Source organism: Eretmochelys imbricata, chromosome 1 (assembly GCF_965152235.1).
Source record: "Eretmochelys imbricata isolate rEreImb1 chromosome 1, rEreImb1.hap1, whole genome shotgun sequence".
Taxonomy (NCBI): Eukaryota; Metazoa; Chordata; order Testudines; family Cheloniidae; genus Eretmochelys; species Eretmochelys imbricata.
In genome coordinates this window covers 345,147,437-345,215,781 of record NC_135572.1, presented here as the reverse complement: position 1 = coordinate 345,215,781, position 68,345 = coordinate 345,147,437, and the positions used below count along the sequence as shown (strand labels likewise).

At 44.0% G+C, this 68,345-nt stretch overlaps 2 protein-coding genes across 4 annotated transcripts in view; both read right to left on the bottom strand.

Moving 5' to 3' along the window:
• Window positions 1–8,744, bottom strand: part of PHYH (phytanoyl-CoA 2-hydroxylase) — a 22,770-nt gene extending 14,026 nt beyond the window's left edge. The window contains exons 1-3 of the mRNA XM_077836480.1: window positions 8,602–8,744; window positions 1,119–1,174; window positions 52–162 (exon numbers count right to left, since the gene is read on the bottom strand). Coding sequence (XP_077692606.1) covers window positions 52–162; window positions 1,119–1,174; window positions 8,602–8,679 — 245 coding nt within the window. The 5' untranslated portion in view covers window positions 8,680–8,744. The remainder of the gene's footprint in view (window positions 1–51; window positions 163–1,118; window positions 1,175–8,601) is intronic.
• A 15,424-nt stretch (window positions 8,745–24,168) lies between these two features.
• SEPHS1 (selenophosphate synthetase 1) lies at window positions 24,169–50,544 on the bottom strand. Of its 3 annotated transcripts, none has more exons than XM_077836469.1 (9): window positions 50,506–50,544; window positions 46,959–47,217; window positions 44,120–44,223; window positions 38,123–38,230; window positions 36,942–37,096; window positions 35,935–36,025; window positions 32,293–32,392; window positions 29,549–29,761; window positions 24,169–25,472 (listed from the first exon to the last, which is right to left on the bottom strand). In XM_077836469.1, the coding sequence occupies exons 2-9, from the start codon at window positions 47,149–47,151 to the stop codon at window positions 25,258–25,260; spliced, it is 1,179 nt and encodes a 392-aa protein (XP_077692595.1). In that variant the 5' UTR covers window positions 47,152–47,217; window positions 50,506–50,544; the 3' UTR covers window positions 24,169–25,257. The 3 variants fall into 3 exon arrangements, with proteins under 3 accessions (XP_077692595.1, XP_077692587.1, XP_077692576.1); XM_077836461.1 differs by lacking the exon at window positions 50,506–50,544 and adding an exon at window positions 49,662–50,227 and having other exon boundaries at window positions 29,549–29,725; XM_077836450.1 differs by lacking the exon at window positions 50,506–50,544 and adding an exon at window positions 49,662–50,226.
• Between the last annotated feature and the right edge of the window lie 17,801 nt (window positions 50,545–68,345).

Here is a 68,345-nt window from a genome sequence, read left to right as displayed (position 1 = left end):
GCATTACTAAATATCAATATGATTGCGTCTAGCCAAACAGCTGTTCTGTACCTGAAACGCTCAATGTCTTCACCAGAAACCAGGTTTTTAATGAGCAGGTAACCATTTTCATCATAAAAGTGCCTCTGCTCTGGAGTTAAAAGGTTATTGTCCAGGGTGTAACTACAAAGATAAACAAGAGAAATTATACAAGTACACATTGCGTGGCGGGGGAGAAACAGAAGACTAAACAAAAAGCAATCTGATGAGAATTTTCTCAGCAGTGACCTGAAAGGAAGAGTACGAAGTTAACAGAATTTATTTAATTTTCTTCTGTCAACAATTATCTGCAGACTCTCAGTAGTTAATGTAGATTAGAACAAGCCTCAAAAAAAACAAAAAAAAACCGAACACCCCACACACATTGGTCTTACAATCTGCTCTGTGAACATCAAATAGTCAGAAAAAATAATTTAAAATGGAGAGAATTATTCTCTCAACATGAAGTTTTTATCTCCAGTAGAAAAAATAATTCCTACTGTAATTTTTACTATGAGTTAATATTTGTATACAACTCCAAAGATGTGCATGACAATTTATATTGAATACATAGAAATGGCCCAGCCCTCAGAACTTTGCATTTTTGGGTGGAACAACATGATGAGCTGTAGGGTAAGATGCACACAATATGCCAGAAGGAGATGTGTAGAGGAAATAAGCTCTTTCACAAGATACACCTGTACTGTAATCCTGTTGAGTACATCCAATGCATTATATGATTCTTCAGCACAATTGTTTTTCCTATTTGTAAATGTAACATATTTTGAGGCAAAAATTATACCTTGTCAAAAGGAGGGAGTGAAAAGGTGGTGTCTGATCTTCAATATTCTTACTCATAGAACCAGTACTTATGTAAACAGACCCTTGAAGTCAAACTATTCACATTTTCAAGATCAAGCTCTAAGTTACTTTATTAAGCCAAATGAAACAGCTCAGAAAGTGTCCTTGCAAGATTTGAAACTATGAGGACTTCTAATCAACATGTGAATTTTAGAAAACATGGAAATAAGAATGAAGATTACATACAGATGAAAAAATCTTCAAATTTAATAGCAGAAAGATAGTAAAATGTCACTTACTGAAACTCCACTGGGTGTTTAACAGAAGCAATTTGTGCTGAAGTAGGAAATGCTGTCTACAGTATAAATTAAGGCAAATAATAAAGTACAGTAACTTGAGTATCAGATCTAAAGTTTCAGAGTAGCAGCCGTGTTAGTCTGTATTCGCAAAAAGAAAAGGAGTACTTGTGGCACCTTAGAGACTAACCAATTTATTTGAGCATGAGCTTTCGTGAGCTACAGCTCACTTCATCGGGCTATTGCTGGCAGGATAGTGAGTTTGTGTGTGGGGTTTTTGGGAGGGGCGTGGGGGGGGGGTGAGAGAGCCTGGATTTGTGCAGGAGATGGCCCAACTTGATTATCATGCACATTGTGTGGGGAGTTGTCACTTTGGATGGGCTGTCACCAGCAGGGGAGTGAATTTGTGTGGGGGGGTGGAGGGTGAGAAAACCTGGATTTGTGCTGGAAATGGCCCAACTTGATGATCACTTTAGATAAGCTATTACCAGCAGGACAGTGGGGTGGGAGGAGGTATTGTTTCATATTCTCTGTGTGTATATAAAGTCTGCTGCAGTTTCCACGGTATGCATCCGTGGAAGTGAGCTGTAGCTCACGAAAGCTCATGCTCAAATAAATTGGTTAGTCTCTAAGGTGCCACAAGTACTCCTTTTCTTTTTATACTACCGAATGAGATACTACAGCTTCATTTCTGCTTATCGGACCACTGCTGAGAGACAGATCATTATATTTTTGTGCATATAGTGAAGTATGGATTTGGGAAGTTCTGCTGTACCTTGGTTAGGTATTTTAATGCCTCAGGGAGCCATTTATGTGCTCAAAATTATTTATCATGATGGTGCAACTATCTATGAACTGAAATACCAAGAGAAGAACAAATCTTAATTTCAACCCTATGTGTGGCTTTGACAATCCCGTAAAAGACTAATGCAAATAACCCCCAAACCATACCAATTCTAGACCCTGCACATAAACTTCTCAAATACAAAATCAAATGGAACAGAACAAAGAAGCTACAAACGGTATGTTCATCTTTAATTTGAACAACAGGACCAGGTACATAATACCTTTTTCTCCCCACTTCCCTTCAGGAATATTTTATTCATGGAAAATGCATATGTTAAACTGAGTAAACAAATATCTAACACTATAGACTTCAATATTTTTTGTTTGAATCTCTGATAATTGATACCTTCATAAAACCTTCTCATTCCTAGTTTCCCCAAGTGCTCTTCGCTGAGAGCAACTTCCTTTAGGTTGCCTAACACTTCCCATTGTTATAAAAAAATCCTTGGAGCTTTGTTTTGGAAGCTTTAACACCTCCATTGTGTGAAGCGGGATTTAGAAATCTGCCAGGGGAAAAGCAAGAGAAGCACCTCTTCTGAAATTCCATTCAGATTAAGCAAAATTATGAACTGTTAAAAATCATCATTTCCCCTTTTCTTGTGGAAGGGATTCAGGAAAATGCTGGCAGCATGTCAAAATAATAACTGAACACAAACAGTCTACAGCCCTGGGCCCACACCACACTATCATCAAAAGAGCAGCACATGCCTTACCTGGAGTAGCTATTGCAGCAGGGGATGACATGGGCCAGGCTGTCCCTCCCCCACAATCACACTCTCCAGACCAAGCACAAGGCATAAGCATCTGATCCTTCCCTTCACGATCACCTCATGGGGCAGTTCAACCTAGCAAGTGGGTACAGGGCTGGGCTACCCCTAGTAACCATCTCAAATGCTGGATATGGCCCCAGCAGCCCATCCCTACCTCTGAAGGCACCACATGAGGCAGGAGCCCCCCCACCTCCTGGGATGGGAAGTCAGATGAGGAGAAAGAGTCAGAACAAGTACGTCTACCTTAAAGGGAAGATGGACTGCAATGGTCTTGTCCTGTTTCTAGAGCTACAGGACTAACAAGTGGTAGATTTCTATGCCACAGCGACAGGTTTCAGAGTAACAGCCGCGTTAGTCTGTATTTGCAAAAAGAAAAGGAGTACTTGTGGCACCTTAGAGACTAACCAATTTATTTGAGCATAAGCTTTTGGATGCATCCGATGAAGTGAGCTGTAGCTCACGAAGGCTTATGCTCAAATAAATTGGTTATGCCACAGCGCTGACAGTTCAGGCCTCAAACCCTGCTAATAATGCATGATGGGTTTGGGGGGAGGCGCGGGGCACAGTGGCACAAGAGTTCCAGTTGGACACACGAATGTCTTTTTACTTTTTTCCTTTAATAAAAAAACACCAATGAAATTAGACAAAAAAAGCCTGCATTTGAAGAATGTTATCTGGGTTGCAGAGATAAGCACTCATAAGTTAGAAAAGGCAAATTTAGGCTTCCCCATGCGACCTTACTTCTGCTCCCTTATGTAGTATCATTATGATGCAGTGAATTATATGATTCACATTTTTCCAGAGAACCCCTGCCTCAGTCAGTGCAAAGGTTGGACACACAAGTGGACAGAATTAAAGTTGCATGGGCAGTAGTAAGTGGGCATTTCCTAAATAAAATTTTTTGTATGCAATATTGTACTCCAGCTTCTTAATTCAGGTGCCCATGAGAACTCTTCTCATGGATCGTCTCTATCCTTGAAAACCTCACTCTGGACACCACCAGGGAAAGTTCAAGGATCACAGTTTGAGAACCATTGTGCTATATAAAACCATTTAGGCACATAGAATGTAACATTCAGTGGGAATTTATCCAGGAGTTTGCCTCTCTACGATGAGAAAAAAATGAAGTGGGATTAATTTTAAACAAACACACCTGGACAGGACCTGAGTTTCACACCCTTTTTTTGGGGGGTGGGGGGAGGAGTGGGGGAAGAGACAGCACTTCCTGCAGCATTTACTCAGAAAAAGCTCAGACAGAAAAGTGTCACCTTCTAAATCACTAACACCACTTTATGCAGCACCTGCATTTTTCATAGTTGTCTCTGATCCAAGTGCTGACAAAGACCAGCCTTGCTTAGCTTATAAAATTTGGCAAGACCAGAGCCTGAAGTGCTTTGGCACCAGGAGTACAAACTAAAGGATTATTACACAAAAAAAGACACATGTATACATTTGCATGTCCACCAATACCAGCTCAGAATTAGGTTAGATGGTCTCAGGGCTATCTGAATCTTTCATAACCCTGGAGATGTATGATGTCACTATAGAGAGGCTTTGCCATCTTGAAGGGAATAAAAAAAGAATAATGAAGAGTCCTTGTGGCACCTTAGAGACTAACCAATTTATTTGGGCATAAGCTTTCGTGGGTTAGAACCCACTTCATCAGATGCATGGAATGAAGACACAGGAGCAGGTATAAATAAATGAAAGGATGGGGGTTGCTTTACCAAGTGTAATTTGCAAACTGGATACCATCACATTAGGCCTGAATAGAGACTGGGAGTGGTTGGGTCATTACAAAACCTAAACTTAATTTCCCCCTACTGTTACTCACACCTTCATAAAAAGAAAAGGAGGACTTGTGGCACCTTAGAGACTAACCAATTTATTTGAGCATGAGCTTTCGTGAGCTACAGCTCACTTCATCAGATGCATACCGTGGAAACTGCAGCAGACTTTATATATACACACAGAGAATATGAAACAATACCTCCTCCCACCCCACTGTCCTGCTGGTAATAGCTTATCTAAAGTAATCATCAGGTTAGGCCATTTCCAGCACAAATCCAGGTTCTCTCACCCTCCACCCCCCCCCCCCCCCACAAATTCACTCTCCTGCTGGTGATAGCCCATCCAAAGTGACAACTCTTTACACAATGTGCATGATAATCAAGTTAGGCCATTTTCTGCACAAATCCAGGTTCTCTCACTCCCTCACCCCCCTCCAAAAAACCCACCCCCATACACACACAAACTCACTCTCCTGCTGGTAATAGCTCATCCAAACTGACCACGCTCCAAGTTTAAATCCAAGTTAAACCAGAACATCTGGGGGGGAGGGGGGGAGGAAAAAAACAAGAGGAAATAGGCTACCTTGCATAATGACTTAGCCACTCCCAGTCTCTATTTAAGCCTAAATTAATAGTATCCAATTTGCAAATGAATTCCAATTCAGCAGTTTCTCGCTGGAGTCTGGATTTGAAGTTTTTTTGTTTTAAGATAGCGACCTTCATGTCTGTGATTGCGTGACCAGAGAGATTGAAGTGTTCTCCGACTGGTTTATGAATGTTATAGTTCTTGACATCTGATTTGTGTCCATTTATTCTTTTACGTAGAGACTGTCCAGTTTGACCAATGTACATGGCAGAGGGGCATTGCTGACACATGATGGCATAAATCACATTGGTGGATGTGCAGGTGAACGAGCCTCTGATAGTGTGGCTGATGTTATTAGGCCCTGTGATGGTGTCCCCTGAATAGATATGTGGGCACAATTGGCAACGGGCTTTGTTGCAAGGATAAGTTCCTGGGTTAGTGGTTCTGCTGTGTGGTATGTGGTTGTTGGTGAGTATTTGCTTCAGGTTGCGGGGCTGTCTGTAGGCAAGAACTGGCCTGTCTCCCAAGATTTGTGAGAGTGTTGGGTCATCCTTCAGGATAGGTTGTAGATCCTTAATAATGCGTTGGAGGGGTTTTAGTTGGGGGCTGAAGGTGACGGCTAGTGGCGTTCTGTTATTTTCTTTGTTAGGCCTGTCCTGTAGTAGGTAACTTCTGGGAACTCTTCTGGCTCTATCAATCTGTTTCTTTACTTCCACAGGTGGGTATTGTAGTTGTAAGAAAGCTTGACAGAGATCTTGTAGGTGTTTGTCTCTGTCTGAGATGACAGAAATGGCCTAACCTGATGATTACTTTAGATAAGCTATTACCAGCAGGAAAGTGGGGTGGGAGGAGGTATTGTTTCATATTCTCTGTGTATATATAAAGTCTGCTGCAGTTTCCACGGTATGCATCTGATGAAGTGAGCTGTAGCTCACGAAAGCTCATTCTCAAATAAATTGGTTAGTCTCTAAGGTGCCACAAGTACTCCTTTTCTTTTTGCGAATACAGACCAACACGGCTGTTACTGACAGTTGACATGAAGGTGTGACAGGTTTCAGAGTAATGGCCCTCTCTCTTACCACTTCAAAAGAGATTTTTCCTCCCTTGGTATCCTGCTGTTAATTGATTTCTCTCATTAGACTGACCTCACACTTGGTAAAGCAACCCCCATCCTTTCATGTATTTATACCTGCTCTTGTGTTTTCATTCCATGCATCTGATGAAATGGGTTCTAACCTACAAGAAAGCTTATGCCCAAATAAATTTGTTAATTTCTAACACAAGGACTCCTCCTTATTTTTGCTGATACAGACTAACACTACTATCACTCTGAAAAAAGAGAATGCCATTTTCTACAACGAGAAGCAACCTTTTAACCATGTTCAAATCCTCCACAGAAGTTTAAGATGGAAAAGAATTGCACACACAGCCACTCCCATCCTATTTATTTTCATTAGCCTCAACTTCCCCCACCTGTTCATCTATCTAATTCACCTGCTGGGTCATATCTTTTAGATTTTAAACTCTCTGGGGCAGACTGCCATTTGTTATATTTCTGTACAATGCCCAGCACAATAGTACTCAAACCTGATTGAGTCCTCTAGGTGACACTAAAATATGTAAAATAAAAATAATAATGGAAAATACCTACAGCATTAGGTCACCCCAACTATACTCAGCAGATGCAAAACTGTTCCCTACAGTATGTTTGCATGTCTAGTTTTAGACCTTTCATCAGGAATTTGTTCCTTTCTCACTCTCAGAAAGTTTCTTCTGATATGCAGCTTAAATTTCCCATTCTTAATTTAATCAAATTTTTCATATGCCATCCTAAGTAATTACTATCTACCCTTGGTATTTAGAACCTTCAGATATTTGTAGACTTCTGACCTTCTCTATCACTATCTTTTCACCAGATTATTACTCAAAAGTATGCTTCTGACCTCCCAACTTTTGCTGTGAATTTAACTGCACATTATAGCCAAACTGCAGCAAAAAACAAAGTATTTGACAATCGCTGAGTTACATGACTCTTCTGTACCTCAATTTCCATACTTGTAAAATAGAGACTACTTAATAGCCTTCATGCAGTCCTTTGAGACAGTAAGTTGAAAGGTAGTATATACAAAAAAAAAAAAAAAACACTATAAAAGCTTTCTCTCATCCCATGTCTGCTCTATACCTTGTGTTTTTCAACCTTCTAAGTGTCCCATTCACCTCCTGTGAACTTTTAAAATGTTTTTAAAGGAAGTTTTCAGAAGTATAGAACATACATAACCTATAACCTTTTTGTGTTTGTTTCCACATGCTGAGCTCATATATCTCAGCATGGTCTAAGATTCACCATGAAATTTGAATACCACAGAATTTAGCCCCCCACAAACTCTTGGAAATATAGGAGAAAGCTTAACATGTACAAGCCTGTTTCTTCCCCAGACTTGTGTGCATAAAGTAGCATATATGTGAGCAAATCAGGTAGCTGTACACAAAAACAAGCTCATGCTCAAATAAATTGGTTAGTCTCTAAGGTGCTACAAGTACTCCTTTTCTTTTTACACAAAAACAGGAACTCCTTTGCATGGCTATCCAATTTTTGTGCACAAATAGGTGCAAAGCACCTTTGAAAATCTGACCTTTCATGTCTAGCATTTAAAAAACAATTCCAATTCAATTTCAAACCCATTTCAAACGGGGGAACACACCAAGGAACAGTAAGGCTGCAGTGTGCCCCTTAGGAAAGCATAACAGGAACAAAGGCCAACAGCAGCTACAGGACTGGAGTTTCAGGAAGAAAGCACAGGGAAGGGAGTGTACGAGGAAGGTAACGAGTACCCCGCTCCCTGTAAAATACTCTCTGAAGCAACAAGCAACTGCTGAGAGATGATTGCAAGGGGTAAGGGCAAAGGTACCAGCCTGCAGTGGGTGGCAGAACCACTGCTATTTACCCAGCCCCTCAGCATGCTCAGCACTGTACACAGAAAGAGACATGATCCGCACCCAGCAGTCTAATACAATCACAGGGCAAAACAGTGACAGTGTCTGTAGGGACACACACACAAGGGGGAGGCAGCCCGCGCTGAAGGGGGGGGGGGAGGCAGCCCGCGCTGAAGGGGGGGGGGGAGGCAGCCCGCGCTGAAGGGGGGGGGGGGAGGCAGCCCGCGCTGAAGGGGGGGTGGAAAGGGAAGGGAAGGGGGGAGGCAGCCCGGATGGGGGGGGACGGGAAGAGGGGGTAGGGGGAAGGGAAGGAGGAGGCAGCCCGGGCTGAAGAAGGGGTGGGGGGGAAGGGAAGGGGGAGGCAGCCCGATGGAGGGGGGGACGGAAGAGGGGAGGCAGCCCAGAATCCCCCCCCCCTCCCGAGACACCCCTCCTCCGGGGGCGCGGAGCCCATGAGGGGCGAAGGGAGTAACGGGGCAGCCGAGGCTGCCTGGGCCAGGGCCCGCTCTGCCGCTGCCCCCCGCGGCTCCCCACCCCGCAGCCCGGCTCGGGAAGGATACGAGGGCGGCTGCGCCGGTCCGGGGGCAGAGGTGCCGTAGGATGGTGCCCAGCCGGGCTGCGGACGCGGCCTCCTGCATGACGCCGGCGGCCGGAGCGGGGACGAGGACAGGAGCCGACCGGGACACAAGCCGGCTCTCGGAGCGCTCCTCCGCGCGGGGCGGGGCGGGGCGGATCCGGGCCCCGCCCACAGAGGGGCGTGGCCCAGCCCGAGCCTCACACACCAGCTCTTCCCTCAAGGGTAGCGTTACTTACTGTCCGAGCCCGACGGGGCCGATGGCTGCTCCTGCGCATGCGTGCGCGATCAGCCCATGCTCACTAAGGTCTACTGAAGCCGCTGCCCTCAGTCTGCCTGCCCGCCCTTACTTGCCTCCTTGCTCTGGGGGAGGAAGGGTGGGCGGAGCTTATGCAGAGGCCAGGTTGTGTGTGGGGGGGGAGTCCAGACAGGTGAGGGGAGGGGCAGATAGGCAGAATCAGGGTGAGGATGGAGGAGGCTGGGGTTAGGGACGGGGGAGATGAGCTGCCAGACAGCGGCAGCAGGATCAAAATGATCACCCTTGGGTGAGCCAGCTGCAGGGGTGGCCATATAGGGTGCGGAGACAGCGGGGTGGTTGAAACAGCTCAGCACCCCTTCCACGAGGCTGTTCTTAAAGCAGGCTGTAGCCCACGAATGCCCATCGACAGCTGCTTCGCTGGGTCGGAAATGATGTTTCACACCCCACCACCCTGGAACGGTTCATAAATATCACCCATGGTTTTGGTGTTAAAGTAATTCCTTGTCAGTTTACATAGGCATAACATGTAGGGTGACCAGACAGCAAATGTGAAATGTATTACCCTCCACCCCCTGGGACAGGGGGTGGGAGGTAATAGGAGCATATATAAGAAAAAGGCCCAAAAATCAGGAATGTCCCTATAAAATCGGGATATCTGGTCACCCTAGTAAGAGGTCTTCCTATAGCCTCACAGCAGCTTGCAAATTTGTCTTATCTGCCGTTCTGATTGCCTGAATGGTACTCCATTTCCTGTAAGCCATGGCAAATGTAGTTTCACTCCATTTATTTAAAAATGGTATTTTTATGACTCATTGTCCTTAGAATACCATCATTTATCTTTGCAGTGTTGTTGTAGCCGTGTTGGTCCCAGGATATTAGAAGGACAAGATGGGTGAGGCAATAACTTTTATTGGACCAGCTTCTGTTGGTGAGAGAGAGACAAGCTTTCAAGCTTACACAGAGTTTCTTCCAGTCAGGGAAAAGGTACTCAGAGTGTCAGCTAACTAGGAGGGTGGAACAGGTAGTTTAGCAAAAGTAATTAACACATATTCTAAGGGACCATTCAAACTGAAGTGGCCCGTTCATCCCTTCAGTCATAGATCAAAATAGGGGGGTTCATGGATTACAGATTGTAGTAATAAACTATAAATTCAGAATCTTTATTCAGACCATGATTTTTTAGTGCCTAGCAAAGTTATGAATTTCAGCTCCCAGGCTCATCTTTTGAAGGTGTTGTGCAGGTTTCCTTTGAGGATAAGGACTGAGAGATAAGATATGCCGTGCTTGTTTTGTAACAAGCGTTCTTCGACAGGTGATATGTGTTTGTCTATCATTTTTCTGTGTGAGTTCATTCAAGAGTGTAGTGATTGTTTGGTTTCACCCACCCATAACTGTTATTGGGGCATTTAGTGAACTGGATGAGGTACACCACAGGTGACAGACATGTGAAGGACCATGGATTTTGAAAGGTGTGTTTTGGGGGGTATTGATCATTGCAGCAGTGGGGATAAATCTGGAGGTTTTGTGTCGGTTATTCTGGCAGGGTCAAGTGCCACTTTGAGTTGGTGGATCCTGGTCTACGGGAAGTTTGCTTCTGATGATGAGCTCTGTAAGACTGGGAGGTTGTTTTAAGGTCAGAACAGGGGTTTCAGGAAAGATTTCTTTCATGACATGGTCCCCATCAAATATGGGTTGTAATTGTTTAATGATACCCTGTATGGGTTTCAGTGTGGGGTGGTAGTTGACAACTAGGGGTGTGTGATCAGAGGGTTGTTTTTTTTATGTATTGAAGCAGGTTCTCTCAGAGTACTCAGATAGCCTGTTCCATGAGCCGATCTGCTTCTCTGCAGAGTGTCCTTGTTTGGTGAAGGCAGTTTTAAGATGTATATCCCAGATTTTCTCCTCGCAGCATATTCTGTGGTGTCTGAGGACCTGGCTGTAGATAACAAATTTCTTGGTATATTTGGGATGTGTAACGGGGTTCACTCACCACTGGGGCACCTCCTAATGGCTGTGTCTAGGGAATCAGCTCTCATCCAGTTTGGCGCCCCCTTCTATCATTTGCTCACTGTGACAAAAAGCACCCCTGTATTCACACCCTACATATTATTGTAATAATCTTTGTGCAAAATATCCTATAAAACTAATAAAAATGAGATATCCTTTAAAACTAATAACACACTGATCATTAATATTCTTTTGTAATGTATGTATGAAATGCATATTAAGATGAATATAAACTGAAATTATGACTACAATGGGTTTACTAGACAAATCTGGAGTGGGTAAACTGGTTTATCAAAGACAAAGGACAAGTTGGTGCCTCTAGCCAGGTGTCATCAAAGTTGATTGGCAATCACCTGTCAAGTAGCCATTCTTTGGCAACAAAGGGGCGCAGAAACAGTTTGATCTGCATTTTAGCAAACAACAGCCTAGAACCTCTTTCACCATGAGATTCCATATCTCCTTCCTCACAACTGGAATGAACTTTATTTCGGGATAACCTTCAGGAAAATGCATTTCAAAGGGTGACTGGGTTATAAAAGTGAGGTGCAAAAACACCCTGATTCATCTCTCTTTCGCCCAAGACGACAAAGGAACCAGCCCTGAATTTGGTCAGTCATGTTGCTGGGAACATGTAGTAAGGATTTTATCTTGAACCAAGTCTAGCTTGTTAAATTTTATCTTCTAGAAAGCATTTTACCTTTATTTCTCTTATAACCATTCTGACTTTAAATACTTGATACTTGTACTCACTTAAAATCTCTCTCTTTGTAGTTAAATAAGCTTATTTTATTTTTAATCTAAACTAATTCAGTGCTGTGTTTAAACTGAACTGTTTAGTAACTCCAGTTAAAGTAGCAGACTGCTGAATATTGATCCTTTACAGGGGCAACAGGACCTTTAAAATCTCAGCTGCCCGGAGAGGGCTGGACAGTGCAGAACCCAGGTTTTTGGGGAAAATTGAGTCTGGGGAGAGTGTGGAGTTATTTTACCAGTGGTTAACCAAGGCTGGTGAAGACCATTGGAAGTCCATGGTGAGGCAGGCAGGCTCCTGAAATCTAAAGCATTTAACTAGGGCTGTATAATACATAGAGACTAAGTTCATACTTGTTGCTGTCTGTGGGTGTTCCAGGCAGAAAACTCTACAGTAGCAAGGCATAATAAGGCATTAAGGGGTACAGGGTAAAAGGTGACAACTCTTCATTAGTCTAAATTGCACCCTAAAACTTCACATTCACCCTGTGGCCTCTCTCTCTCTCCATGGCTCAGCTCTCCAGCTAGGTCACTATATAATCCCCTTTTGGGGGGCTGTCAAAGTGCCTCTGGCCAAGTCCAGTTGATGTCCCCCACAATCCTGTGCCACCTCCCAGTGGCTGGTAGTAGAACCCCACCTGCCTGCTACTCTGGGTTTCAGCTGAGCGACCCTACAATCAGCAGCCAAGGTCTGCACAGCCTCTAATCTTGTTGCTTTTTCACTGAGCTGCTTCCTACTTCATCTCCCACAGGGTTTCTTCTCCACAACTTCTGAGTAAATCCTTCCCTCAGGGCCAGGATCCCAGGACATCTCTCTGTCCCTAGGGTTTCCTCCTTTTGCCACTCTAAACCTAGAGAGTGACTACCAGCTTTCACACTTCAACCCCTTTCTGCCCCCAACTTCCTGGCTTTATACCTTAGCCAGTTTCTCCCCAGCTGGGTTTGATCAGCCATTAGTCATTTTCAGTCAAGCCGGATTCTTGACCAGGTGTGGCCTGTAAGGTTAATTGGCCCTGACTATGCCAGCTTAGTCCCTTCAGGACTGGTGTGGGGTGAACACATCATCACAGGGTGGCTACTGGATCTGTGAAGGTAGGTATGGTGATCCCACAGGTTTCTTGTATATAGTTATCTGTAGGGTTCCATTGTTCAAGCTGATTGTCTCACTGAGCCAGAAAGGGTTAAGCACCTAGCAGGCTTCATCACCCAAATTCAACCTTTAGAGACATATTAAAAAGTATGTAAATGGGTAATTAGGGCCATTCCATGTTAGATAAATTAGAGCTTTGAAATGTAGACTTGCATTGTTAGAGAATTAGAAGAAGATAGTGATTGTTTTTGTGTCTGTTTAACTATATCTTGTTAGAGGTTAACAATGTAACCAGAGAATTCCTGTCTGTCGCTATGTTCTATTGCAGTGGTTCTCAAACTTTTGTACAGGTGACCCCTTTCACATAGCAAGCCTCTGAGTGCAACCCCCCTTATAAATTAAAAACACCTTTTTATATACTTAACACCATTATAAATGCTGGAGGCTGACAGCTCACGACCCTCCATGTAATAACCTCGCAATCCCCTGAGGGGTCCCGACCCCCAGTTTGAGAACCCCATTCTATTGATTCAAATATCAAAAGGAGATGCCCAAGCTCGCAAATAGAGAAATATGCCCCTCTGGCCGAAACCTTGAGAACTAAGGGTTACCAGGTCCAGACACACATACTGATCATCGGAGCCTTAGGCACATGGGACCCCAGTACTGAGAGAATGCGGAATCGGTCAATGCTACGCTTGGCTGATGTGTTTCAGAGTAGCAGCCGTGTTAGTCTGTATTCGCAGATAGAAAAGGAGTACTAGTGGCACCTTAGAGACTAACCAATTTATTTGAGCATAAGCTTTCGTGAGCTACAGCTCACTTCATCGGATGCATTCAGTGGAAAATACAGTGAGGAGATTTATATACACCCAGAACATGAAAAAATGGGTGTTATCATACACACTGTAAGGAGAGTGATCACTTAAGATGAGCTATTTCCCCATGTTTATTCCCCCCCCCCGCCCCGCCACTGCTCCTCGGAAGTTCCTGTTAACTGCTGGAAATGGCGCACCTTGATTATCACTACAAAAGGTTTTCTCCCCCCCCCCCACTCTCCTGCTGGTAATAGCTCATCTTAAGTCATCACTCCTTACAGTGCGTATGATAACACCCATTTTTTCATGTTCTGTGTGTATATAAATCTCCTCACTGTATTTTCCACTGAATGCATCCGATGAAGTGAGCTGTAGCTCACGAAAGCTTACGCTCAAATAAATTGGTTAGTCTCTAAGGTGCCACAAGTCCTCCTTTTCTTTTGGCTGATGTGGCAACTCATGGTGTCGGACACCATCAGGTGGTCGAGAGATATCTACATAGAACACATCACTGGACATCTGCAATATCAGGAGGGATGAGCTGGAGTGCCGATGAGAAGCTGAGTTAGGGAAGTATTTTCTAGATGGGCAACCAACCTAATTCTCAATTACTGAGGGACAATCGCCATTCATTGATATATTTTGCTTTCCACAACCAAATCTCTGTACAACTTTTCATGAGTGATGTACCCGAGTATTCGGATTCTAATTGCTAAACTCTATTGTTAAATCTATTCACCTAAATTTGGTTTATTGCCGATTATGTACTCTATGTATCATATGACTTTTAAAAAACTAATTTTGTATTTGTGGATGATCTAAGCACTATAACCAGATGTACAACACTCTTTTCCCAACCTATGTACTATATAATTTTTTTTAACATTAGCTTTAATAATATTTTTATACCATTGTCTTTATTTCTCTTTGAAGTTTGTAGTAAACTACCTGTAAAAGGCAGGAGATGGGCAGTTGCCTTATGCTAATCCATGCAGCTAATTATTGGTGGTACTTAGGAAATAGGAGGTCTTCAAAGCCATGATGATCACCTATTATTCACTTACTGTCAAGAGGCTGTCAATAGCCTTCCAGAGATCTATAAAAGAACTTTAGGGCCCTGATCCTGTTATCTCAGATCTGCCTAAGCTTCCTCAGGGCAAGTTTGAGTAGCAAGACTGAGGTCTCCAGCTCGAGTCCGGATCACCCTGATATTGGACATTGGAATTTAACCTATGGAACTAATTCTCAAAGAACTCTTTGCAGCTCTAAAGCTCATCACCTCTACTATGAAGCGGACCTAAGAATTTTATTCATATCTATATTTAAAATATTTTAACCAATATTCTCTCTCTTTTCTTTCTAATAAATCTCAGTTTAGTTAATAAGAATTGGCTGTATTTGAGTAAGATCTGAAATATTCATTGACCTAGTGGGTAAGCAGAACTTTATATATGATTAACAAGATTTTCAGTAATCCTCCTCATATTTGACCTGGCTGTTTGGGTTGGAGCCTAAAACTGGATTGCTTTAAGGGAACTGTGTTTTTGGCTTCTGGGTAACCAGTAAGGTATTGTAAAAGCTGTTTTGTTGCTGGCTTGGTGAATCTAATTATTAGAATAACCACCAGTTTTGGGGATTGTCTGCCCCATTTGTTGCCGTTTGCCCTGATTGAGCAATCTCAGTCTGGCCCTTCCTGGGACCCCGTCACACTGCTCATAGTGGCCAGGAAACTGATGCTGTTGCGGAGGTGTTCTAGAGGGAGTTTGATGGATGAGTGGGGTTGTTGAAAGTGTGGTGGAAATCTAGGAGGGAGTTTAGGTCATCTGTGCAGAGAATGACAATGTCATCCATGTATCTCATGTGTTTCATGGTGCAGTTGTCCAGAAATTCATCCTCAAGGTGGCCTGTGAAGAGGCTGGCGTATTGGGGAGCCATCCTAATAAACATGGCTGTTCCCGTGACTTGAACCAAGTGTTTGTTGTTGAATGTAAAATTGTTATGGCTGAGGATGAAATAGATGGGTCTGGGGTGGGTATCTGAGTGTTGTCCATTACCTTGTAGATATTTGAGGCAGACAGTGATGCCGTCATTGTGAGGGATGTTGCTGTACAGGGAGGGGACATCCATGGTGGCAAAGATCATAGAATCATAGAATCATAGAATATCAGGGTTGGAAGGGACCCCTGAAGGTCATCTAGTCCAACCCCCTGCTCGAAGCAGGACCAATTCCCAGTTAAATCATCCCAGCCAGGGCTTTGTCAAGCCTGACCTTAAAAACTTCCAAGGAAGGAGATTCCACCACCTCCCTAGGCAACGCATTCCAGTGTTTCACCACCCTCTTAGTGAAAAAGTTTTTCCTAATATCCAATCTAAACCTCCCCCACTGCAACTTGAGGCCATTACTCCTCGTTCTGTCATCTGCTACCATTGAGAACAGTCTAGAGCCATCCTCTTTGGAACCCCCTTTCAGGTAGTTGAAAGCAGCTATCAAATCCCCCCTCGTTCTTCTCTTCTGCAGGCTAAACAATCCCAGCTCCCTCAGCCTCTCCTCATAAGTCATGTGTTCTAGACCCCTAATCATTTTTGTTGCCCTTCGCTGGACTCTCTCCAATTTATCCACATCCTTCTTGTAGTGTGGGGCCCAAAACTGGACACAGTACTCCAGATGAGGCCTCACCAATGTCGAATAGAGGGGGACGATCACGTCCCTCGATCTGCTCGCTATGCCCCTACGTATACATCCCAAAATGCCATTGGCCTTCTTGGCAACAAGGGCACACTGCTGACTCATATCCAGCTTCTCGTCCACTGTCACCCCTAGGTCCTTTTCCGCAGAACTGCTGCCTAGCCATTCGGTCCCTAGTCTGTAGCGGTGCATTGGATTCTTCCGTCCTAAGTGCAGGACCCTGCACTTATCCTTATTGAACCTCATCAGATTTCTTTTGGCCCAATCCTCCAATTTGTCTAGGTCCTTCTGTATCCTATCCCTCCCCTCCAGCGTATCTACCACTCCTCCCAGTTTAGTATCGTCCGCAAATTTGCTGAGAGTGCAATCCACACCATCCTCCAGATCATTTATGAAGATATTGAACAAAACCGGCCCCAGGACCGACCCCTGGGGCACTCCACTTGACACCGGCTGCCAATTCCCAGTGGTGTTCTGAGGGAGGTTGTTAATGTTGCAGGGCTTCTGGAGGAAGGCGGTTGTGTCCTGGAGGAAGCTTGCCCTTTGTGTGGGGAGTGTTTGGAGGATGGTTTCTATGAATCCCGGTATTCCTTCAGTAAAAGTACTGTCACCAGCTATAATGGGTCTACTACCTTTGGGGGAATTCTGTGCCACTGCGCATGTGCAGAAATTGTCCCCAGCAGATTTCTTTGTTTCCTCGCAGAAAAATGACATCCTGACGGGGAAGCAAAGGGAAGCCACAAGAGCAGCATGCAACCTGCCCTAGCAGTATGTTTTGGGTGCCCAGGTCAGCCAGCAGAGAGGTAAATCTCTGTGGGGCAGGGGATGGGACTGGGGAAGACCTGGCTGGTGGCTCCTACCCTGCACCGGGCTCATCTGTTAGTCCCAGCTGCGCTGGGGAGGACGGGACTTCCTTTTCCCCTGCATGGCATCTGGGGCTACGTCAGACTCACCCCCAGATTTCTCCCCTGGCTGTAGGAAGCTCTGCAAACTCTTCCCCCCCAGTACACACACTTCCTGCACACCTTCGCTCCCCAGCTTCAGGGGAAGGGATTGCTGTACAGGGAGCTGCTCCCCCATCCACCCAACCCCTTTGCATCCAGACCCCCTCATACTCAGACCCTCCCTCTGAGCCTCACCCCTTTGCACTCAAAACCCCCCCTTGATGAGCCCCAATCCCCCTGCATCTGGACCACCCCAATGAGCCACCTGCACCTGGATTCCCACCTTACTGAGCCTCACTCCCACAGTATCTGACCCCCCATACCAAGACCCCCCACCGAGCTCTATTCCCCCTCACACCCAGACACCCCCCACTGAGCCCCGACCACCTTCACCTGGACCCCCCTGCAGAGTCACATTACTATTGCACTCAGAACCCCCCAACAAGCCCCTGTGCATCAAGATCCCCCCCTGCACCCAGATCTCTCACTTAGCTGTCTGCACCCCGATTGCCCCACACAGAACCCTCTCAACACACACCTGTATCCCTCCACACTAAGCCCCTCCACACTTGGATCCTGCCTTGCTGAGCCTGCCTGCCCCACACCTGGTGCACCTGGCATGGAGGGCAGGGCCCTTGAGTGTTTCTGGGGCAGGCCCTGTCCTTGTGCTGTGTCAGGGTTGGGTGCAGCCTCATCGCTGAGTCTGTGTCCCAGTGCGGGGAGCTGCACAGTGATCTCCCACCTCTGGGCAGCCAGTAGCATGTGCTCCCCAATGCCATGTTGGAGCCTCCACATGTATTTGACAAATAAAATTTGCAGAATTTTAAAATATTGTGCACAGAATTTTAATTTTTGTCACAGAATTTTTATTTTATTTGCACACAATTCCCTCAGGAGTAGACTACCTGGGTTCCCTTGTTTGTGTATCTTAGGAAGCATGTAGAAGATCCCAGCAGTGGGTTTATGGGTGGTGAGGTTGTAGAGTTTCTCTTGGAGTTGTTTGGGGAAGTATTTGATTATATCCTTAAATTCCTGGGTGACTTGTGGTGAGGAGTCTTCTTTGAGTTCTTTATAGTAGGTGGTGTCAGAGGGTTGGCGGTTGGCTCACTGATGTAGTCATCATGGTTGAGAATTATGATGGTACCTCCTTTGTCCGCTAGTTTGGTCACTATCTGGTGGTTGGATTTCATGGATTGTACAGCTGTCCTCTCAGAGGTGGAGAGGTTGTGGTGGATGGCAGAGATGACTCGTACCTACCGATTGGGCGGGGGGGGCAGAGTGAGGGCAGTAGCTTTAGCAGATGTTACTGAGCATACTCCGTGCATATGAGCATACTCAGTACAAGCCAAGCAGCAACTCAGGGGTGGGGGGACGTGACTCCACGTGCCTTCCCACCCATGCATTGTCTCTGGTGGATGGGATGTTTCTTAAGGATTTCACAGTTCATTTTTTTTTTCCTGAAGCAATCGACATAATTATCACGTGTGTGGTTTCATCCACTGTGGGGTGTCCAAACAGAAGATTCTTTTTTACTTATGACTGCCAGTGGGACACGGTAGTTTTGAGTGGTGTCGTTGTTGTAAAATAATTATTTGAGGCAGAGTCGGCAAAAGAATTCTTCTAATTCTCCATATGTTAGTATGGTATCATCAGGTTCTGTGTTGGTGCAGAAGTTTACTTCCTTGGAGAGTACAGATTGTTCTGTGCCGGTTAGAGGTACTTTTGATAAATGGATGATGCTGAGATCCTGTATAGTGCCCGTGTGGTGGGCCCTGGTTTATCCTGGAGGTGAAGTTCTGTGTATTGTGGAGGAGTTGTTGTGCTGTGGAGGAGTTGTTCCACTCGTTTTTGTGTGGGATGTGTCTCATCGGGTTTTTCTGATATTTATTTTGCATTTCTTGCATGATGTCCAGGAAGGTTTCCTGATCTTTTTTTTTTTTTCTTTCCAGTGCGTGGGAGTGTGTGATGATTTCTTGTTTGAGGTGGTCCCTTCTGGACCATGTGAGGTGCAGGAGATGGTGCCTGAGTTTTTCTGAAGTCCTTTTGTTCCGCTTATTTGAATCTGTATATAGTGGTTAGAGAGTTATAGATGGTGAGACCTCTGGGGATTATACTTTGTTTCTTGCATTTGCTCAGCAAGTAGATGTCACGGTTAAGTTTTGCTTCTTTTTCCTTCATGTTGTGGAGTTTTTGTTTCAGACAGCATAAAATCATAAACTCTAACAAACAGTGATAGCTGCGCAGTGTCACTTAAATTATTTGATTCACCACTGCAAGAGAGACATATTTGGCGGGTTGGTTTTTTTTTTGTTTTTTAAATCGGAAAGCAGTGAAACAATCCTTGTAAATTACCTCCAATCTTCACAGTGCCGTGGAATCAGACAGGGGAACTTGCCTTCACACAGTTCACAATGTCATATTTGTTTTCATCTCCAGCAAAAAGCTCTTCTAGCATTTCCAACAGGCACTCCTTCACAAGCGTGGCAACCAGGAAAGGCCTTTTCTTTTTAGCTAGTACCAACATTATCCAAAGAGAAGTGGCTGTTGCTTTTCCCTGTACAGTCGCTGATGTTGTAAGAATGACATTTGAAATGTGATATGAAGACTTCAGATTTTCAATTTTGTCACGTCTTGCAACACTGCCAGGAGGATAGGCCCCGTTGAAGTTACTGCGCTTTGATTCAAAGTGGCACCTCATGTTGATGACCTTACAGACAGAGAGAGTGATTTTGCATATTAAACACAAAGGATTTGCATTTAAATAAGGTGGCATAATAAAAAGAAAATCCACTGTCCAGTTTGGGTTAAAAGCTGTTTTCACTCTCGACTTCGCAACATTTACTCCTGCTCACATTCATTTTTGGCTCCATTTTCATCACTAATGAAAAAATGGGTGATGTCCTAGTGCATTTCGTAGCCAATGAACTTTATACACATTCATCTGTCAGTACCAAAAATATGGTATTGATTCCAAACACTGCAGTAACTTGTAGTGCTCTACACCATTTCTGTAGGATAACTAGCACTTTTGATAGATTCTTGCAGCCAGTGGTCTCGTCAGATTCTTTAACTATAGGGGAATTTTATAGATTTTTTTCATTTTATAGCAGCTATATTTATATGATAGAAGGTTGGGTGATTAATCATTTCTGACTTTTGAATCGTGGCCTAATAAACAAGACAGGCTGGAGTGAGTTATTTTTATAGCCATGTGACAAGAGATACTGATATACAGTTTGAACATTCTGAACATAGAAAAAGGAATGTAGGAGAGAGGGGGGAGAAAAAATGAAGGCCACCAGAAGCATTCGATCAAAGTTAATGGCATTTACCAGGGACAATGGCTTTGGTAAGTATTTTCCACAGCTATGTCTGTCATTTTTCTGGATTTCTGAACATTTTTATATAGCTGTTTTGCATTTAGCTTTAATGTTTTCTGTTCATTAAATCAAAAAAGTAATAAAAACCAAATGATCAAGATTTCTACAGCAGTGCAGGAATAGACCTAATGTACAGTACTATAATTTAGCAAGCATCTTGATTGACTATTAAAATCTACATTAAGATCAGAACTGGAATACAGAAGATGTGGTCTCCTGAAAGCTTCATTTACTATAGTGGAGAGGAAGCTGCTGCTGCAACTTGGCAAAATTAATTAAAAAAAATAATACAAAACACCCTTGCTCTAAGGTGATAGATCCACACTAAACTAAGCATATGAAGGTTTGTCCTCAACACCAGCGGTTTCAATTTATTTGCCTATTTTATCAGTAACTTGGACAGAGTGAAAATGGCTGGCCTTTTTTGCTTTTTTATGATGTAGCTGCTCAGATAATGGTGATGGGGCCATAGGTAGAGAACTCTAGATGAGTAGAGAAGGCCTGATAGAAGGACAAAGACTGGAAGTGGTATGGGTTTTTTATTACTTTAGAAATATTAAATACATTCTTCGTTTCCCTGTTTTGGTTTCTTTGAAGGACCAAAGAACTAGGATGGAAGCATTTTCCCCACACACACTTGGTGGAAATTTAACAAAGAGGTCATTTTTCCCAGCTGTTTGCTAGATAAGAGTTAAAAAGCAACAAAACAAAATAAAGTATTCAACGATCTGCCTAAACCTCCCTTCTCTTTGCAGTTACCCAGGTTTCACTTCCTTGGGGCTCATGTCATGATCCTGATAGTTTTCAATTCTTCCAGGAAGAATAGGGTAACAAGACCTGAATCTCTAGCAAACAGCAGCAACAAAGCAGAAAAATTATATTGACAAAACCTTTCAACTTCTTTATACATCATAAAGAAAGAAAAAACTCCCCTCCCATTTGGGGTTCTCTCTACAGCAAAACGCTCTGGAGACATTGAAAATAAGTTTAAAATGCTAGGTTTTTTTAAAAAAATGTAATATACTTTGCCTTCCAACTTAATTGCTTTGGCTTGTGAATTCCCTTTTTATTGCCTAGAAGTTTTCCCCCCTTGATTATATTTGTTTGAAGTTTGAACATTTAAAACTGAATGCATTTCTCTCTGCTTATGTACATCATGTACAAATAGCGTTGTGTACTTGGCTGATGGAATCTGGCTTTCAAAATAATGCATGATCATTCATTATCTTTGGCACCCACATCTGAAAAATTTGGCCTGAAGCAACTTGATAAAAAACGCATAGGAAGTTAGTGCCAGAGCAATGATTAGAACTCAGGAGTTGCCGGCTCTTTGTCCTAGGCACAACACTAGAGCATGCTCTCAGTTTTTTTGTTTTTTTAAAATGTCTACAGCCTTCTTGCTTTGTTTGAGTTACAATCTGCATTTACCAAGACAAAACAAAAAAACCTGTGACATACAAATTACATGTTTCTAGCGAGATTAGTTGTAAAGTGCTCTATTATTGTCATCTAAATAATCACCCATTTGGAGTTTAGAATGGTTCAATTAGAAATAATATCCATATCAATTCTGACTACGGATAACACTGCACTTGCACTTCAGAATGTAAATTCAGACAGTTAAAACAACTTGATTGCTTTGTCAGGCACTGCAGAATGAAGAAGAACGAGACAAGGCACTAGTAGGAGAAAGTTGCTTCTCTGAAAGGTCAGTAAAAAAAGGTTCTCAATGAGAAAAGTTGATGTGACTGCTTGATTGTTGCAGATTTTCATTCACACGTGGTCTTTTGTTTTTAAATATTCTACCCTTACACGTCCTTATCTAAGATGTTGATCTCTTATACCATTCAAGCTATCTTCAGTAAATGTGAAATGTTCCCTTCAGATGACTGGTCAACTAACTAGTGTAACAAGATAGATCCACAAAACAGTGCATTCTTCTGCTGAAGGCCAGACTCACGTCAATCATTGGTCTGAAATGTGACAGCTCTTTATAACAAGTTTTACACTTCTAGCATCTGAGGAATGCAAAGTGATTTATAAATATTTATTTAGCCTAAATGAGATTCCTGAGACAATTAATTTACAATTGGTTAAAACTGATACAAAAGTAAAATATGAAGGTGTAGTTGTAGCTGTATCATTCCCAGGATATTAGAGAGACAAGGTGGGTGAGGTAACATCTTTTATTGGACCAACTTCTGCTGGCTTGAGAGCTTGTCTCTCTCACCAACAGAAGTTGGTGCAATAAAAGATATTACATCACCCCCATTGGCTCACAAAAGTGAAGTGTCTTCTCCAAAATCAAAAAGCAAGTTAATGAAAGCCAGACCCTGAGTTCTGAGTCTCAGTCCCCTAGTGTAGACCACAGGACATACAGAATGGCCAAAGAGATTTAGATCCAATTTTTTTTTTTTTTGCAATGACAACTGGTTTGGGTGCCCCACTTCAGACCCTTAGCCTCAGAACAAATGAGCACCTGGAGTTACCTTTGATTTCAGCTGAAGTTGTGGGTGCTCTGCACTGGAATCTGATTTTGGGTGCCTCGGGTCTGATTCCACAAATGCTGAGCTCCCACAGCTCCCATTTACCTCAACAGAAGTTATGCTAATCTTCAGAGGTTGGGGCAGTGGGGGGAACAAGACCAACATTTTCTAGAGTAGCCACTAAAGGCCTGATCCTGCTACCATTGAAATCAATGGGATTTTTGCTAAAGATTTCAATGGAAACAAGACCAGACCTTTAAGCATCTGCTGGATGAACAAGCCAGGTTCATTTCTAATGATTATGGTAACTCTTATTTAAAATTCTTAATTTACAACCCTTGTTATTCTTGAGGGTGGCTCCTGGACACATTTCTTGCAGTAACAAAGATTTTCTTCCTTCCCAGTCTGAATTTCAATCCGTTAATGAGACCCAGTGGGTGAGGCAGTACCTTTTGGTCCAATAAAAAAAAAAAAATTACCTCACCCACCTTGTGTCTCTAATATCCTGGGACCAACATGGCTACAACAACACTCCATACAACAATCTGGCAAACACATTTAAAGCAACTGGTTCAGCAAAATACACTGAATTCTATTCAGCAAGCGAGCTGCATAGGGTGCAAGTCTCACTCTTTAGTCTCTAAGGTGTCACAAGTACTCCTTTTCTTTTTGGAAGGTGATCGAGCACAGCTAAACTAAGCATATGCAGGGCTCTTCCTCCTGGTATGGTTGTTAGTAGCGTTCCTTCCTTACCCTAGGGTACAATTACACAGCTTAACCCATTGTTGGGGAAGGCAGGTAAGCTTTTAGGTAAAGAGCATGATGCATTCCTTCCACTCTTAAATGGAATCTCATTTGGGTGTTTTACATCACTAGTTAATTGATGATTTATGGATAAAAGGATTAAAAATCATCCCAGAGTTTATGCTTCTTAATAAAAAGCATTAGACACTTTTAGATAATCAACTCATCCCACTACTTTGATATCACAAGAGATGTCAAGCTGGATGGAACAACTTTCACAACCTACCTATTAGGGCAAGAACAAGTTTTAATAATTCCACTTTTAAAAAAATTCAGGTAGGATTTTTCCATTCCTGTAATTTAAGTACAAATCAAAAAACGTCATGCACTTGTACAAGAGCAATAAAAAAAATTAAATATTTATTTGAATAACAAGCTTAAGTTCAAGCTGCAAAGTTGGCAATGTAGATTTTAAACACAGATCACAGAAGCGTTCACAAAAGGTATTTGAGCAAAGAACAAAAATACTAAAAATATACTAAACAGCTGCTGATTTTAAACAAAAAAAAGGCTTGTAATCACTATACAAAATGTAAAATGTATTAAACACTACCATCCACAGAACAGAGGTTTGTTTTTAAAGTGATTATATTTAAAAATTATTTGTGTAGTTAATTATATAGTGAATTGTAAATGAATATTATACAGAAAAGTCCTTTTGGTCTGCAATTCCTTTGTTGCACTATAGCATATCCAATCACGTTGCAAAACTGAGCAATTATTGTTTTTTCCTTACTATCAATAAAGAAATTGATAATACAGTAAATATTGTCAGGTCTACAAATAATGAAATTAAAATTTCTCCTTCAACTGTGAAGTGCTTTCCATGCAAAGTTAGCACTTGATTGTTTAACAGTGTGCGCTACCAAGCAACGTCCAGGGTTGTAGATGCTGTCGAGTAAAACTAAACTTTACAAATCAAAGACTGAATGGAATCATGCAACCCTCTTACTACTTGAGTATACCCACTGTGTCACCTATCAATTTACTGCCTTTCCAGAATATCATTCAAGGCATCCAAAATTAGACAATGATAAATATACATATAATGAAAGGACACACACTGCTATTTGACACTACTACTGGTAATGTCTGTGCTACGTGAAAGCACCTTTAAAAAGAGCCTATGCGGCAAGAGATAAGTGTCTAAAGATTCAAAATGAATCAACAGTATTGGATAACAATATAATTCTCAACTCAGAAGCTGCCTCAAGATTAGGTGCATCTTCAGTTAATGTAACAGGAAAAAAAGGCAATGGATTTTATTTTATTAATTGTATCCACTCAAACTGACCTAAGGCCATCAGATGTGCAGACAAATTGAAGTTTTTTTTTTTTCTTTTTACAGTTCTTTAAATTGTAGGATGATAAAGGAATAGATCTATTTAAAAACAAAACAAATAGCTATTTTATCTAGATTAAGAAGTGGCACCAGGTGTCGGGTTCACGTTTTGAGTGGCCACTTGTGGTGCAACTTCAATGATTCGTGGTTTATCTATTATTCTGGCAGTACGATTGCCCTTCTCTACAATCCCAATAATCCATGCTTGGTGACCCTCGCCGTATTTCGGAGATTTGATCTCGGCGCAGAAACGTGCTGCCTGTTCACGTGGTAGACAGATAAGGAGACCTCCTGCAAAGAAAAAGGATCAGCATATTAACTTTTGGTTGCATTTCAACATCAAAACATTTAGAACCTGACCCTGCAGCCCCTATTCAGGCAAACTCTTATTGACTTCATAGGTTCTCTGGCAGAATAAGGACAGCAGAAGATGATTTGGTGGAGGTCTTTCTGCTGTCACTGTAAAACATGAAATTTACTGTTAAATTTATGGTGATAAATAATGTAAGTGTAACCAAATATGCACTGCAAAAGTTAGCAACATGCTAAGGACAACAAAAGATATATTGAAACACAAAGGCATTACAAAACAACAACAAATATTGCAACTCACCCCTACTAAAAATTCACATATAATCATGATGAATAATGGGCCCTATTCTGATACCCTGACTCCCATGTGCATAGCACCTTAATCCTCAAATAATTCCACTGAGTTCACTGGAACCTCTCACGGAGTAAGGTGCCGTTCAAGGTGAGTTAAGGTGTCAGAATGTGACCCAAAGTTATGTCCAGGTATGACCCTACAAGTCTTGCTCAGTCTCTCTGATTTTCGTAGGGTTGCTTATGTGAATAGCGTTTTCAAATATACAGTCTTCTCCACAAAACCCTCTCCCACACGCTCATTATTGATTGAAAATAATATTGTTTGCTAATGAAAGTAGCATATTTAACATTCACTTAGTAAAAATAGGAAAACCGTGGTACTTCAACACCTTTCTTCCAACTATTACTTGCAAGACCATCCTTTTTCAGTGCATTGAAAGGTACTGGAATGGATTTTTGGAGATCTGGGTTCTTCCTGTGAGACCTTGGGCATGGTAATTAATCTCTCTGCACCTCAGTTTCTTATGTGTAAAAAGCTGAAAATACTTCCCACCTCATCGTGCTGTTGTGAAGACAAATCTAATAGTGTATGTGAAGTGATCAGATTTTATGGCAATAAGTGCCATAAAAAGATCTGTAAATAAGTTGATTTTACTAATCAAACCTCACAGCACCTGATGATAGGAAAGAGACATATAGGAATTGATATGTTATTAAAACAACTACTGCATTCAGTACATAGCAATCTCACACAACCCTCTGGTACAGAAAATGGATAGTCCCTGAAGACTTTAGCCAGGGCATTCCTACTCTTATGAAAAGTGCCACAGTATCTTAAAAAGAAAAGGAGGACTTGTGGCACCTTAGAGACCAACAAATTTATTTGAGCATAAGCTTCTGTGAGCTACAGCTCACTTCATCGGATGCATAAGATGTGATCTTATGGATCACAGCTTGTAGGGGTATGGCTGCAGGCTAATAGCTTGCCATGGACTTTAGATTTTTTTTTTTGTGCATACTGAATATCTTCATGTACAAGATGCTCTTCCGATATATGCACAAAGGGAAAGAAATTACATGAAACAGAAACCATCTTTAATTTAAGGCTGCAGAAGAAGCAGCTTTTCAATAGTAGTGGTAATTAAAAAATAATATATGTAAACATTATTTCTAGGTGCAATGTGGACTCACTATGTCTGCTACACATGAAAACACCTACATCTCCCAGGCATTTGAAGATATTCACTCTTCTGTGCCTATTTTTTAAACAAAAGCAGAAAGGCAAAAAACACCATGATGTTTAAACTACTCCAAACATAATGGGCCAAATTAACCCCTGGGGGAAGCAAGTGCTATTCCCATAGAAGTCTCTGGTTCAAATTCAGTTACTTCATTGGTCATGCAAATGGGTCAAAGAATAAGTTTAAATAATAAAACAACATAACTTGCATTTGGCATTCAGTGAACAACTTGCGTACCAATTGAACAAAAGGGAGGAGTGGTGGGAAGTACAGCAGGACAAATGATCAATAAAGGTATAAGGAAGTAACCTGCACTCATCAATTTTCCCCCTCAGCCCCTCCTGTTAGTTGCCTATCCTGCTATCGTATGCCAATGATAAATCTACCTTATGATCTTTAGAAATAGAAATGTCATAAGTTGAGGCTATTTGCAAGTTTCCACTGAAAACAGTTCTCATCTGAACACCCCCCATAATGTGCTGGCCAAGTATACGTCACCAACGCCTATGTGTTATTAAAGTCATGCCACCCTAACACTGGTGTTGGTGGATACTCAAGAAACTTCAGTTATGAGTGCTTTCCATCATTTGCTGTACTCTGCTACAAAAATCTGTTTACAAAATATGAAGCTACAGAGGTAATATTTCAGGAAATTTAAGAAAACAACGGGTAACTGCTCCAATTATCCTGCTAGTAAATACAGGAAATGCTACAAATATCCATGAAGTCCAATTCACATGTTCTGTAACACCTGTCAAATCCAAGTCCATAAATACGTGGAAAACTGGCAAGAGGTATTCAAGCAACATCCATCCACATCTACACTGAATGTAAATAATTGTGGAGAAGCCATTTGAAAGGAATTCACGACAGAGTTTAAGAGACAGCTTATGCTCAAATAAACTGGTTAGTCTCTAAGGTGCTACTAGTACTCCTACCTTCCTTATGAATCATCTAATTTGTTTTCCAGGGTTTCATCTTTTCCAGGAAAAGACAGTGCTGGCCCAAGGTGTGGGATGGACGGCCCTGAGACAGAAGTGCTCTATTCACAGAGCAGGGATAGCGCAGGGGCCAGTATTCCACAGCCTCTCACTCATGAGGGAAGCGCATCAAAGAGTAAGGTAGTTCAATTCAGTCTCCATTCCGTGTTTGGTCTCTCTGTAACTGCTAACTAAGGTGGCAATTAGTCCCATTTGAGGTGGTGTTTGTTATGCAGATATCTGTCCACCAAGAAAGGGACTCAGACTAGCAAACACATTCATGTAGATCCCCAGACAGCCACCACATGATATTTTTCATCTGTACTGACTGGGTCTGGTTTTGAACTCTTGAAAGGGATCATATTCCATATCCTAAACATCTGAACCACAAAGTCTCCCCAGGACAGAGAGCTTCTCTTTAAACACTTATGGCTAAAGAACAATTGAACATATTACAGTAAGTTGCATATTCACTAGGCAGTTTATAGCTCTCATTGGGATACCTCTTTCCAGATCTTCAGACTAAGTTTTTCTTTCAGGGGCCCTCTTTCTGCAGAGAACTTGAATAATACTTTTGGGGGGAGGGAGGGAGGGAGGGCGAGAGCGTGCGTGTGCGTGTGCGTGTGTGTAAAGAAACAGAACGGGAGACCAAGAGGAAAAATGACGTAGAGAAACTTCAAGGAGAAGAAAAGAGCTCTTATTCTAAGAGGCTATATGGCCAGGGAATTAACAAGATACAGAGTTGTTTACCTCCTGGTCTCCAGTTCAAATGCACCTCTAGGAGGTAGTGACCAACAGTTGGTGCCACCTGATGGCTGTTTAGAGGTTTATGTGAAATGAATTTGGTTTTATCAGCCTAATTTCTAATAGATGAATGCAAACAGGACAAAATCATCACTACAATCTGCATCTTACTTGACAGACTCTAGAGAGACCAAGTATTGAATGGCTCTTAGAGATTGAATTCCTTTCTCACTACTAACGATAGTATCTCCAGGTCAGGTTTGTGACACATTCACAGGGCAGTGGGAGAATAAACCTGCACTGTTGATGCTTGTGCTATGTATGGATAGAGTGACAGCTTTAGTCTCTGGGGTTGGCAATCCAGCACTAAAATTCATATACAGATTTATAAAAGAAAAATACAGAATACTTATTTGATTGGCAGTAGCACTGTAGGCAGTGTTACTTTTGAGAAAATGCAGTGCTGGCTATGAACAAATTCAAATATTCACTGATCTGTAATTTTAAAAGAAATAAAATTTTAAAGAAATTCAGAACCATCACTAACTGTAAATGCTAAATGTTTCAGATATTCCCCACAAGAGGTTTTTAAAATACAGTATTTCATAAGGGAGAAGAGAGGCACATTCAAAATAGTTTGGTGGTTTGTTCACAGGCTGAAAAAGTTAATTGTGAGCAGCTGTATGGCTAACACTCTTATCAGCCTGGTAACACCATTCAGAACTCAACACATGGTGTTTGTAGCTACACATCTGGAATAATGTGAAATTCTGAAGGGAAAAAATAAGTCACTCACCTGACGTCTCAGGACAAGTCCCATGCATGAGGCCAAACATATTGCCACATGCTTTGCTAACTGCAGCCATCTTGGCTAGGACAGGAAGGTTATGGATAACGAAGGACACCTCATTTCGTTGTTGTTTGGCTAGATTCTGTGCATGCCCCAGGATTCCAAATCCTGTGATATCTGTAGCTGCATGTGCATTGAAAGTGTGCATGAGTCCAGCAGCTTGACAAGAAAAAACAAACAGGGAAAGTAACATTTATACAGTATGACAGAGACAATTAAAATGGTGTTACAGACCTTTAAAAATAAATATCTAGCCTCCCTGCTCTAATAAAAACCATCCAGCTTCAAATCTTTCAGTAGAAGAGGCAGTTAAAACATAGGGACAACAGAAATTCACAGGTACTGAGCAGATTCGCTTTAAACATTTGATTTGACTGTTGGTTTTTCAGTGTAATTAAATACAGCAAAAGATCATTTTAAATTTAATTATATTTATGAGCATGTTATATAAAAAGTGCTAATGGTGCCAGATCCAAGTTTCCCCCAGCATTTGGGGATGAGGTGTTGAGTGCCCCGGGTTTTGGCTTGGCCCATTAGCTGTAAAGTTCAGATTCAGACTGAATTGGTTTGTTGGTTTCAAAATTTACTTCAGAACTTTTAACATGAGACCTGCGTGTTGCATTTCGAGGGCTTAGAGAAGAGAACATGTACAGGTCAGGTAGTACAGACAGACAAGCAGAGCCAACTCCATAATGTTCCAGCCTCCCAATCTAGGCATTCACGGAATCCTTGGGCATTTGTAATTGCCAAGCTCCTGGCCAGTAGAAAGAAACTTCCATGTGCAGGACAATAGCTTTAGTTAAGAGCGGTTTAAATGCTGTTGAAGGTGACCTACAAAGGGGAGCGAGAAAAATGTTTTGCCCTCTAAGAACTTTCTGATGTATGAACAAGATTTGAGAGGGGTTTTTTACATTAGAAATCCAGGTCATATAGTCTATTTTTTCCTGGAACAGGAGGGCAAGTACCAGGGAAGTAAAATCTGAGAAAGTGAGAGGAGAAGAGATTTTTAAGCATCCCAGCACCCTCAATTAAAGCTTAAAAAACTCCCATATTCAGTTTTATCCCCCTCCAAAAAGATGTCCAACAAAAAATAGGGCCACACTGCTTGCTATTTCTATGGTAACAATTTTTTTTAAAAAGCCCCAAACACTAAAGGAAAGAATTGACATACCACTTTTCCCAGCAGGAAAAAAGGAGCGGGAGGGGGCGGGGAAGCAAGAAAATGAGATGGGGGGGAAGGGGGGAAGTGGCGCAAGGGGAAAAGATCCTGAAACAAAATTTTGAATTCAAAACAAATGAAAAACATCATTTATTTGAAAAGTTTTTGTGAAAATTAAAATTTAAAGTTTTGACCACCCCTACTGTCAGGGCATCAGAGAAACGCAAAATAAAAAAAAAGCAAAGCAGCAGCACAGACCCCAATTTCCCTTAAGAGAATATTTTAACTCAGGGGTTCTCAACCTTTTTTCCCCTGAGGCCACCCCAATATTCTATAAAAATTCCAGGGCCCAGCCGATGTGGAGGGGGGTGGAGGGTGCCTTGGGTAGAAGTGTAGTTTGACTTCCATATTGTGGGGGCAGGGCCTGGCGGGGCTTGGGCCAGCTGTGTCTGGCAGGGCCTGGGGAAGAGTGCGCCACCTCCACCCCCTGACTCACCTCAGCAGGCCACCCAGCCTGTCTGGGCTGGGGGGACGGGAATGGGACACAATCAAAAATTATAAACTCAGAGGGGGGAATGCTAGCTCAAAAAGTTTGAAAACTGCTCAGGGTGCAGGCAAGGGGTAGCTAGGGGCCATGTGCAACGAGGGCTGTTGGTAGCTAGGGGCTCTATATAGGCAAGTGGGTAGCTGAGGGTGGAGGGAGAGGGGTAGTTAGGGTCTGTGTGTCAGGAGGGGCCCCCCCTGCATTTGCTGCTCCCCGAGGGCTCTGCCAGCCCCGGAGCCAGGTACCCTCACCTGGGTGGCTCTTACTGTCTGCATGAGCAGTCAAACAGGGCTGGGAGCTGAGGAGCAGCCGCAACCCTGGACCCCAGCAGCAGGAGATGGGAGAACGCCGCAGCTGCCCACTCCATGGCACCAGACAGAGCAGCACCTGCCCTGCCCTGCTCGGCTCCAGCCTCCACTCTGGCCGGGGGACGGGGCCTTGGGGGTGCTGGGGGACAGGGAGGAGGAGGGGGAGCTGACCCCAGGATTGCCCCACTCTGCTTAAGGCACTGCAATTTGTGGGAGCAATCCCCTCCCCCACCATGCTCCCCGCAACTTCGCCCATGGGCTTGGGGCTTCAGCCCTGGCGGGGGCACCAGCACTCCAGGATTCAGCCCTGCACCTCTGGGCTTTAGCCCTGCAGGAAGTGCTGACGCTTGGGGCTCCAGGCTTCAGCCATGGGCCCCATGAAACAGCTCACAGCTCCCCATGGGACCACAGAACCCCAATTGAGAAACGCTGCTCTAACTCATGTTATTTACTTCACTCACCAGGAAAATGTTCATCTCAAGCACCATTTGTGCCTTTGCTATATAATTAACCAGGGTCTTTTTAATCTTGCTTCATGAACATTGAACAGATTAAAGATGAGAGGCTGAGCTGATGTAGCTTATTTCCCCACAGCAGACAGCTGAAATTAAATGTGGAAAGCAAACCCAAACCCAAACCAAAACAACCTAGACCTCTAGGGCATTCTCATTCTTCATACCTGTTCTGTTGAGCCTTGCCATGTTCATCATTGCCTCCTGGTATGCTAGCTCCACATCTTCTTGAGTTACCACTAGCTTTATTTTATTCCATTTTTCTGGCTATTGGTGGAAGGAGAGGCATGATTTAGTTTATTTTCTTAGTTTTGTGGATGTGTGTTTTAAAATGCATTCAAATTTATGCAACTTCCACTTCTTGAATGTTTAAAACGTTAGCCCTTTAAAAATTAAACTAAACTAAAGTCAATGATATTTTACTAATGTCTTTACGTTTGCAGAAATATAAAACAAGTTTCTCCATTTATATTTGGTTACCCTGTTGTGCCTAGATATTGCAGTTCATAGGGCATTGTATTTAAAGATTTATTAGACACAACATTTAAGTGCTGTACACATTTTACACTGCCCTCTGTGGGCAGATGAAGTCGGGTAATCTATCCTCTAAATACCTCCCTCTGAGAGAACTAATGCAGGATTAAAAGAGATGCACCTTACAACATGCCCCAACATCTAGCAAACCAAGGCACTTTTGGACAAAAAGGGAATAATTCCACAGCTGGCAACTCTCCACCAAGAAGGCTGGGCCACCAGTACCCAAGAGGTCAACCCTCAGGACTGACAGCAAGAGTTTCAAATGATCTTTCATTGTTTCCTCAGTTCTGAGCACTGTAGGGGAGAGCATGCTCTCATTGTAGCAAGCTGGGATCATATCATCCTGTAAGGTTCACCTCCATTTTAAAGTTACCTTCCTTTTTCCAAACATTTTCATAGATTTATTCCACATTCCATCCTTTTCTAACATCATGTGTTAACAACAACTTGTATTTATATAGTGCCTTTCATCCCAAACAATCCCAAAACACTTCACGAACGGATACTCAATAAACAGAGAACTTAATTCATTACTGGAAATAATGCCACATCTAGATTAACAGTTGATTTAGATCAGAAGGGACCATTATGATCATCTAGTCTGACCTCCTGCACAACGCAGGCCACAGAATTTCACCCATCACTCCTACAAAAAAAACCTCACACCTATATCTGTGCTATTGAAGTCCTCAAATCGTAGTTTAAAGACTTCAAGGAGCAGAGAATCCTCCAGCAAGTGACCTGTGCCCCATGCTACAGAGGAAGGCGAAAAACCTCCAGGGCCTCTTCCAATCTGCCCTGGAGGAAAATTCCTTCCCAACCCCAAATATGGCGATCAGCTAAACCCTGAGCATATGGGCAAGATTCATCAGCCAGATACTACAGAAAATTCTTTCCTCGGTAACTCAGATCTCACCCCATCTAATAGCCCATCACCGGCCATTGGGCCTATTTCTCATGAATATTTAATTACCAAAACCATGTTATCCCATCATACCATCTCCTCCATAAACTTATCGAGTTTAATCTTAAAGCCAGATAGATCTTTTGCCCCCACTGCTTCCCTTGGAAGGCTATTCCAAAACTTCACTCCTCTGATGGTTTAAAACCTTCGTCCAATTTCTAGTCTAAATTTCCTAGTGGCCAGTTTATATCCATTTGTTCTTGTGTCCACATTGGTACTGAGCTTAAATAATTCCTCTTCCTCTCTAGTATTTATCCCTTTGTAGTGTTGCTCTGAACTGTTTGAAACAAAACAGGATTAAGACTGGAAGTGAAAAGCATATGTAATGAAAAACCAGGGGAGAGAATTGGAATACATGAAAATATAATTTTCCAAGCTGGAATCTGGTCAGGACATTGTGATTAACACTCTTATAAGAAGATCTGTACAATCATTAATAACCACTAGTGGACACTGGTAGTAACCAATATCTGAAGGAGAGTACTTTTCAGAGCACTGGTTTGGTAATGACTCAAGAGAATTCCACCTACCAATATCATTACCACCACCACTTCCTGTAGCACACAGTTTCATTTGAAAGTTCTCCCAATCAAGGACTGACCCATCTTAGATATCTGCAAGTCAGAGCAATCCCACTCCATGCTCTTCAATCTTTGCTCCACTCCCTGCGACTACACAACTGAGGGAAGAAGATGTGGGCTGCAATCTTCAACTCTCACTCTAAAAATCTTCCTTTTCATTTTTGCCTATGAATGACACAAAGCCCACTCATATTTCCTAATACAGCATCCTTCCATTTCATTATCCCTGTAGCTATACTCTGCAAGAACCTTTCACTACTTCTTTACCACATTTAATGTTTTCGCTCACTTTTTACTCTGTAATCAATCTCCATATTCAAGCTTTCCTTTCTTTCCTGTACAAAAGTTGCTGTGCCATACAGTCTCTCTTCAAAGCATTTTCTGGTACTAAAGAATCTATTTATATAAGTAATAATCCTTTAGAAGCTTTATATATAGATAAATATGATGGGTAATCTCTGTTTTCTCTTCTTTTTAAAAAAAGAACAAAAAAGCTGGTGCAATCTCAACAGAATTTTTCTTTTGCTTAAAGATATACACGGATTTCCTTTCTGCCTCGGTTTTTCACAGCAGAAAGTGCTTTGGTTGACAGTCAAGGAAAATTAAAAGTACTTGAAGTATGTGGCACTTCAGAATAGCCTTCATTTGTGAGTCTGTACGTCAGTGAAACAGGTCAATAAGTGAGATTATGGTCAGAAAAGAGACCATAAAAAGGTCATCTTGCTGTTTCATGTTTATTTCCCACCAATGACTTTTACATTAGGTATTTTCTCTGAGGCCCCCCATCCTGAGATTGGATTGGCATGGGTGGGATGCTGCAGCTACGCAGATTGTAAGATCAGACCTTAGATCTTCTTTTACAAATTTAAGAGAGAAAATAAGTGTTTTTTCTAGCTGCCCATTCTTCAGACTCAATCTAGGCTCTATGGGGGGGAGGGGGAGGAATCAAGCTAGTTTCCCGCCCCACACTCCCTTTGCTGAAAAGAGATTCTGGAATTAGAATACATCTGGCAATTTAGTGGCTGACACCCCAGGCAAATTAGATATCGGCTCACTTTTCTGCCAGTCTATTGGCTCTGCAGTCCCCATAATAGTAAAAATGCATCTTTTTAAAATGGAAACTAAGCAGTGGTAATTCTGAAGACATACAATGAGAGCCAAATCACAAACAGATGCCCATTTTACAATCGCTTTTCAGTTCAGTAGCTACGTTTGCCTTAAGTACATATGGAAATATTTCCACGTACATAGTGCAACTATCGATATTTTCTTAAACTCAAAGTGTAATATATGGACTGTAGAGATATTTCCATGTACCCACATACAGAAAATCCATGAACATTGGGTGAAATCCTGGCCCTACTGAAGTCAACGTGGCCAGTAATTCACCCAGGATGTCAAGTCATTGCTTTGTTCACCGACAGGCATCCAGATCCAGTTTTTTTTTTTGTTATTAATCATGTTATTAATCATGTACAGTAGTGCCTAAGGACCAACCAAAAATGGACCCCATTGTGCTAGGCACTGTACAAACAGAGTAGCAGACAATCCCTGCCTGGAAGAACTTGTAATCTAAACCCAAAAGGCAGACACAGGGTGTGGGGAAAGCGATAAGACAGCAATCCCCTTAAATACTACTTAAACTAGAGAGTGTTCCAATTTAAAAATGTTGTGGCCCTTCATGCAATATCACTGACACTTCATCCCATTCTAAGCAGTTTACTCACAATATCTAGCCATTGGTGGACAGCTACAGCCACTTGCGTTCCCAAGGGTTTAGTCAACACAAGCACATCTCCTGGCACTGCATTGTCTGGCCTGCAAACAAAGTGTTCACATATTAATTACAAAGTGAAGTTTACACTTGAATAGGAGTATTAGGTTGGAAATTATATTTTCACAGTACCATACATTCCATTGCACTTAAAATTGATATTTTTAGAAGACATATACAACTTAAAAAACCCCCATCTAATTACCCTGTGGGTTTTGCTGTCACAGAATATTATTGAGGCAGAGAGCTTATGAATATATTTAAAAGGAGATTATATCTTCATATAAAGGATAGTCCCTGCAGTTGCATAAGATCATGCATTTTTTCCTATTAAGTTGTTGGGTACATTAGGACAGAAGAAACAAAGGACATGTTTTCAGTCCTCATAATTCAAGGCATACGTGAATCACCAGTTGGGGGCAGGGGGAAATTCCTTCTTATGGTATAATACTCCACACAGGGAAGGAGTATTATACCTTCCTCCATAGCATTCAACATTGGCCAATGTTGGACACAAGGTAATAGATAGCCTGAAAACTGTAAGCACAGCACTGGTGTGACATTTGTGTTCTTTACTTCAGATACCATTTAAAAAAAAAAACAAAACCCACCAGCATCCTGACCAGTTTTTAAAAGCCAGGCTATCCATCTCCAACTATCATTCAGATATAAAGATTCCAAAGTTTAAATTTTCCTCTTGAAGGAGCATATATGAGCACAACATATCAGAAATGAAACACTCTTTTTGAAAAAGCAAACCAGGGCAAGAAAGATGTTGGCAGCAATCTTAGATATCTCTAAGATATCCATCACAAGAGTACCCAAGTACTGAGAAAATACATCTTTATTCATCAGGAAAAATTAAAATAAAGAACATGATATGGTATTAAAAAGGAAGATACACTTTTATTTAACCCTTTGATATGGCACCATGCAATTTTGTTCAGTGATTTAACTTACATTATAAATTCATTAGGCTGACAGACTGTAGTGGCCACTCCTCCTAAAACAATCCAAGGATTTAACACTGTTTGGCCACCAGTCACAGATGTTCCTGCCTCTTCCGCTGCATCTTTGAAACCCTGGATAATTAGAGGCATCACTTTGTCCCTTTCCTATAGATCAAAGTACAGAGGTCAGAGTTTCATTTTAGCAGTGTCTACTCATTTCACAACAGGATCAGGGCATTAGGAACTCAATCCAGCTCCCACTGAAGTCCACGGCAAGATTCTCATTCAGCAGAAGCTGGATCAAGCCCTAAAAAAAACGTTAGTTTCCAGCAACTGACATTCCACACAGTACTGTCATGGATTCACAGTTCCTTGTAAAATGTTGAAGGAACATCCCCAAAAGGTCACACAGGAGCTAAAAAAGCTGGGACATGAACCAAGGATCACATAGATCCAAGTCTCTGCTCCTTATGGACTGAAGAAAGTTCTGCAAATTCAGATCATCCTTCTGTTTAATCTGGTGCAGCCCAGAGCATGCTAGTGCCATAGGGGAAAGAGGAATTTGGCCGCTGGTCCCTGAAAAAGATTGCTCTCTATTCTTTGCTTCCCACTATCCCACCCAGCTGAACAACCACAAGGTCCCAGGTCATTTCTTCCTCCAAGAGGGCAGCTCTTTTTCTGCTCTGCCATCTGCCACAGGTGCTGGTAGTTTCCAAAAATCCACCTCACTTTCTTTGGCACCAGATCAGTAGTGCTTCAAAGGAAGCATCACAACAGCTGGCCCAAAAGACCCCAGAGAGCACCTATACAAGTTCTTATACCACACCTATCAACGTGGTATTCAAGAGTTGTCTCAGGCCCCTACCGTACAGGGCTGAGCAGGAACAGGGACACTGTTTGGGAGAAGACAACTAAAGTACTGGCAGAAAACGTGCAGCCAGAGAAGAGCTGTTCAGGACCAGCCTGTTGGCAAGCAGATACAGAAGTCCTATCAATATGCAAGTAACTGATTCTTAGGAGTAGCATTCTATGAAACCACGCACCGAGCCCCTTTTTAAAAAGGCCCAAAACTTTGAGGAAAAAAGCATTAACATGTATACTGCAAAGCTCAATGATCATTTAGGGTAACACACTGTGGGAGGTGTAGTTATTTGGGTTCATTTGTTTCACAGTAATCATCATGGACCTTACCCTATCTGTCATTTTATTACTGATCCCAAGGAGCATCAACATGTTGTCACATTCTGTGACCCCCATAGCATAAAGGTCACTTAGGACATTGGCACAGGCTATACGTCCCTGCAAAGAAACAAAGACAAAAAAATCCAGATCAGTATTTCCGTATGTTTAGATAACGCTTCACATGAACAGGACAGTTCTAGTCTTTAACACATGGTTATACTCTGAGATTGTAAAACTGGCATGTTCTCACTCCACAGACCTGCTCCCTGCCTCCGCTCTAAATCAGAGCTTCTCTCTTTAATAACAATGTGCCCAGTTCCTCCATACCTCCACTGAAGTCAATGGAGCAATAATATGCCAATTTACATCAGCTGAGGATCTAGTCCCATAAGTTTATATTGCTTTCTGATTCTGTTAGCCCTCCAGAACCAGCATAGCTATGAGGCAGTGAGTTGGATTCTAATCCTTATTTTGCATTATCTCAGAATTGTTTACTAAGTTCCCATCAGTTATACCTGTGCAAAACTACAGATGGAAATGCAGAGATATCACTCAGGACATAATGCAGTTATGCAGACGTAACCAAAGGCCTATTTAGCCTACAAAACAGTTTTTGTAAGAATGTAGAGAGCAGAGAGGAGATAGCAAAAACTCCTTGATGAGGAAACAGCTGAAGACACTGAGCTCTCTGATGAAGAACATGCCCAGTAGGAAGGGATGTCAAAACAAAACAAACCTACATCATCAGCCAAATTCTGTTCTCAATTACATTGGTGTAGGTCTGGGGTAACTCCACAGGCTTTAATAAAGTACTCCTGGGGGGATTCTGCGCGACTGCGCACCCGCAAAAACAGCTCCCTCCCCGCAGAATTCCTGCAGAAAATGGCAGGCAAGCAAAGAGAAATATTGTGCATATAATTTTTAATTTTTGGCACAGAATTTTAATTTTTTTGGCGCAGAATTTCCTCAGGAGTAATAAAATTAATCTGGATTTACAACTATAGAGATGGAACAGAATCTGACCCTATGTTTTTAATATCCATTTTTCTGCAATTTCCCCAAAACCTTAATATGATAAAAATAACTGCTCCACATATTTAAATACAACAGTTTGGGCCAAAGGAAAAAAAATCCTAGATAGAAAGCAGAGAAAAAAAAATATTTAAACTAAAGTGCAAATCTTCATTGTAAGAGTTATATTAGAATGCAAGCTCTTTGGAGCAAAGACCATGACACTCACTTTGCTAGAAGGTGCCCAGCTCATCTTTTGAGCATACTGTTTTACACCATACAATCTGACCACAATGGACCATCATCCCACTTCAGCTACACACACAGAGCTCCCCACTGAGGTTAGCGGGGCCCTCTGCATATATCTGAAACTGGAATATAATTGAGTATTTTAAATTATTTAAAAGGCTTGCTCACTATGCACACTAAATGCCAAGGAGACCCACTGCTAGTTTTGTAAGAACTAGTACTTGTAAGAGTCCTTGTGGCACCTTAGAGACTAACAAATATATTTGGGCATAAGCTTTTGTAAGGAGGCTCGAACATGTCATTTTCCTTTCTGTACTGGGATTATCAAACTATTAAGCATTATCTTCAGTGTTTACCAAGCAAGCTGCTAGTTTATGCTCTCTTAAGAACAAGAGATAAGGTTTTCAAAACCACAATGACAACAGTTCTCTGGTCTAATGGTAGGAGGTCAATGCAATACCCTGCCAATAGGTAAAACCCCCAGGGAGACACACTCAGGAATTGCAGATCTCAAGTCTGAGAAAACTGAGGTGGAGAAAAACTTGGCAACACACGTACTTTGCCTCCAGTATTGGCAAACACCAGAAGGTTCATAATTGTGGTTAGCCTGGGTACAAGTGTCCAAGCTCTTGGATGTTTATCTGGGGCTTCACCCTGCAAACCTTTAGCCATATGATTAGTCCCACTGAAACAAATGATCTACTTTTAGGAGTAAGGACAACTCATGAAAACAAAGCTCTCTTCTGCTCCTGTACTTAAAACATGCCTCTCTCATATTGCATGAGGGGCTTGTAAAAGACTCCACCTATTATTTAGGCTCCTCCCAACACTTCCCATTAGAAGAGCTGTTTTCAATTGCTTATAATAGGGGTGGGAAAAATTTTTGGGCTGAGGGCCACATCAGGCTTGCAAAACTGTACGGAGGGCCGGGTAGGGAAGGCTGTGCCTCCCCAAACAGCCTGGCCCCCTCCCACTTCCCGCCCCCCTCAGAACCTCCGACCCATCCAATCCCCCCTGCTCATTGTCCCCTGACCACCCCTTCCCGGGACCCCGCCCCTAACCGCCCCCCCTCCGAACCCAACCCCCTATCCAACCCCCCGGCTCCAACCCCTATCCACACCCCTGCCCCGACAGGCCCCCCGGGACCCCTGACCCAGCCAACCCCGACCCCTTGTCCCCTGACCGCTCCCTCCCAAGACCCCCATCCCTAACTGCCCGCCCAAGACCCCACCCCCATCCAACCCGCCCTGCTCCCTCCCCCCCCCCCAGGACCCTGCCCCTCCCGCTCCCTGTCTCCTGACCGCATCCCCTCCCAAACTTTCACCCAATCCAACTGCCCCCTGACTGCCCCCCAGGACCTCCTGCCCCTTATCCAACTCCCCCCACCCCCTTACCATGCCACGTAGAGCAGCAGGACAGGCTTATTGGAAAGCCTGGGAGGTGGGCAGGCGCAAGCAGCTCTGCTCGCGCAGTGGCATGGCTGCGGGGAGGGGGAAGTGAGGGAGGGGCCGGGGGCTAGCCTCCCCGGCTGGGAGCTCAGGAGCCAGGCAGGACGGTCCCGCGGGCCGGATATGGCCCACGGGCTGTAGTTTGCCCACCTCTGGCTTATAACTTTGTCAAACTATAACCATTTGGACTGAAACTCTGCATGCCTTGTATCTGCCTCCGGCTGAATGTTGGAAAATTTCAGCCAAAATGGTTCAGCCATTTCCAAAAATAAGGCTACAAAAAATGTTGTTTTGTCCACGTTAAAAAATTATTGCAACTCTTACTTCGAAATGATCTAGCATCCCCATGCTTTGAAGCAAGGACTTGAAATTTGGCAGCAGGGGGTGGCCTTTGTGTCAGAGATGAGCCTTTTGCTAACCATATGCTAACCAAAAATCCACCCGACTTTGTCCCCGTTATAAGCCCTTGGAAGAAAAAAATATATATAACTGCTTGCACATGCTGAGTAGAGAATTCCTGGAGCTTATCAATTAAAATGTCCAAAGATTCTGTCCTCTATCCCCTCACAGTTCCTAATATTACTCAGACTGCACATCATGTGTTATCCTCACAGAGCAACTGCCCGTGATTCAACTCAGGGCTACGTGGACTCATGAGGCTTTTCCCTGTAATGGTTGCTCCAGGCTGGGGTGAGGCCAATCACCGGAGCTAACACTACGGCACCTATTTCTCCTTTCAGTGCCCCCAAGGAGTCATGGAGGAGTAAGCCATCTGATTCAAATACAGATAGGAGGGAAAGGAGCAAATTCAGACAAGGAATATGGTAAGACTGGAACTGTAGGGTAGGGAGAGGAGGGAGATGAGACTTTGAGCCAGGTGGCTTGGAGGCAGAGAGAACTTTGAGATTGGAGGGGGAGCTGGGTGGAGGGAGACTGGGGCTACCTGGACAAGAAGACAGACTCGAAACCAGTGCGTGTGGTGGGAGAGGAGATACACATCTTACAAGGAGCTGGGGTTCAGTTGGAAAACTGGGAATAGCCAGGCAAAGAGACTGGGACAAGGAGACAGGGAGGGGATGGGAGGAGAAACAGATGGATGAGGAGCCAGCAGTGGGAAAACTGGGACTTGCTGGACAAGGATACTGGGACTGGGTGTGGGAAAGGGGAAAGACCGGGAGTCAGGGGGAAACTGGAACTCTGAGGGTGCCCATAGGGGGAGGCTAGGATGGGCTGAACAAGGAGACTGGGGTGAGATGTCTGAGGAGCAGAGACTTGGACTGGAACAAGGAATTAGGAGTTGAGAAGAGATAGAACTGGGACAGGTTGGAAAGGATGAGACAGAAAGGGGTCAAACTTGGGGGAAATGGTCGGAAGAGTCAGCGCCCACACAAGACCCCCCTCTCCAGGGCCTGGAATGGAACCCAAGATTCCGGAGTCTCACTGTTCTTCTGCTGTCAGCAAATACCTAGGAAATCCACTGACAAAGCGTGTCTCATGCCCCTCTAGTGCTGGTCCACACAGAGCTTTGACAACCTACTATTATATCAGTGACTCCATTAGTTCAAGCGGCAGAGATCTGCATGGTGGATCTAAAGGTTCCAACTCTGCTGATAAACCGCAAGGGTGTCATTATGATGCCACATGATGGAATTTGCTTTTTCATTATATATTTTTTAAAAACCTAGAAAATCACACACAAACTTTGTTTAAAGAACACTAGTAAAGGGGCAATGCGTGTCTAAGTATGCTGACCCTACTCGAAGTACATTGCCTTTTTAAGTAGATCAATAAGTTGAGACAGCAGCTGCTGCCAGCAAGCTCCCTCGGTCCTGAGCCCTGTTGTGTCCCCACCCTGCTCTGTGGAGATGGGGTACAGGAGCGGGGGGACAGGGACACCTTGACATCAGCACCCCTCTTCCCTCCCTCTCCCGGACAGCAAGCAGGAGGCTACCAGGAGCAGCTCCAAGGCAACAGGCAGGAGCAGCACAGGGCAGTGAGGGGAGGAACACCTGAACTGACTGAAATTGATAGCCTGCTGGGCAGCTGCCACACAGGGAACTTACGGGAGCTGTTGGGGGGGCTGCTGGCCCACCCTGGTTCCAATCCCTCCCAGCTAGATCCAACAGGCTGCTCTTCCTGCAAGCAGTGGACAAAGCAGGCGGCTGCCAAACCATGTTATAAAGGAGCATTGTGCAACTTTAAATGAGCATGTTCTCTAATTGATCAGTGATTTAACAATGAAACAACCATAACCGGGACAACGTTAAGTGAGGAGTTACTGTATGCGATCGTGTTATTAAAGACTGTAGCATAATGCATATGCTCAAGAGAGATGTATTAAGGTTGCACAGGCAACCTTAATTCAGGCATTTCCTAACTTTTGAGTGCTTGACTTTGCAACCTTAATAATGGTCTTTAAAAAAATGTTTTGGTGTATAATACGGATCACCACCAGCGCAAATAGCACTGTAAAAACACATGCATCTCTTTTGTCAGAGAAGCAGTAATATAATCCGAGTACAGAACTGGAAACCAGCCGCGAATCCTAATCCAGTTACTGTTCCTGGACTTTAATCCTCACTCTGCCACTGACTTGCTATATAACCTTGGACAAGTCATGTAGGCCCAAATCCTCAAAGCTATTTAGGCACCTAATGTGCCTAAGTACCTGTGAGGATCTGGGCCATAATCTCTCTCAACCTCAATTTCTCCATCTGCAAGGTGGAGACAATAAAAAGAAGTGTTGAGGAGACTAGTGATTTTGCAAAGAGCTCTGAAGTTGAAGAGTGCAATATAATTGCCAAGTATGATTATTTAGGCTCTTCCAGTCCTGCAATTTTATCTAATCATTTCAGAAGCCCAGAAAACATCCTAATTGGAATTTGGTTCCCTGAGTAGGTCAGAGGATAAGAGGGCTTTCTACTTAATCTGAACCAGTTTGCCCAGTGCCTCGCAGAGAACCCCATTTCCCTTGACAGCACTTTTCCAACCAAAGTGACTCACTGAATAGCAGTAGGGGGCAGCTTTGTTTTTAATCTTAGCTATTCTCCAGACATTCCCACCTTTAGAAAGCATTGCTGCAACTGCATTGGCAAATATGGGAATGACACGGGAGTGGAAATATGAAAGAGTTTCTTTGTCTCATACATATCTCTGAGAGACACAGAACATGACAAACCAACCAGTGCAATGGCTGATTGTACAAGACAGCAAGTTCTCACCAGCGTAGACAACTCAGATTAATGAAAGCACAAATCAAAGCCAGCGATACATGTAATTGCAAATTCAGGCAACTTACCATCATATAAGGGTCATCCACAATGGGATAAATGTAATCTGTTGTCTGGACCAAAGACAAACCACCATGTCTTAAAGGAATGACACAAGTGTCCATCCCAATTCCTGCAAGGACAGGAAACCATCAATCAACTGAATAATTTATTTATCCCTTAGATGACTGAAATTCTCAATAAAAGGGAATTTGTAAAACAGGCCTATGAAACACAAGCCACGGCCAAAGGAGCAACCACCACGATTTTGTTCCTCAGGAGGTATATTGTAAACAAATGAAACAAACTAAGATGAAGAAAAACTTGAGAATGAGACAAGAAACTGAAGTGGGAAAGCTATATATGTAAGAGCTAAACATCCATGAGTTACAATCTAATGCAATTTAATAATGTATGGCAAGTTTAATTATGATGGGGGTTTCTTCTTTTTTGAAGATGTTTGCCCTGTATTATATCATTCTGGGGGGAAACCTGGCAGGTGTTCTTCAAGTTTGCTAGGTGGCTGTTCTCGGACCACCTTGCCAAAACATTATAACAGTAGTTTTAATCTTCAGTAATAATTTACCACAATCATCACGGCAAACCACAAAGGCACGTAGCCTCCTTGCAGATCAAGCACAAAGCTTTTGGTACCCACGAGATCACTGACTGCATAGCAGCATTCCTTGGTAAACAAGCTTTGTAATCCATCGGTCTTCCATCCTAATAAACCCATACCAAGAAAAATGCTGAAACTGAACTACTCTGACGGAAGTGGTTGGCTATATAGCCTCAATATATACTTTCCCCACTTTGAAAAAAAATGCTAAATGTGCTACAGTCCACCTCTTAGGTCCTCATTCGGCAAGCTGATTCATGCACGTGGACCCTCTGTAATTGTGTGAAGCTCTACTGATCTCAGTGCGGTTTCACAGGGGCAAAACATTCTGCCATACATAACAGCTCAGAGGATTAGGGCCTGAGTGCCCAAATCTGCAATCTCCTACTCATGCAAGTATTCCTGACTGCATTTGGGACTACTCTGAGTGAGTCATAACTACTTGTGGGAGTAGGGCCCAATTCCGCAAATCCTATTCCTCCCTAACAGCATCTTAGAAGTACCATCCATACACACGGATAAGGAAGTCACTGGCCTTCTTTTAAAGCACAAAAGATCAAAAGAAATACTGCCAAATGCATTTCTTGATGCATTTGTTAAAGGGATATTCATCTTAAAGCACATTTTAAGAAGACTTAGCAAGTCTATTAATAACACAGGTGAGAAAACTAAGTTTTGAAAATTCCTTCCAGCTTTTAACTTATTTTCCCTCCTCCCGTTTATTGTTGCCCATTCATAAGGCTGAACAATAAAAACTAAACTAGCAATTTCAGTGTTGTTTACAGCCAGTTTTGCTTTCTAGCCCTCATGAAACAACAGTCGGTTGAAAAACTGCAGAGGACTAATTAAATCCAATTAAACAAGCACCCTTTTTTTTTTTTTTTTTTTTAAAAACTCATGAAAACATTTCTATTATTTAAAAAAAGGTGCCACACAAAAATTAAATTTTGGGCCAAAATGAGATCAGAGCGCCTCTTATCATGGGTCCTCTTAAATTATATTGCCACTGAGCCTCAAACACAATTACTTCATAGATATATTTCATACAAAGATTGTCCTTGTTTAAGTGGGAACATTGGCTTTCTACTGATTTTCACAGATTCTGCCCTCTTTGGGAAAACCATGTTGTGACCTGTTAGTCTAATAAGGGTTATCTAGTTACGTTAAAATTGTTTAAAGTGAGCTCACTGTATGCCAGATTAAATAATAGTAAAATATTTTTAAAAAAAACAAACAACTAAATTGATAAGCCTGAAGTGGAAGAATTTCTAAAATTTGCACTGTGGAGACGAGGTTAAATACACAGTGCTAAACAAACAGATGAACGGAATTAAAAACCTGTGATTAAACATTCTGTCTTAACTAATTTATCTGTATCAATATTAGGTACTGTAGCTGGTATCAAAATTCCCACACGCACCCTGTTCCCTGTGAAGGTTGCTTCTGCAAGTTACTTTTCTGTTCTCCTTGCATCACTATGCAAATACCAAAGAGAAAGCAAATCTGGCAAGAGCCATATAGGTCTTGTAGAGACAGCCTTTCCCATGAAACCTCTACAGGGAGAACAGAAAAGTTTAAAGAACATGACACAATGAGAGGACTGAAAGACTGATTCCCCCCCCCAACCGCCCTCCCCCTTTTGGCTCACAACAGTGGATTCAATTTAGAAATGAAGGCAGGCTAAATTTGGGAACTGGATAAGTATTTACAATCAATTCTCAGCTTCACTTTGAGTCAGAAAATAAACTGTTCAATATTTTAGGGGGAAAATCCACAACTATAGTCATAGTACTGTTTCAGAATTATCTATTTTGCATTCACCAAGGAAATACTAAAATGGATACAGTTGTTTTTAGAAATCAATTGTTACTATTTTGGTTACTGAACTTCCACATAATTCATGTACAGAATCTATTAGTGAAAAAGACTATTGTTCTTCTCATATTATAAGCTCTCTCTACTTTTAGAGTCATTTCATTGCTCCTTTTTTCCCCTTCATAGTTAAGTGCTTTGCAGAAAGGATATGAATAATTGCAGTACAAAATTATTTTTCTTGTACAGCAAGATGACAACTGCAGGTTTATCCCTCGCATTTCTGGACACAATCCCTATCTTGTTAATGTATATGCATCGGACAACACCTTAATTTTAAATTAAAATAAACTAATAGGCTAACAGTTAACTTGATCTACTGTTTATGAAACAGGGAAATAGCAGTACCGCTTGTTACTAGAGAAACAAATACTCACCCAACCTGGGCATAACTGCTCCCAGAAACTGTTCATCTTCTTGAAAATGGTTTTCTTGTAGGGACTCAAGCAGTTTCTGTAAAACATCCTGAGGCACTTTACAGCCTGTGCCTTTAAGTTCAGTGAATCGAGTCAGACGGAAGCTCTTGTCCAGTTCATAAGTTTCTGGATTAAAGGACTCCCGAACAGACATGGTTCTGAATGCTACCTCCCCCCCCACCTTGAGCAAGCGTATTTGTTGGTTTCTCTGCTGATCAACCTAGTTAGAAAAATTGAGAACATTAGAAAATTCTTAGAACCTACAAGACAAGAAGTTAGCGTATGTACTGTAAATAATATCAAAATATTAATGTAGAGGTTTTTGGGAGGGATCTTTTTGTTGTTTCCCCCCCTCCACTTTACTTATTTAAAAAAAAAAAAAAGGCAAAGCAAAACATCAAGCAGACATCATCTGTTACAATAGGAGGGTATATCCCACAGATAAGCTTCCTGAGGCTACAAGGGAATGGTTCCTCTTCCATCTTCTGACATTTAAACTGTAACATTGTCAGGCCAGTCAGAGGAATTATATGACTTTTCCCCTACAGTTATGCCACACCAGTGTTTAATTAAAAAAAAAAAAAGTCTACAGACCCCATTTAACAGAGAGAGAGAGAGAGAGAGAGAGAAATAAGCGTTACAGTTTTAGTTACTGGGAACAATCCCTAAGAGGAGCCTTAGGCCCTGATCCTGCAACATGCTCAGGCATAGGGGTCTTTGTACACTAAGGCTTTGTATACAATGGAACTTTGTCAGCAAAACTTTTGTCGTTTGGGGTGTTAAAAAAACAAAAAATGAACAAAGCCCAAACGACAAAAGTTTTACAGACGAAAAGCGCCAGTGTGAACACTGCTTTGTCGACAGGATAAAGCTACCGCCGCTTGTTGGGAGAAGAGCTCTCTCCTGCCGACAAACAGCAGCTACAAAAGGTGTGTAGTGTAGACAAAGCTTAAGCTCATTGCAAGATCAGAACCTTAGGCAATAGCCTCTTTATTTCAGGCTCAGTTCTGGTATAAGAGGGCACAACTCATTTAGTCAGCAGAAATACACCTGTTCACACCAGCAGTATATTTTCCCTAGAAGACCTATGTGCTCGTAATATAAAGCATTACGAAGGGAAAACATTTAATCAGGATATTTCCTCTAAAAGCATATTTTATGATGTTCATACCCGAAAGCTGTTCAATAGAAACATGTTCATGCCTCTCAGGACTTTTTTTGGAACTGAACATACGTAATCAGAGTAAACGGCCCATTAGAAAGTTAATGTAAAAAGAGACTGATGAAATTCATTTAATAAAATTCTTAACAATGCACATCTAATTTTAGAACTCTTTTTCCACTCTGAGTCAGACATACAACACACTCCAAAACTAGTAAGAGGCCAAACTGAAGCGTTTAACTTTTACATCAGAATGGTGGGGATATGATGCCATTTATCTTTCTTGGAGAAAAACCTTTCCTGGAATTATTTAAAGTGACCTACATACAGTAGTGTCTTAGAAAGCAAATGTCATGCCTATCAAAAGGGTTCAACAGGCAGTACTGACTGACTGCTGATCATGTTGTTACTGGGTTCAGCTGAAAAGTTCAACACCACTACTGGCCTCTATTCAGTTCGTTTGGTACCATTCAAAAAAAAAAAAAATCATCTACAGCCTTATGCAACTGGGTCCCCCAGTATACAGCTTATCAGAAGGCTGCTTCCTAAAAAGTTCTACAAACTCTCAGGGATGTTATTTTATTGACTATGGCATAGAATGGCAATTCAAGTTTTAAAGTCCCTGAAAATTTCTGATTAGGAACTGAACTCCTCTTTACAGTGTTTTCCCTCCTTCCCTGGGAGGCGTGTCACTTATTTAAAACAAGTCTTCAAAAACCCAAGCTTGGGCAATAATCCAAGCTCTCATTACAAGAACGTGTCTTGGATGAGCAATGCATTTGGGTTGTAACTTTTGTCTTCAATGCAAGACAATAAGGACTAGCAATCAGAGAGGATACTAACTAGAAAACAACCTGTCGAGAGAAGTAGGAGAAAAAACTGGCTTTTAATGGAAAAATATTTTTTGATATTTTCCAGAAAAATTGTAAAAAATAGCGTTTTCCAAGTGGGGAAACATTTCCCTTCACTTACCGGAACACTGGTGTATTCTTAGCACCCCCTATCCACTTCTATAGGAAAGGATTTAGAGGCCAAAGGCAACAAGCAGAACTTTTTGCATAGTCTTGAGCACGAATACACGCACTGATATATATTCCCTGATTTTAAAAATAAACGTTGGACTAGACAAGTGACAAAGTTATTTAGTTAAAAACCTCAATATGGAAAGGAGCACAAAAGACTTTGATGAAGATCTGAATGTGCTGCGTGCAATAATTTCGTACACTCCCATGGAAGCAACCTTACAAGATCCAATTTCATGTGACTTTTGGCACCCTGCACAAACATGCATTTCTAGCATTCAGTGTATTTGTAAAATAAACAACCCTCCCCATTAGAACAAATCCCCCCCCATACTCCAGATGTTTGTTACTTTAAAACAATGACAAATATTAAAAGATAGAGTTTAACCCTTGCCACTCTACAACCCTGACCTTAAATAAAAATGTACGTTGGAGGGTGGCAAGGAAAAAAACGACGGCAGAACAGGACCAGATACCTACCCAAAATAAACCCAAGGACAGGGAATAGCAACACAAGTGAGGGGCATCTACAAGGCAAAGAACTGCAACAAGCATTTCTCCATGGAGTGTAGCGCAGAGGGCTGTGGAGAGACATGGCTCTGGGACACCTTAAATTTCAAGCTGCTGCCTTTAAAGGCAAGCAAGGGCCTCTACTGCTGCTCTTTGTGCAGCCGTGTGGGAGCCTTAGCTGGCTGTGTACAGGAAAGAACCGTGCACGCAGAAATCCCCTTCTATCCCCCCAAAGGAGGCTCCTACTAACAGAGCTTTGCAAGGGGTGGGGGGAGAGAACGATCTCCCTTACATACGAAATTATTAGCAGCAAAAGTGCGGGGAGAAGGGGGGAGGCAGGTAAAATGTCAGCAGAAGCAGAGTTAACCCTTCGCTGGAAGCAGAACTGCAGGGGCAGCGTTTAAAGGCGAAGAGCCGCAGCCGCCCCCCATTGCCGCCGCAGCCCCGGGGAGGGCGCGGAGGGGATGGAACGTTCCCCGGGCGCGGCGCGCGCCAGGCTCCCCGGCCAGGGGACTCCACGGCGCGGGGCCCCAGCGGCAGCAAAAATGTCGGCGGGTGAAAAATTTAACCCATCGCCTGCCGGCCTCGGCGCCGAGACTTTTTTAAAGCGGCCCCGGCGGCGCCTCGCATCCCCTTCCCCCGCCCCCCCCGCGGCCGGGCTCAGGGGCTGGGGCCAGGCATGCCCCGTGCGCCCCGGCCGGCCAGCGCAGCGCGGGGAGCCCGCTCCCAGTGCAGGGCCGGGTGTTTAACGGCGGAGGCGGATTCCCCTTTAAATCTCCCCGCTTGCCCCCCCCTCCCCAGGTCTCCCTCTTACCGGCTCGCTCCTCGCCCTCCCTCCGCCTCCTCCCGCGAACGGGACTCCCAACCCAGTCCCACAATGCACCGGGCGCGCCGGGCTCCCTCAGCGCCGCCTGAATGAAAATGTCGCCGCCGCCGCCGCCGCCGGGCGCGGGGGATGACACCCGCCCCCCCCACCACGATCCCTCTCCTGGCTCCGCGCCCCATGCACCGGGGGTTAAACCCCTCCGCGCCCGCGTGCGCACACACCGGGCCCGGTCCTGCCCCCCCCACGGGCTCCGCGCCTCACGGGCAGGGGGGGTTAGCCCCTCCTCACACATGCAGTACCTCCCGCCGGGCCCTGCCCCCCCCCCACGGGCTCCGCGCGGCGTGAGTCGGGGGTAAATCCCCACCCCCCCGCACACACACTGCCCCCCCCGCCAACGGACACCGCGCGGCACGAGTCGGGGGGTTAACCCCCTTTTCCCCCGCAACGGCCTCAGCGCAGCCCGGGCTGGGGGCTATCCCCCCTCTCTCCCACACCCCGGGCCCTGCCCCCCCCCCACGGGCTCCGCGCGGCACGAGTCGCGGGGTTAACCCCCTCCCCCACGCACTGCTCCGCGCCGCACGCGGGTTAACCCCCTCCCCCACACCGCCCCCTATCGGGCCCTACATCCCCCCCTCCCCAGGCTCCGCGTCCCACTGGGGCCAGAGGCCTTTAACTGCAGCTACCTCCCTTTAAGGGGAGGGAAGAGCAGAGAGGAGCCGAGACTCAGGGCGCCAGAGCGGGAGAGTGAGGGAGAGAGCCCGGGACGAGGGAGGCCTCTAACCCCCGAGGGGAATGGGGGTGAACCCCCTGTGATCCCTGGCCCTGCAATCCCTGGGCCTGCAACTCCCTAGGGGAATGGGGGTGAACCCCCTGTGATCCTGGCCCTGCAACTCCCGCGGGGAATGGGGGTGAAGCCCCTGTGATCCCTGGCCCTGCAACTCCCGAGGGGAATGGGGGTGAACCCCCTGTGATCCCTGGCCTGCTACCCCCGAGGGGAATGGGGGTGAGCCCCCTGTGATCCCCGGCCTTGCTACTCCCTAGGGGAAAGGGGGTGAACCCCTGTGATCCCTGGCCCTGCTATCCCCGAGAGGAATGGGAGTGAGCCCCCTGTGATCCCTGGCCCTGCAACTTCCTAGGGGAATGGGGCTGAACCCCCTGTGATTCCCGGCCTTGCTACTCCCTAAGGGAATGGGGGTGAACCCCCTGTGATCCCTGGCCCTGCTACCCCCGAGGGGACTGGGGGTGAACCCCCTGTGACCCATGGCCCTGCTACACCCGAGGGGAATGGGGTGAACCCCCTGTGACCCCTGGCCCTGCTACACCCGAGGGGAATGGGGGTGAACCCCCTGTGACCCCTGGCCCTGCTACCCCCGAGGGGAATGGGGGTGAACCCCCTGTGACCCCTGGCCCTGCTACACCCGAGGGGAATGGGGTGAACCCCCGGGGATCCCCGGCCCTGCAACTCCCTAGGGGAATGGGGGTGAAACCCCCCGGGGGATCCCCGGCCCTGCCACGCCGGCGGAGAACGGGTGAATGTAACGCCTGCGGTGGGGAAAATTGTAAACTCCACTGGTTTGCTCACGTATAGTTGTGGGGAGTGGAGTGTTCCACACTCGCTTACTCCAGCCATGCACGCGGCGGGGGATTGAAATGCAAACTTCTGTGGGCCTCCTGTGCGAAGCCGGGAGAGTGGGGAATCCTAAGCATGCAGCGCCGCTGAGTATGCAAACTGCACTATGCTCTTTAGTGAATCGTTTGAAAGAGTTGTAGCACAGACAGTTTTGAGATCAGTCTCTGTCTGGACTACTTCAGTTTCAAAGCATGCTCTTCTCTTTTGGGAGAGAAGTATCATTCACCTTTAGGGCATCAATCGCTTTGTAAAAAAAAATCTTTAGTTCATATTAAGACAGAGGTCTTGAAAAAAATCCAAGTAGGATTTTCCTTGGAAAATGCCATTAACGTCTACAGAATTTAAGCTTTCATTTAAAAAACAAACACCACACAACTAGCCCTTACTTTGCCCAAATAACCCTGTATGGAGAATCACTAATGTGGTGCTGTCTTCCTAAGGGCTTAACGTCTACACAGGGAAACCTACCAACATAATGACACCACTTTTACTCCCTGTGTGGGCATGCTTTTCCAGTACCTGTTCCAGTTTAGTTTATACCAATTATAGTGCAACAAATCTGCAGGGAGACAGCTCTAGTGGTACAGTTAGGAGCAGGGTGTCTTGGATGTGCTGTGCACCCATTTGAGCAGAGAGCCTTTGGGAGGTGTGTCACTAGCTGGAGCATGAACCCTACTACCCCAAAAGAGGTCTCTGCATGCTGAGGGGGAGGCAGTTGATGGTTGTATTCCATTAGTGGGGGTTGGCTCCTGCTGCCACCCAGCAGGGGATTTCGGCTAGAGTGGAGGCTGGTCCTAACGCCACTTAGGGTTGCCAATTTTGGTTGGATGTATTTCTGGAGATTTCATCACATGACATAATCTTTAATTAAAGATGAATCTTTAATTTCTGGAGCCTCCAGGACAATCCTGGAGGGTTGGCAACCCTAACACCACTCCAGCAGAGAGTTTTGCAAGATATGAGTGTGAACTCCCTATATGGAACCTTCTCTGCTGGCCTGGTAGGAGATCTGACCACCCAAGAGCCTGCTGTTTGGTGGGGTAATGTTGGCAGGGGACCTGTTACCGCTGGTCTTCAGGATGGATGTGGCTTCACTGCTCTTCAGCAGCTTCTTCCTGTTTTAGGACAGGATGGGGGTCAGTCCAGGAGAAGAGAAACATCAGCTCCTACTTCTCACCCCAGAAGAGGACTCTGTATTTGGGGGCTAACACAAATTGATTGGAGGACTCTCCAGGTGGTAACTTATTTGGTATGGGGGGTGGTGAGCAGCAGTAATTGGAAGCCCAGGGTCTTGAGGCCCAAGCAGTGGACTGACCATCAGTAAACAGAGGATAAGGGAGTGTAGCTTGGGAGGTGCATGGCTCTGCATGGTTGTATTTCAGCCTGATGATAAGGCTTAATTCTTGACCTAATAGGTATCAGGAACATTTTTTCAAGCCCTATATATAGGGAAAATAGAGGGATATTTGGGTTAAAAATCTATGCTGAAAAATAAGTCATTACCTCTTCTACAAATTATACTTTACATTATTAACATCAAGAAAAAATTTAAAAATATGACTTTCAACCATTTACATTTGTTCACATTTTGCAGACTAGAGACTAGACGAGAGTCAGTTTCAGGTGTTTACAGTAACTTTTTTTGCTTTCATGTGGTTTGCGTGGGCTGCTCCTATGCGGCAGTGTTTCGATTGCAAATACTGTAAGGGAGTGTTTAAGTCCAAATCTGAAAAATAAAAATGGTGTTTGGTGTCTCAATAGGTACTTTAATACCACCTTTGAACATGTCTGCATTGGGGGGAAAAGGTTGTATTTTTAACATGTTAAAATCCTAATGTAGACAATGTAAGTTGGGGTTTTAGTACATTAAGTAGCAGAGGTAAACCTCAGGAAGGAGCCTAAAGTTTACCCCATCCTGATAACATACTAAAATTATAATTTGCTTGTCTACCCTAGGATTATAATATATTTAAAAAATCTTTTAAATCTATTTTTAGCAAAGGCAAGGCTTGAGAGGTTAGTTTCACGGAGCACTCAGAAAAACTGAGGGCATGGCTACACTTGCAGATGTAGAGTGGTGTGAGTTAAAGCAGCCCTTGGAGAGCGCAGTAGGGAAAGCGCTGCAGTGGGTTCACACTGTCAGCTGCAAGCGCACTGGCGTGCAGGGCCGCTTGGGGGGGGGGGGGCAAGTGGGGCAATTTGCCCTGGGCCCCGCAGGGGCCCCCTCGAGAGTTTTCAGGACCCCCCACGAGAGTTTTCAGCGACACTTTGGCGGCAGGTCCTTCAGGACCGCTGAACACAGCCGGAGTGAAGGACCTGCCACCAAAGACCCGCCACTGCTTCTTCCGCTCCGGGTCTTCGGCAGCAATTTGGCAGCAGGGGTCCTTCCGCTCCATTTCTTCAGTGAAGTGTGTCGGAGACCCGGAGCGGAGGGACCCCCGCTACCAAAGACCCCAGACCCCCTGAATCCTCTGGGTGGCCCTGCTGGCGTGCCACATTTGTGGTACTTGCAGCAGCATTGGGAGTGGTGCATTATGGGCAGCTATCCCACAGAGCACCTCTTCCCATTCTGGCACTGTGGCTTGTGGGAAGGGGGCAGGGCATTCTGGGTCCTGTCCCAACGCCCCGTGATGCATCGCTTTGCATCCCAGCAATCCCTGTGCTTCCGTCCACATTTGGCACCATCTTTCAATGTTTTTTGTACTGCGCGCGCTGTCTTCCCTTTCAGTCTGCAGGAATGGATCCCAAAGTGCTGAGGAATATGCTGATGGGACTCGCCAGCACATCACGAATGGCAGTCGAGTTACTCCTTAAGCTACAAACTGACAGTGAGGAGTCCGATGATGATGTCGGTTGCATAACACATACGACACAAGATTGCTTGTGGCATTCACGGACATGCTTACCGCAGTGGAACGCCACTTTTGGGCTCGGAAAACAAGCACTGAGTGGTGGGATCACATCGTCATGCAAGTCTGGGATGATGAGCAGTGGTTGCAGAACTTTTGGATGAGAAAAGCCACTTTCATGGGACTCTGTGATGAGCTTTCCCCCACCTTGCAGCACAAGGACACAAGATTGAGAGCTGCCCTGCCGGTGGAGAAGCAGATGGCTATTGCAATCTGGAAGCTGGAAACTCCAGACAGCTGCCGATTGGTTGCTAACTAGTCTGGAGTATGAAAGTCAATTGTTGGAATCATTGATGCAAGTTTGCAGGGCCATAAATCGCATCCTGCTCAAAAGAACCATGACTCTGGGTAACGTGCATGACATTGTGGCTGGCTTTGCACAAATGGGTTTCCCTAACTGCGGAGGGGCGATAGGTGGGACGCATATTCTAATTCTGGCACCAGCCCACCTAGCCTCTGAGTACGTTAATCCCCAAGTGTTTGATTGCCTTTTTTGGCTGTGTCTACACTAGGAAATTTAGATGATGCTTTAGGGTCTGAACCTACAAACCTTACTGGGTTTGCCAACAGTATGATAAGAGGTGCTGTTTTAGAATGTATTAGATAACATGTAGGGCTGGTTGAAAACAGAATTCTGTCCCATGGGAAAGTCCAATATTTCAACATTTTGTTTCATCCCAGACTGAGACAAAGAGTAGAAATCTTGAAATTTGTCATGAAACAAAATATTCTGAAATATTTCAGCTTTAGGAAAATGTTTGTTTTGATTTGATCAAAATGTTCCGACTTTATCATTTTGATTTTTATATTATATTCAATAATACAATGTAAAAGTTTAAACAATCTAGTCAGAACAAAATGTTTTGATAATAGGTAGTATTTTAACACATTAACATGTTGTAGCCTACGCTTCCCCTGACCCTATGGTTCACTTTGACCAGCTAACGCATGTTAAAATATAACTTGCCCTGTTGAATGTGTTTTGAAAATACACTCTTTATACCTGATGTAGACATGCCCCCTGAACTAGTATTCAGTGGAACTTCTTGCTTCAGCAATAGTTGTGTGATTACAGGGTATGTTTTAGCCCAAGTGTAGGATTGGGCTCTTAATTTCATTTCAGATGCATGATGTGACCATAAGGTGCTCAGATACTGTGGTGATCACCCTGGTATAAGAACCTAGATCGAATAGAATATCATGGTGCATACTTTTAAAGATTTCTTTGCTGGGTTATTACAAATCAAACAAACATTTCTTCTGTTACTGGCTTTTCCCCCTCGGTTGCAGTATAAAACTCTGTCATCATTTATAAGAGCGCCTCCCACCAATCACCTACCGTTGGCTATTTTAATTAACAAAATCAAAGTTTGAGAGCTCCCACTCCTTGACAACATCTCCAATGTACTTGCCCTAAGCCAAAAAGTGAGTCAGTGCAAGACCCAGGGGTTCTTGCTGCTACTTTTAAGGCAGTGTTGCTGCCATCTCTCTTTTTAAAAGAGCTCTTATGTTTAAATTTGAAAATTTCGGATAAAATCTATTAAAAAAACTAAAGAGCCATAAGGAACATAGATGACATTCAGTCTAGTTCAGGGAGCTCACACAAACCTCTCTGTGCCCCTTATGTCCCACTTAATACAGCACCTACATGGGATGTAAGTCTTGTTATGGCCCTCTGGACTGAAATGTATTTCACCCAATAACTGTTCAGGGAGTCTAAATCTACTGTCATTGCAGCCTCAAGTTGCTGGATGCCCCAAAGAAATCAGTAGGGTTGTGCAGTTGTAACAGACAGCAGAATCTGGCCCACGTTGTATGTTCTCTTGATATGTTTCAGACACATCGTGTTTTCTTAAGATAATAGGCCTGATTCTCCTCTCATATGAGTGTAAAATCAGATGTAACTCCAGTAGGGTTACGCTGATGTAAGCGAGAAGGGAATGAAGCATACCAAGTACAGTAATAGCTAAGGAGAATGGAGGGTAGGGGGAATTGCAACTGCTCAAACTCAATAAATTAAAACATGCACCAAGCTGAAACATTACAAATGCAGAGTCTCATTCCAGGGCATGTGCTGTTAACATGTTTTCAAAAATGAATCTGACCTCTTGGAATCTAAAATAATAACAAGGGCCCAGATTTCAGTCTTTTTCATTTGATTGTATAACTCAGAAATGGTTTGGATTTTTTTTAAAATTGATTTCATTTCCAAGAAAAGAAAACCACATTAACAACAACAAAAAAAGCCAAGACACTTTAGCTTAAAACTTGTTTGGCTGCACATGCCTGGTAAATTTTCTTCACAAATGTGGATATTTTGATTTTATGGATAGCATAGGACCCAATTTTGTAATTACAGAATAGATTGGAAAGGCTGTTAGTATATTGTAATGTGCAATTAAGTACCTAATTAAGTAATTGCCTCCTAATTCAAAGAGTCTCTTTTTGTGGAACTGTCTTAGAAAAAGTCCTGTCTAAAAATAAATAGAAAGAGAGGAAAATAAATTGTTGCTTTTCTTTTCTGTTTTTAATTGATCTTTAATTTGTGAGAGAATGTAATGCTCCTGGGCCCAATCCTACAAGATGCTGAGTCGTTGCGAGTCGGAGGTGCTCAACAACTTATAGGATGAGCCTCCATGAAAGGCCAGGACTAATAACATATAGCTGCTTTGCAAACTTCCCTATATAGATCTGTTAATGTACTTCAAGTTCTTCAACTAGTCCAGTCCTAAGCCTCTCCTGAATGGAGATTGTCTATTTGCATGAAGGTTTTTATGATGTGGACAAATGGGGACTAGAACGAGCAACCTCATACTCACTTCTGACCGACATTTTTAGAAGGTGGGTTGGTCTATGGCAAGGGGCAGTTGGAGATCAGGTGATGTTTTGTGCAAATTGAGTCAGTGTGGTTGTATCTGTTTTGATAAGATATGTACATGTGCCGAAAGGTTTTGACAGCAATTTTAATTAAGTCTAAAAAAATCATAAGTGTCTCCCTAGGTGACAAGCTAGTTCTCTTAACCAGCGGTTCTCAAACTTTTGGCCATCACACTATTGCCATTGGATGGGGCGGCGGGGGCAGTTATGGGCAGGAGGTCTGGGGGCGGTCAGGGGACCGAGAGTAGGGGTGGTGGATGGGGCAGGAGTCGCCAGGGGGCTGTCAAGGAACAGGAGGGGTTGGATGGGGCAGGAGTCCTGGGGGGGCCGTCAGGGGGCGAGAAGCAGGGGGGGCGTCAGAGAGGGGGCGGGGGCAAGGCCATGCCTGGCTGTTTGGGGAGGCACAGCCTCTCCTAACCGGCCTTCCATATAATTTCAGAAACCCGATGCAGCCCTCAGGCCAAAAAGTTTGCCTGTCCCTGTCCTAGACCCTTTACTCACGACTCTGGGAGCTGGGCTTTAAGCCAAACACCAGGTATTGCAAGAGTTGTGATAAACTTCCTTCCTTTTCCACCTCTCCTCTGGGTTTACCCTTCCCACAGGATCAGGATCCTAGGGTTCCCACTTTGCTTTCTCCCCACCAGGTTTCCTCCTCTCATCACTTGCCCCAGAAAGCAACGGCAGACCATCACACAACAGCCTTCTTCTGCTTTCACTTCCTGGCTTTATACAAGCCCCCCAACTACTCCTGCCCAGATGGGCTTGATCTTCAATTAGTGCTTGACAATCAAGCCTAAGTCTCACCCCAGTACACTGCACCTGGGGAATTAACCCCTTCTGAGCCACCTGAACCTCTTCAGGGGTGGCATGGGGTGAACACTCCATCACAATTAGATGAGATGCATGCTCTCTATACAGGTTTTCTCTTGGAGGAGTTTCCACTTGCAATTTCCCCCAATTTTCCCACCAGGGATGAATTTGTAAAATCTCCCCCTCCTAAAAGTCATAGATCGCGAGGTAACGGCAGAGGGCAGGAACAGCTGCATGGGGTCCAGTGCTGCTATACTGCTCCCTGGGCTCCTTCCTCTTCTGGGGACGACAGCATAGCAATATGGTACACTTAGGCTGCTAGTCAGCACAGTGATTCAGTCAGTTCAGGCTTTCTCTAACAACCGGGTCTGTAGTGGGGCTGGTGAGGCCTGAAACTATTGTGTTATGGCTTTATTTACAACCTTGAAAAGCACATCAGTGCATGGGATTTCTTTCAGATTCTCTACATAGTTGTTCCAGCTAATGTTTTTCTCCCACTACGTTCTCAGCAGGTTTGCAAGGACTGAGTGTAGAGGACTGGCCTCTTATAGGAGCACACACCAGGAAATGCAACTGGTTGGTGCAGTCAGAGGGGTTTCCAACCAAGTTAAAGGTTTGGTTTGCTAGAACCTCTTAGAATCATAGAATCATAGAATATCAGGGTTGGAAGGGACCTCAGGAGGTCATCTAGTCAACCCCCTGCTCAAAAGCAGGACCCATCCCCAATTAAATCATCCCAGCCAGGGCTTTGTCAAGCTTGACCTTAAAAACTTCTAAGGAAGGAGATTCCACCACCTCCCTAGGCAACGCATTCCAGTGTTTCACCACCCTCCTAGTGAAAAAGTTTTTCCTAATATCCAACCTAAACCTCCCCCACTGCAACTTGAGACCATTACTCCTTGTCCTGTCCTCTTCCACCACTGAGAATAGTCTAGAACCATCCTCTCTGGAACTACCTCTCAGGTAGTTGAAAGCAGCTATCAAATCCCCCCTCATTCTTCTCTTCCGCAGACTAAACAATCCCAGTTCCCTCAGCCTCTCCTCATAACTCATGTGTTCCAGACCCTTAATCATTTTTGTTGCCCTTCGCTGGACTCTCTCCAATTTATCCACATCCTTCTTGTAGTGTGGGGCCCAAAACTGGACACAGTACTCCAGATGAGGCCTCACCAATGTCGAATAGAGGAGGACGATCACGTCCCTCGATCTGCTGGCTATGCCCCTACTTATACATCCCAAAATGCCATTGGCCTTCTTGGCAACAAGGGCACACTGCTGACTCATATCCAGCTTCTCGTCCACTGTCACCCCCTAGGTCCTTTTCCGCAGAACTGCTGCCTAGCCATTCGGTCCCTAGTCTGTAGCTGTGCATTGGGTTCTTCCATCCTAAGTGCAGGACCCTGCACTTACCCTTATTGAACCTCATCAGATTTCTTTTGGCCCAATCCTCCAATTTGTCTAGGTCCCTCTGTATCCTATCCCTGCCCTCCAGCGTATCTACCACTCCTCCCAGTTTAGTATCATCCGCAAATTTGCTGAGAGTGCAATCCACACCATCCTCCAGATCATTTATGAAGATATTGAACAAAACCGGCCCCAGGACCGACCCCTGGGGCACTCCACTTGACACCGGCTGCCAACTAGACATGGAGCCATTGATCACTACCCGTTGAGCCCGACAATCTAGCCAACTTTCTACCCACCTTATAGTGCATTCATCCAGCCCATACTTCTTTAACTTGCTGACAAGAATACTGTGGGAGACCGTGTCAAAAGCTTTGCTAAAGTCAAGATACAATACATCCACTGCTTTCCCTTCATCCACAGAACCGGTAATCTCATCATAGAAGGCGATTAGATTAGTCAGGCATGACCTTCCCTTGGTGAATCCATGCTGACTGTTCCTGATCACTTTCCTCTCATGTAAGTGCTTCAGGATTGATTCTTTGAGGACCTGCTCCATGATTTTTCCGGGGACTGAGGTGAGGCTGACTGGCCTGTAGTTCCCAGGATCCTCCTTCTTCCCTTTTTTAAAGATTGGCACTACATTAGCCTTTTTCCAGTCATCCAGGACTTCCCCCGTTCGCCACGAGTTTTCAAAGATAATGGCCAATGGCTCTGCAATCACAGCCGCCAATTCCTTTAGCACTCTCGGATGCAACTCGTCCGGCCCCATGGACTTGTGCACGTCCAGCTTTTCTAAATAGTCCCTAAACACCTCTTTCTCCACAGAGGGCTGGCCATCTATTCCCCATGTTGTGATGCCCAGCACAGCAGTTTGGGAGCTGACCTTGTTCGTGAAGACAGAAGCAAAAAAAGCATTGAGTACATTAGCTTTTTCCACTCCTCTGTCACTAGGTTGCCTCCCTCATTCATTAAGGGGCCCACACTTTCCTTGGCTTTCTTCTTGTTGCCAACATACCTGAAGAAACCCTTCTTGTTACTCTTAACATCTCTCGCTAGCTGCAGCTCCAGGTGCGATTTGGTCCTCCTAATTTCATTCCTACATGCCCGAGCAATATTTTTATACTCTTCCCTGGTCATATGTCCAACCTTCCACTTCTTGTAAGCTTCTTTTTTATGCTTAAGATCCGCTATGATTTCACCGTTAAGCCAAGCTGGTCGCCTGCCATATTTACTTGTGTGGCTTCTCTGTATTAGCTTAGCTGTAGAGGGTGAAATAGGGAGAAGCTGAGGGGTATGGTAGCAAGGATTGAGATAGTGCAGAACGTAGCTGCTGATTGTAGGATCCCTGGACTGGAACCTGGAGTAGTGGGTGGGCCTAGTTTCCCATACCCACCACCTCATTAGGAAGACTACCTGGAATGGCACCCAGCCAGTGGATCTAGTAAGCCTTTGTTCCCCTGGAAGGGGAAGACTGTCTGGTGATCTGGATGGAGGGCCAAGCCATGAAGAGGAGCCACTGTGTCTCCTAGAGAGCAAGATGGACTGTGGTCCAAGGAAGGGGGCATCAGTCTGGAAAGAACTAATCCCCAGATGCAGCTATGAGGACATAGGCACCGGAACTAGGGGCCTGGGGGATGCTGCACCATCCCCAGGTTTACGTGGGGCTCCGCTCCTGACCTGAACACGGCCCCACACCCGGGCTCTGCTCCTGGCTCCACACACAGGGTCCCAGCCTTTCACCCGGGGCTGCACTTCTGGCCCTTCCACACGGGGTCCCGGCTGCCAGCACCACGACCGGGGCTCTGCTGCTTGCCCTGCACCCAGAACTCCACTCCTGGCCCTGTGCCAGCCCCCAGCTGTGGCCCCAGCCTTGGCCCCCTTCTACCTGTCCAGGTCTGTTCCCTCCCACACACAGAGACATGATCCTGCTTGAGGGGGGCATGGACAGGGGCAAGGGGGCTGGCTTTCAGCACCCCCACTATTAAAAATGTCCCAGTGCCACTGTATGAGGAGGTGCACCCAGTGGTGAGTAAACCCCCTGGCACTAATAATCCACACAAAATGTGTTAAGAGAACACTAAGACTGCATGTTTAAACACCCGGCCGTCAGGAAATGCCAACAGTAAGGTTGCATATGTAATTTAACTGCTTCCTGCATTATCATAGAGTTCTTAAGCATAATCTTAGAAATACATACTTTTTTGTGTGGCATTGCCTATGGTGTTTTAGAGGATTTCTTTCTTGAGGACTTCAGAACTGTCTAGCTTGCAAAAAAAAAAAAAAAAAAACAACCCTGGCCATACCATGTATAAATTCCATGATCTGGAACTGCTTGGCCAGATGCCACTGATCTGGTCTATGTCTCTTCACTGCAACCATTAAGACCTACATGGCTTCTAAGTCGCATCAAATCAGGGCTGTCTCCTGTGTATCTTATTAAGCATGCAGCAGCACTCTTCAGTCTTGCTACATGTTAAAACATCCGCAAAAACTGAGTTTCTTAGGTCTCTTTCTCTGATGATTCAGTATTATTCGCAGTTAGATGGCTATGCATACTCTTTGGCAAAAGCAAAGTTACATTAAAGCAATGTTGCTTGGTCAGTTTAGCTGCCAAATTTAGGTTATGTAACTCTGTTTATCAATAGAAATATTTCCATTATTTTTCTTTAACAAAACAAATAAGCATCCTCTTGCAGGGTTTGTAACTAATACATTGTAGCAGGCTGCTAACACGGGAGAACTAGAAAATAGAACTGATTAGAATCATAACAGTAAACCATGAAAGCAATTATGGTTGTGTCCTAGTTCAAGTTGTGTAGGGGTGGCAAATGGTGATAAGTGATAAAGAAGTATATATTAGGCCCCAATCCTGCAAAGACACCTTCATGTGCTTAGCTTTACAAACATACATATGCATAAACTCTAAGCACAAGTCTTTGCAGGATCGGGGCCTTATATGTTAAATAGTCTCATATGTTAGTAAAGAGTTTTCAAAATATGTGATTTTTGAATCTGATTAAATTTAGCATGCAGTTCAAAATGTCAAATGGCCCCTGGGGTTTCTCCCACTCTTCCCTAGTTCTTACTAATAAACGTTATTGTCCGCTTTCGCTAACTCACTTTCCACTTCCTCCTGCAAATCATTAATACATAGTATTAAATAACCATGATTCCAATACTGACCTCTGATACGCCTCAATATTTACTTCTCTTTACTCAGACAAGCAGATGTTTGTTATGATTTTGTTTTCTGTGACTCATTAAGGACTTTGCCCTTACTCCGTGATAAATTACTTTACTTAATAGTTTCTTTATGAGGGACTTTATCAAAGGCCTATGAAAATCCAAGTAACCTATGTTCACCCAGCTCACTGTTATCCACACAGTTTTATTACGTTTTCCCCAGATTATTGTAACAGTGTACAGAGTGCAATTTTCCCTTACGGAAGTTGTGCTTACTTATCCACATGTGCTACTATCCCGTTTCGCCCCTCTCCCCTTACACACACAGTGATGGGAAGGCAAAGTGCATATCTTGCAACTGTCCTAATTTCGCAGCTGGATGTACTTCCATTCCACATAGATCTCTCTCTGATTCGGGCATTTATGTGACCATCATTACTGTAGTATCTGAGCACCTATCAATTTTTAATGCATTTATCCTCACAGCACCCCTCTGAGGTAGGGAAGTGCTACTATCCCTATTGTACAGATGGTAAATTGAGACACAGAGATTAAGTGATTGACCCATGGTCTCCCAGGAAGTGTGTAGCAGAGAGGGAACTGAACGTGTGTCTCAAGTCCCAGGGTGGAACCCTAAATGCTGGACTATCTTTCCTTTCTCCCCCTCCTCTCACCAAAACTAACTGTACATGATTTTAACCCCTTTGTTACTGGTTACTGCTGTTATTCCTGTGCCTCAACATTCTCTGAAGTTCTTCAAATGAGATCCATCAACATGGGAGTGTTTAATCCCTTAATGGTATAAGGGCCAGTAGACAGGACAGGGATTTAGGTTCTATTCCTGGCTTGGGCACTGACTTGCTGGATAAGTCACTTCTCTCTGTCCCTTAGTTCCCCATCTGTAAATGGGAACAATAATATTCCATCTCACTTCTTGTGTGTTTAGATTGTGAAGTCCTCAGCACAAGGCTCGTCTCTTATTCTGTAAAAAGAAAAGGAGTACTTGTGGCACCTTCGAGATTAACAAATTTATTTGAGCATAAGCTTTCATGAGCTACAGCTCACTTCATCGGATGCATTCAGTGGAAAATACAGTGGGAAGATTTACATACATAGAGAACATGAAACAATGGGTGTTACCATACACACTGTAATGATAGTGATCACTTAAGGTGAGCTATTACCAGCAGGAGAGCGGGGGAAACCTTTTGTAGAGATAATCAAGGTGGGCCATTTCCAGCAGTTGACAAGAATGTCTGAGGAACAGAGGGGGGTGCAGGGGGGAATAAACATGGGGAAATAATTTTACTTTGTGTAATGACCCATCCACTCCCAGTCTTTATTCAAGCCTAAGTTAATTGTAACCAGTTGCAAAATTAAATTCCAATTCAGCAGTCTCTCATTGGAGTCTGTTTTTGAAGTTTTTTTTGTTGAAGAATTGCAACTTTTAGGTCTGTAATCGAGTGACCAAAGAGATTGAAGTGTTCTCCGACTGGTTTTTGAATGTTATAATTCTTGATGTCTGATTTTTGTCCATTTATTCTTTTACATCGAGACTGTCCAGTTTGACCAATGTACATGGCAGAGGGGCATTGCTGGCACATGATGGCATATATCACATTGGTAGATGTGCAGGTGAATGAGCCTCTGATAGTGTTGCTGATGTGATTAGGCCCTGTGATGGTGTCCCCTGAACAGATATGTGGGCACAGTTGGCAACGGGCTTTGTTGCAAGGATAGGTTCCTGGGTTAGTGGTTCTGTTGTGTGGTTGCTGGTGAGTATTTGCTTCAGGTTGGGGGGCTGTCTGTAAGCAAGGACTGGCCTGTCTCCCAAGATCTGTGAGAGTGATGGGGCATCCTTCAGGATAGGTTGTAGATCCTTGATGATGCGCTGGAGAAATTTTAGTTGGGGGCTGAAGGTGATGGCTAGTGGCGTTCTGTTATTTTCTTTGTTGGGCCTGTCCTGTAGTAGGTGACTTCTGGGTACTCTTCTGGCTCTGTCAATCTGTTTCTTCACTTCAGCAGGTGGGTATTGTAGTTGTAAGAACGCTTGATAGAGATCTTGTAGATGTTTGTCTCTGTCTGAGGGGTTGGAGCAAATGCCAATTGGATGATGCCTCCAGGTGCTAGTGCATTACTAGATAAATGCCAAACCAAGAAACTGAAATTATGGCATTTCACCATTACATGTGAATGTATCCCACATAACTTCTGTCTTTCTGCTTTGCTAGTCCTGCTGGGTGCCTCGCTTTAGGTCTTTTGTCCTGTGTTTGGGTAGCCTGAAAACAACTATAGACTATTCACTTCTTTGCTTTTATGTATTTATTTCCCCACTCATCCCATTGGTTTAATAATGGCTTGCGACCACACAACTTTGCATGGATCCTGTTGGATCTCACAAGAAAGTTGGCCAGAGTCAGGGCTTGAATGAGGGAGTGCCAGAGAAAACCCAGCATGCCACAGGATCTGGTGTGGGTAATTCAGTAGGTGGGGCTCTTCCCACAATTCCTCCAGGATGGTGGAGTGAGCTTTGAAGTTCCAGCCCCTAGATGAGAGTTCCTTCACTTGTGATCATTCTCACATGTGCAATTGTTCTTGCATGGTCCTGTTTGCAAGAGGGTGCAGCTGTTAATCCTGGTGTTCTGGTTAAATTCTTGTTAGGGTAATTATAGTCTGCCCACATCACATCAAATTCTCTCTGAAATTTCTGTTTGGTCTGGTATTTCTCGCTCTCCTCCCAATTTCCTGCCCTAACCAGTTGGGTAATGCTGCTGTGCCCGTTCACTTCCCCACTTCCTCTCCTAGAGACACACACAATATTGGGAAAGTCTGTAGTAAACGCATATTTTGACCCCAATCCTGCAACTGCATCCAAATGGGCTGGCCTCTGAACCAGCACAGATCCCATTGACTCTAGTGGGGGCTCTTTGGAGGCTCGGACTGCAAAGATGCGATTGCAAGATTATAAAAAACAGTGGGTGAAATCCTGACCCTACTGATCCAATATCTTACAATTCCCAGGTGACATCCATCCCCGACACACACAACTTTTGTTATTCTGGGAGCTGGGTTAAGCTTTGTTGAAGCTGGTGGATGTAATTGTAACCCTTCATTCAGGATAATATAAGAAACAATCAAGCTTCTTTGTGGAACAGACAGCTGAAATGATCGGAGCCACGGCCTGGAACACAGACCATATAGGGCCAGTCAGAAACTCAGCGAGGTTGGTAGAAAGGGTTTTCTGGGCATTGTTTGAGGGAGCTGTGTGTGTGAAGATGCAGCCAGAACCACTGCAAACCCACGCAAGAAAGCATTAGACGGATACAGCACCACTAGTAGAATGACCCTGAAAAAACAGAGCACTTTTGGATTAAGTGCTGGCCAGAAGGGGGCTTGAAATTGCAGCAGTGTAACAAGGCCCAAGCAGACCCTGATGCAAGAAAAGGTAAGGGGTTCCCTTCCTGAGTTTGAAATCAGCTCCTCCACAGCTCCTATCCAGTCCCAGAGCCAGCTAAAGGCAATCTGCCAGCCTCGGCAACACTTCAGTGTGCCATCCCCCATGCTACTCAAATTTGGCCTGCGTACCCCTCCATCGTGACTGAAAGAGGGAGTGACTGGATCAATCTGAATGAGTGGCATTGCAACCTGGTGCATGGGGTCACAGTGCCAGGACAAAGGGGCAGTTGCCTAGAAATCTGCTGCCCTGAGCAGCTGCCTAGCTTGCTTATAGCTAGATAGAGCAGCACCTGCTGGCCCCTCCCCATTCCAGCTTCCCCCAACCAACCTCACTCCCTTCCAGTCCTCCTCACTCTCCTGCCACCCCCCTGCAGCCTCCTTCAGTCCAGCCCTAAGCTCCTTCAGCCCCAATCGAATCACCCCTCTAGGCACTTAGTTCTTTTCCTGTTACCCCCACTTTCTTCATCTGCCCCACAAGCCCTCCCCCAGCTCCTCTCCAACCTTTCCACCCCTCCATGCCCCCAGCTCTGATCCAGAGCCCCCTGAGCTCCACTCCAACACCCCCCAACTTAACAGCTCCAAGCCAGCCCTCCAGCTTCACCCAGTTCTCTCTACTCCCTGCCCCATGCAAAGAGGCTGCTGCTTTTACCTTGCACACCATCTCTAGGTTGGTCACATCTCCTACCTTCAGACACCCCTCTTGAACCCCCAAACATCCCCATGAATCATGATTATCCCGCCTTCTCCACACATGCTTACTGGCTGCTTATACCCAAAGCCTTGGAGTGGCCCATCATTCCAGCTGCCCCCTGCCATGGGGGACCAGCAGGTTCCACTGTCCCCGGCAATGGCAACCTCAGTGGTTGGGCTCCCATAGCTCGTGGACCCTGGTACAACTGTACCACTTGCACCGTTGTAGTTATGCCACTGTGGAATTGTGAACAAACTGTCTCGGTCTGTGTTCAGGGAAACAGGACTTTGCACATTCTTTGTAAATAAACAAGATGTCATCAAAAATACCTGACTAGATCACCAATTTCTCCCCCTAAAGGACACAACTCACAAGACCCCAAATTTTGGCAAAGGGGTCATTTTTCATTAAAACGGAGTGACGTTTATTTTAAAAAGTTTAACTTTTAAATAAAATTGGAAGTTGGAGTTTAAAAAGCAATTTACATGAGTATTTCTACAGCTTCCGGCGTTTAGATATCCTAGTTTCCAGGTTTCAATCATAACCACAGCATTCTGGTTATGTTTGAAACTTATGAATATCTTATTTACAAGACTGACTTCAAGAGGTTTTATCTAGAAGTTTCCTTAGTGGTTTTTTAAAAATAGAATAAAAAACCCAAACCTTAGAAAAAATATTTTCGATTTATTCCTTACGCAATTTCTAAAAAAAAATTGCAAGTCACATTTTGAAGAAGATCGTGGAAAAATTGTATTACCTGTTTAAGTCCCAATTCATCAAAGTACTTAAACATGTGCTTAACATTTCAGTTGTAAGGACAGCAGTAAATCCAGTGCTCAGATTACTTTTTTGGTGTGACTAGGCT

Excerpts from the sequence above, each read along its gene's own strand:
- SEPHS1 (XM_077836450.1), bottom strand. The coding sequence starts at position 49,736 with ATGCTTGTTGCAGTTCTTTGCCTTGTAGATGCCCCTCACTTGTGTTGC. Across the intron at positions 44,224-46,958 it reads AGCAGTTATGCCCAGGTTGG|GAATTGGGATGGACACTTGT; the intron begins GTGAGTATTTGT and ends CTGTCCTTGCAG. Across the intron at positions 29,762-32,292 it reads GGCAAGGCTCAACAGAACAG|CTGCTGGACTCATGCACACT; the intron begins GTATGAAGAATG and ends TTTCTTGTCAAG.